Source organism: Lissotriton helveticus, chromosome 2_1, assembly GCF_964261635.1.
Source record: "Lissotriton helveticus chromosome 2_1, aLisHel1.1, whole genome shotgun sequence".
NCBI classification, from domain to species: Eukaryota; Metazoa; Chordata; class Amphibia; order Caudata; family Salamandridae; genus Lissotriton; species Lissotriton helveticus.
Genome location: NC_136059.1, coordinates 974501172 through 974573260, shown reverse-complemented (window position 1 = coordinate 974573260; position 72089 = coordinate 974501172).

Sequence of the window (72089 nt, the reverse complement as noted above, 5' to 3'; positions counted from 1 at the left end):
TACCTTTTGGAACACTTTGCAAATCGAATGAAACAGCAATTAATTCTACTGAGACTGGGAGTGTACCCAACTAAAGATTTAACTCCCAAATGGAAACGTACCTGGCTTTCAATGGACTGTCGCCTTTGCGGACAAGGTGACGAATCAGTGCTCCACCTACTTTGTATTTGTCCGGCACTATTATCCGAACGGAAAACACTGCTGCGGCCGCTATTGAAAAAAGAGCAGATAAGGACATGCAGATCCGCAGTAATAAATTGTTTAGGAGGATCAACAGTGCAATTGGCATGTAAATCATTAAAGCTTTTAAGTCTAGCAGCAAAAGCGCTAGAAAAGAAAGACACGGAACTCGATCCAGAAAATGCTCAGACATTTACTTTGAAGCAAATATAAGTACAAGAATCAGATTCCTCAAGCTAGAACAACTTTATGAGACTAAAAGGCACTAATTGTACTGTTTTCATTTGCTTTCCTTTGTTTTAACGATCAAAAATGTTTTAAATGGAAAGTTTACTAACTAACTAGTATTTACATATGAATTTTAAGTCACAAGTGTCTACGTGATATTTTTAGCGGTTAACCCGCTCTTTGTATGATGTAAACCAAATCAAATAAAGTATTTTTTTTATCTTATCTTATCGGTTCCCAACGGCATTCGGAGTAACTGAGTCATTCGGAGCGACTCATACGGGTCTACGGACCGTGTTTCCGACCAACATATTACAATGTCGGATCGAGACAGCCTTTCTGAATCGGTTGTTCTGACATGGATCAGCTGTCGGATTCTTACTTTGGGGGCCCGTAGCGGGCTCCCCTTCACCCAGAGCCTTCCAAATGGGATACATGGGGTACCCATGGCATCCGTCTTAATTACCATGCACTGTATTTCAGGCACCATGGGGTGTCCACCACAGGGTGCACGATTTTCCGCAACCACCCTTTTCTTCAATGGGAGCCTGTGTAGGCGGTCGGTACACAGGCTCCCATTGAAGTCAAGTGGAGTCTGACTGAATGGTGTTCGAAAACATCATAATCGGTCGGTCGGACTCCCAAAATCCGATTCGTAATGAGACCCTTTGTGGGATTTGCGTATAATCTTTTAACCTATAGTATATTCATGCTAACCAAGTGTCCATTGTTAATGTTGGCCTAACTGTGAGTAGCTCCTCAAACGTCTTTCACTGTTGCATGATATTGATTTCAAAATATATTTTTACGTTCTCATTCTTTTAAATATGTAAAATATGGGATACTAATATATTTTACAGATATTTTAGTTGCTGGATGCTCAGGTTGGATGGAGATTGGGTGGGAAGTTAATACATTAATTATTAATTAATCATTATTGGTAAATTCATTATTTATTTTGATTTTAAATATTTAAATTGTGGAATACTTATTTATTTTAAGTATATTTTAGATGTGGGCTGCTAGATTTGTAGGGTTCTATGCTGGGAAGGTAATTAACTATAATTACCAATTGATTATTAATTATTAATGAATTATTGATGTGACTCTAAATATGTAAATTATGAAATAATTATTCTTTTCAAGTTATATTTTAGCTGTGGGATGCTCAGTTTGTAGATGTATGGGGTAGTTAATACATTATTTAATTAATGTTTATTATTTGTAAAGTAATTATTTAATTTAATTTTAAAAATGTCAACTATGCAATAATTATTTATTTCAATTATATTTTAGTTGTGGGCTGCTATGTTTGTAGGGGTATAGGCTGGGAAGTTAATTAAGCAGTAAATAATTAGCAATCAAATATTAATTGTTAATTAATTATTTCATCAATTTTAAATATGTAAATTATGGAATATTTATTTTTAAGCTCTACTTTTGGTGCAGGCTGCTAGGTTTGTAGAGATATTGGGTAGAAGTTAATTACTTGATGGTCATTGATACTTTTTATATTAAGAGTTTATAATTTTTTCTACATTGGTGATGTTACTTATATTTGTAATCTGTTTGAAGTGAAATACTTTATCTACTCTTGTTTAGACTGCAGTAGGAATAGTAAAATTAGCCTGTTTACAATTCAACATGTTCCCTAATGTTGTGCTGTTTGGAGTGGGATTAGTACATTTCACCCCTCCAAAATCGAGTGCTTCCCTGCTGTCCTGCAGACTGTAGTGGAATAGTAAATTTTACCACTCCCAAGTCCAACACTTTTTCTACTGTTGCATAATTTGGAGTGGGGATATTAAATTTCACCCCTCCCAAGTCCAACACTTCCTCTACAGTTGCATTGTTTTGGAGTGGGAATAGTACATTTTATGCCTCCAAACTTGAACGCTTTCCCTACTGTTGTGTTGCACAGACTGGAATGGGAATAGTAAATTTTACCCCTGGGAAGTCCAACACTTTCCCTACGTTGGATAAACTAGAGTGGGAATAGTATATTTAATATTCTTGGACTCCAATAGTTTTCATAATGTTGGATAAATAGAGTTTAAAGCATTCATTTTTTTTATATCTTACATTAAATTTGTTTGTTTTTATTTTTTTATTTATTTTTAATGTCTATAAATAATAAATAATGTTATAAATGTGTTTACTGGATTTTTAAATTTTTTAAATGGTATTCATTTCTACATTAATAATACATATTTTTCTTAATTCATTTTTAAATTTGTTACGGTTTTATTATAGATACATTGTTGAGTACTGTTAACATGGAGGCAGTATGAGATGAAAATTGAGCATTGTTGCTGCCTCCGCCAAGCGAAAAAGTCTCACTTACATGATATTGTTTGTGGACAGAGCAATGGATGACTTTAATTGTAGCTAGAGCCGGTGGATTTTACTGAGATAAGAGTAATTTCATGTTAATATATTTGTAATTGATTGATTATGTATTATTTAAATTTTATGTAGTTCCTTTTAAGCTTGTTTTTATCAGGTCTAAATTTATTGGAATCATTTCATTAACCAGGATATCACTAACAGAAAGGGGAAGTCTTTGCGGGATGAACTTACACACAGCTATTACACGAGAACCTGCTGAACAGTCCTGTGGTTGAGTCAACCCATAGGGTTTTATAAGTGCAATCATTGTAAAGATTGTAGCTGCACCCCTACTACAATGGAATATAATACCACTAGTGGTTTTAAGAGGAGAATAGGGGGTCTGTGAGCCGCCACTGCATAAGAGAGCAGCAGCACCGGGGGCACATACTGCATAATCCACACCTAGATAAATTAGATATCACATCAAGACATGAGTGCTCCCCCTATAAATAACACATGCTCTTGGGACCGGTTCCCCGCTCTTCCCCTGCAGACCTTGGTGAGACTCTAGGGAAACGCCCGTGACCAGGGTATGGAACATTTACCTGATTGTGTAGCCTACTTCCGAGAACCATCCCAGGACTATCCAAATTCTTCTGATACCGTGTCCCCACAGAGGCATGGAGAACAGCCCAACTGTGGAGGGATATCATCTGCATGAACAGAAGCGAGTTCAACCAATGTCACAAAGGGACAATAAAATGTCAAATACTGTGACAAAAAAAACCTCTCCATTAAAGACCTTGTTGCCAGAACTCCCTCCAAAAATGTGGGCCAGCCCCGAATGCTGCTTCCCAGAGCAGCTGCCGCCAGAATCCGCTCAGGCATGGGACGTGGGAGGGGGAAGGCCCGGTCATGCGGCTTTCATGGACTACCTCTTCAGCATGTTGAGGGACGATATTGCGACCCTGAAAACGGAAATGGACAATGATATTAAAGAGATGCGCCCGGAGGTGGGGGGACCGGAGCGATGAGTGGACTTAGTGGAAAGGTTGGGTAACACCAGAGAAGAGGAGCTGGAAGCATGCAGCAGCGAAATCTTGGAACATAAAGAACGTAATGTGGATTTTAACTACTACCTGGAGGATCTGAAAAACAGGTCCGGGCGATCCAATATTAGAATCAAGGGGGTTCCGTTGCAGGTGATGCAGGTCACTTGGCTTTTCCGAAAAATTGTCCCAGAACTAAAAGAGAAGGAGATTCCTCTAGATCGCATGCACAGAGTGGGCCGCCCATCCCAATAACCTGGAACCCCACAGGACATTACATACATGTTTGCACTTCTACCACCAGAAAGAACTTATTATGAACAAGGTGCACGATCAAGCCCATGTCATGTTCGAGAGCGAGGTCGGCACAGCGGAGCTTGCGAGTGGGGGTGTAGAAGCTGAGTCATCTATTGAGGTACGCTGGGCCGGTGTCGTGGAGGGCTTTATGTGCGTGGATGAGGAGCTTGAAGGTTATCCTCTTGTTGACGGGGAGTCAGTGTAGGTCTCTCTGATGGGGATTGATGTGACTGCGGCGGGGGATGTCGAGGATCAGACGTGCCTAGGTGTTCTGGATGCGTTGCAGCCGTCTCAGGAGCTTGGCCGATGCTCCTGCATAGAGGGCGTTACCGTAGTCCAGCCTGCTGGTGACGAGGGCCTGGGTGACAGTTCTTCTTGTTTCAGTGGGGATCCACTTGAAGATCCTACGTAGCATTCGGAGGATGTTGAAGCTGGAGGAGAAGACAACGTTGACCTGCTTAGTCATGGTGATGGTGGAATCAAGGATGAACCCTAGGTTGGGTGCGTGGTCTGTGGGTGTCGGAGCAATTCCCAGTGTGGTCAGCCACCAGGAGTCGTCCCAGGCCGAAGGGGTGGACCCAAGGATGAGGACCTCCGTCTTGTCTGAGTTCAGCTTCAGTCGGCTGTTCCTCATCCAGTCGGCGACGGCCTTCATTCCTTCATGGAGGTTGGTTTTGGCTGTGTGGGGGTCTTTGGTGAGGGAGATGATCAGCTAGGTGTGGTTGGCGTAGGAGATGATGTTGAGGTCGTGTTGACGGGCGACGTGAGCGAGGAGTGCCATGTAGATATTGAACAGCGTTGGGCTGAGGTACGAGACCTGGGGTACGCCGCAGATGGTCTCGGTGGCCTTGGATGGAAGGGGGGAGGCGGACGCTCTGATTTCTGCCAGAGAGGAAGGATGTTGTCCAGTCCAGGGCCTTCCCTCGGATTCCGGCCTCGTGTAGGCGTGTGCGTAGAGTGCGGTGGCAGACCTTGTTGAAGGCTGCTGACAGGTCCAGGAGGACGAGGGCTCCTGTTTCTCCCTTGTCTAGCAGGGTCCTGATGTCATCTGTGGCGGCGATGAGGGCTATTTCGGTGCTGTGGTTGCTGCGGAAACCGGACTGGGTCCAGGATGTTGTTGTCTTAGAGGTAGAGGGTCAGATGTTTGGGAATGGCTGGAAATGGGAGCAGGGAGATGTGACGGAAGTTCTTGAGGTCCTTGGGGTCCGCCTTTGGTTTCTTGAGTAAGGCGTTGATCTCGGCGTGTTTCCAGCTTTCCGGAAAGGTTGCTGGATTGAAGGAGATGTTGATGCCCTTGCTGAGATGGGGTGCGATGGATGCGCTGGCTTTGTTGATGATGTGGTGGGGGCATGGGTCTAGTGGTGAGCCAGAGTGGATGGTCTTCATGATCTCGCTGGTGTCTTTGTTGTTGATGCTTGTCCAGGAGAGTAGATGGTTGGTGCGTGTGGTGGTGGGGGCGGTAGTCATCGGTGCGGTCGTGGCATTGAAGCTGTCTTGGATGTCGGTGATCTTGCGGTGGAAGGAGGTAGCCAGTGAGTCGCATAGGTCTTGTGAAGGCGGGATGCCGTTGGCGTTGGAGCTGGGGTTGGAGAGTTCCTTCACGATGTTGAAGAGCTCCTTACTTTTGTGTGCGTTGTTGTTAGGGCGGTTCTTGAATGAGGCCCTCTTGGCGGCTCTGATGAGTTGGTGATGGCTGCGGGTGGCGTTCTTGTGGGTTGTGTAGCTGTCCGGTGATCGTTCGTGGAGCCAGTTCTTCTCCAGTTTTCGGTATATTCTTTTAGAGGCCTGGAGGTCTTTGGTGAACCAGGTGGCTTTCTTGCTGGTGTGGCTGTTCGAGGGTGTCTTGAGCGGGGCGAGGGTGCTGGTGCAGTCGTCGATCCATTGTCTGAGGTTGCGGGCGGTGGTGTCGGGGTTGGTGGAGTCAGCGGGAGGGTTCCGGGCGAGGGTGGTGGTGAGCTGGTCCTCAGTGACTTTGCTCCAGCATCGTCAGGGCAGCAGTTGGGTGCGGTGGTGCGTGGTGGGCTTCCTGAAGGTGAAGTGGATGCAGTGGTGGTCGGTCCAGTGGGGTTCGGTGGTACGGTTGAAGGAGACGTGCGGACTTGCAGTGAAGATGGGGTCGAGCGTGTGGCCGGCGGTGTGGGTGGGTGTTGTCACGAGCTGTCTGAGTCCGAGGTTGGCGAGGTTGTCGAGAGTTGGTGTCATTGTTGTTGTCGAGATGAAAGTTCAGGTCTCCTAGGAGGATGTAGTCCGTGGAGGCGAGGACGTGCTTAACTGTGGTCGGGGTCCGATGGGTCTGTGATGAGGGTACCTCATCTACAGACCCCCTCAGCCATGATACAGTTTGATGTTGGTTGAGTGACATTGAGCTTCGGGTGGGCATGGACGAACAGGAGCTGTGAGCCCAGCTCTGGGACCTGCCCCAGACTCTGGATTAAGCATTGAATGGCAGCGACGAAGCTCCGCTAGCCACCATCGTTTTATACGAACTGTGCGGCTCACCAACAACATAGACCCCTACTACGTACTTATTAATTCTTCACCAGTTGGTGACTTTGTTATATATGTTTTATTATATGTTTGCCAAATGTTCCATGAACCGTTCACTTCTACAAATGTCCTAACTCCTCACATCAGGACGGCGGGATGGCTCACTGTGTCACACTCCAGGGCTAACACTGCGCTTGGTAACTCTAAGCTGTCATGGTAAGGGTGGTTAGCCTCAATGTGAGGAGTCTAAATTCACCAGCAAAGAGATTAGCACTGCTAGCTCAACTGAAGGCAGTGCAACGTGATATATGACTTCTGCAGGAGACTCACCTTGTAAAAAAGGTTTGGGGTTGCATGCGATCAAAGTGGTTCAACCGCCAGTTCTGGTCAACTGGGCCTAGCAAGAGGGCGGGGTGGCCATCCTATTAGCCATACATTTTCAAGGGCAAGTCATCCAAATACACTCAGAAATAACGGGCCACATGATAGCTGCGCGGATCTCTCTCTATCAGCACACCTTCACACTTGCGTGTCTTTATGTACCCAGCGACTGCCAGGAACCCTTCATCCATCAGGCGGTTGGATCAATCCTCACTACACCAGATGGTAACATTCTAATCGGGGGGAACTTTAAACATTGTGCGGGATGCCTCCCTAGACCAGACACCACAAATGTATTTCTTTCTTTATTTAAAAGGTTGTGTATAGCGGTGGCTAGACCCGGAGGTATCAAAGCGCTTCACATATGCAAGGAAAAGGCAATAACATTGGTACAGTAGTTCCATGTGAGTACAATCATGTACAAGGGAATCTCACAATCAATTAAACAGGAAGAGAAGCACAGCTACTAAGGATTCAAGAATTAAATATAGTTAAATTAAATAGGAGCAGAGGAGCCCAGGAGAACACAATAAACTATAACAAAAATCAATTGTAGGGTAGGAGGGGAGGGTTAACATAAGAGAGGACAAGACAGCGAGCAAAGTCCAGGGAGAATGCAAAATCAAAGCACACAGACCAGAAGTTAGATTCGATAGAAATAGATGAGATAACAGGAGGGAGCACTGGCAGGAGTAGATAAAATGTAGCAAACAGGGAAGACAAAAAGGTCAAAGGGAAGAGAGAAGATAGCCAGTTCAGGTGCACAAACGATGTAAAGAACAAAAAGAAATGTATTGACTCAAGAATTTGTTGAGGAGAAGTCGTTTAAGGACTCTTTTGAAGCCGAAGTAGGACGGGTTGCATTGAAGGTCAATCAGAAGGCATTCCAGATGCTAGGCGCATTTCCTGAGAAGGAGCGAGACTGGCTGTCTTTCTTTTTTAGTAGTGGCGGAACAAGGAGAAGAGCATTCAAGCTTCTCATCATTCTGGAGGTTCCGACACTTGAGAATTTATTGGTTAAGTAAACCGGATATTGCAAGTGAAGAGCTTTGTGGGTGATGCAGGCATTCTTGTAGATGCATCTTCCTTCAATGGGGAGCCATTTAAGGGATTTGAGGGCAGGTGTGATGTGGTCAAAGCGTTTGCAGTTAGTAATCAGCCAGGCAGCCAAGTTGAGTATACTGCTCTGAGGGGGGCCAGGTGAGATTGTGGTTCACCAGTGAGAATAGCATTGCCATAATCAAGTTTCGAGAGGACCAGTGATTGGATAACCCACTTAAAGTCATCTTGCAGGATGAAGGGTTTGAGTTTTTTTGAGGTGTTTAAGAGTAAAAATTTCTCCTTTCTCTAGGATGAAATCGAGGGATTTAGCAGAGTTTGAAAGAGTAATAGGACAGCTCAGGGTGTTGTGGTCAGAGATCCAGCCTTGGATAGGAAGACGGTTGCTTTTAGGAGAGAATAGAATGATTTCTGTTTTGTTCGGGTTCAGTTTTAGATGGTTAGAGAAAAAACAAGATTGAATCTTGCTGAGGGTGTTATTTAGATGAAGGATATAGCTATGAGATTTGATTTTATAGTAGAGTTGCGTGTCATCAGTGTAAAGGTGATAATTTATCCCTGCTTGATTCAAAATGATGGTAAAGGGCTCCATGAAGAGGTTGAAGAGAGAGGGGAAGAGAATTGAGTCATGGGGGAAACCCAGAGTGACAAGAGTGGGATTGGAGAGGCAGGAGTTAATTTTAATTTGTTGAGTTCGGTGTTGAAGGTATGAGGAGAACCATTTAAGGACGGTGCCATTGAGGCAGGAGCGGGACTTGAGAGATTCAAGTACGGAGGAATGATTAACTGTATCAAATGCAGCAGAGAGGTCAAGGAGGATAAGAATGCAAGCCTCTCCCTTATCAAGCGAACGATGAATGTCGTCAGCAATATTTAGAATGGCAGTTTCAGTACTGCAGCCTTTCCTTAAACCAGATTGAAAGGAGCCAAGTAAGTTGAATTTACTTATGTGGTTGTCAAGTTGAAGTAAGAAACATTTCTCGATCGATTGCAGCAATTTTATCAGTGAAGAATTTAGCAATTTCCTCACATCTTTCATTAGAGGCAGTCTGTTCAGGCGGGGCAGAAGAAGTTTGTCTTCGGACGATATTAAAGAGCTCTCTGGGTCTATCTTTAGCACGATCTAGTGAGAACAAAAGAAGGATGCTTTTTCCATGAAAAAGTGTTTCTTGTATGTTGAGCTTGAAGAACTGAGAAGAGCTAAGTGAGAGGGCGAGGGGTGTTGTCTCCATGATCTTTCCGCTAGTCTAAGTTGTCTTCTTTCATTATTAAGTTCCGGATTGAACCAAGACTTAGATTGGATTGATCTTTGTTGTTTAGGTTTAAACGGAGCGACGTGGTCAAGGGCGTCAGAAATAGCCTTTTTGAAATGTTCAGTAACTTCATTAGCACTTTGGGAGTGTGGGAGATGTTGCAGGTGGACTTGAATTTTAGAGTTGAGTTTGATAGGGGGGACTGGATTTAGGTTTCTAGTCCAAATCTTGGGTTTGGTATGTAATGCTGGTTGAGGAGAGATGATGGCCAAGATATTGAAAAGATTGAGGTGGTGGTCTGACCAATATGGGGATGATGTCAGTGAGGGAGACCAAGTCAGTGTTAGTGATGATTGCGTCCAGAGTGGAACCTTTATTATGGGTAGTTTTATTGCAGAGTTGTTTTAGGTCGTTCATCTCAAGAAGGTTAGCAAATCGCCTCACAATGGGGTCATCCGCATTATTCCAGTGAATGTTGTAGTCTCCTAGAAACAGATTCTTAGAGTCAGAGAGGGATGGTGAATAAGAAGGTCAGATAACTCCTCAGCAAAGAGTGGAAGCTCACCCGGAGGGTGGTAGATATTGTGTAGTCTGAGAGGAAGGGATCCTTTAGCGTTGAGTTCAATGCCAAAGTATTCAAAGGTCAGGTATTCAGCATTTTTCAGAGGGGAGATTTGAAGCTCAGCTTTGTGGATTATGGCTAGGCTCCACCTGTTCTATCAGGTCTATCCTGTCTAATGATAGAATAGCCTGAGGGAGTGAGAAGTTCCAGGATGGCCATTGAATGCAAATGGCAGGTCCGGCAACAGCACTCACATTACAGGGACTCCAGTGGCTTACAGATGCAGGGTTAGTTGACGTCTGGAGAACTGCGCGCCCCTCCACAAGAACATACCTGAATTTTGTAGCTGCACACCAGTCTTATGCCAGAATCAAGTTTTTCCTGGTCTCCGCCCCATTGCTCCCGATGGTGGCACAAGCTGACATTGGGGTGGCCTCTCTGTCAGATCACCTCCTCCCATCTCGCTCGAACTGCGTCTTCCCAGTGACAGTCAGGATTCCAAGAAGTGGCGTCTCAATCCTAAATTCTCTCATATGACTCTGCCATTAAGGAGGTCCGGGGAGTAGTTCTGGATTACCTCACCACCAATGACATATGCTATGGGACCCACTTAATGCAGTGGTACGGAGAGCCCACATTCCTATAGCAGCACGACATAATAAGGAACGCAGGGCCAAGCATGCATAGTTAGAGGGGAAGGTGAGGGATATGGAGGAGGCTCACAGGCAAACAGGGTCGCATAAGGTGCAGCAACAATTGACCATTGCCAAGAAGCAACTCAAGGTCTTAGATATGGATGTCGCGTAGCACGCTTTGCTTTGCACAAAACAGAAGTACTACGTCAGGGGTAACAAAGCTGGCAGATTACTAGCGCATGGGCTACGCACCCAGACACAAGCCCACCGCATTCAAGCTTTATTGGATCAGCATCAGCACTCTTTGTTGAGAGATACCGAGATTGCAGCGGCATTTGGCTGGTACTATGCCCAACTGTATGAAGAGGAACCCCTGCGGCCTACACACTGCACCTCTTATATAGAATGGGCCTTCCTCATGAAACTGTTGGAAGCTTTTGCTGCTCCCTTAGAATTAAATATCACTACACATGAGGTTCTTGAGGCAATAGGCAGAGTTCAGGTAGATAAAGCCCCCGGACAAGATGGATTCACAGCAGCCTTTTGTAAAATGTTTGCAGAACACCTATTCCCAATACTTGCGAGATTATACAACTCCTTTAGCTCCATGGGGACACTCACGGAGACCATGAGAACAGCTTTCATCACAGTGTTACCTAAACCGGGAAAAGACCCGCAACATTGTGCCTCCTACCTCCCCATATCACTGCTAAACCTGGATGGTTAACTCTTTACGGGGATTCTTGCTACCAGATTGGGATGGTATATGCTCGGACCCAGACCAATCGGGCTTCATTCCGGGACAAACATGCGGAGACAACACAAAGCAGATATTCCATCTAATTGACAAAAGGAACCGCTCACAGACACTCACACTACTCCTATCAATAGATGAGGAAAAAGCGTTCGACCGGATGCACCGGCCCTTTCTGTGGGGGTGTTGGAGGCTATAACATAACATAATAGGTGTATTTGTAAAGCGCACATTCACCCAGATGTCTCTTGGCGCTGAATAACAGATGTTCATTGTTACCCAACTCAACGCTACTCATATTATCAACCTCAGGTGGATGAAAGGTTGAGTGGACCTGCCGGGATTTGAACCTGTGACCATGAGGTTGAACACAGGCCCCCTGCAATGGACGCAGACTATAGATTTAGGCCCTCGCTTCCGTCAATGGATTTGGGCTAGTTACACAGATGTAAAGGCAGAAGTCCAAGTTAATTAGATTTCCAATCTCGAGGGAAACACGGCAGTGGTGTCTCCTATCCCCCCTCCTGCTCGTGCTCTACTTGGAGCCCCTGGCAGAGCGCGATCGGGGATATCCGCTCATTGAAGGAGTGCAGATGGGTGGACAAGTATACAAGATAGCATTATATGCCAATAATGTGTTGCTCTCTGTTACCAATCCACGTCAGTCGCAGCTCCCACTACTCGCTGAACTGGTGGCATTCAGGAAAGCATCCGGGTTCAAGATGAATGCCCCCAAATCTCAAGCCTTTAATCTCGCCATCCAGCGGGAGGCACAGGCATACCTAGCAAAAGCATTCCCCTTTATATGGACTACACAGGGTGTTTCGTACCTAGGCATTCATTTATTCCCTACCATCGATAAGCCTCTGTCACATAACTACGCCGCCTACTGGCCATGGTGTGCTCCCTCATCCAGTCCTGGCATGGGGGCCCTATATCCTGGTCGGGAAAAAAAAGCAGCCTCAAAGATGGCCCTCCTGCCCCAAATCTTATATTTAATGCAGGTGATGCCGCTTCCGCCGCCTCCCACCGCGATGAAGAAACTGCTGCTCATGCTGGAGTTATTCATCTGGGGTGGTAAAAAAAGCCAGGATGGCTAGGGAGCGTGCATACCTCCCGGTGACCAAGGGAGGCCTGGGGATACCTCACCTGACGTGCTATCATCAGGCAGCACAATAAAGATTTCTAGTGGAATGGCAATGTCCCCTCACGGAGAAGAATTGGTGCTTCCTGGACCATGCTGTTGCTGGTATTCATATCTGGAAGATACCCGGGCTTCTGCGCAAGAACTGCCCACCGCGAGTGTATATCTCCCCGATAGTCAGAGCCACAATTGGGGCCTGGGACAAACTGAATGTTCTTAAGGGTCTATCCACTCCGATTTCTCCCCTTACTCTGATCATAGGGAATGTGGATTTTTGTCCAGCTATGCTTGGTTCAGCATATTCACGGTGGAAAGAGGTCAATTGTAAGCGTATTGGGGACCTCTTTGATTAAGGGGGACTGTGAGATTTCTTGAGGATCAATCAAGAATTCAGGCTCCAGGACTCGGAGTGACGGCGATATACATCAGTCTGCCACTGGATGATTCAACCGGAGATACGGCCTCTCGCAAGCAGGCCGCTTACATCATTTGAGCGATGGCTCCTGACACAGGCAACAATAGACACCTGCTGTCAAATATCTATAAGTTGTTAAACACTTCAGCATATCCCCTACTCTCGCCAGCCAGAACACGATGGGAGGCAGAATGTGAACGTACGTTCACGGATAAGGAATGGACGGACATCTTGCATCGGGCCTGTAAGTCGACCTGTAGCGCAACTGGAAAGGAGACACTCCTTAAGCTATTGCATTACTGGTACTACACACCTTCCCAGCTGTCTATGTGGAAACAGGGATGTGATAGAAAATGATGGAGACACTGCGGTCACTAGGGCACATTATCGCACTTGCTATGGCACTGCCCCAAACTGCACTGGTACTGGGCAGAGGTACTGGTGGATATAAACCAAATGTTTAAGACTGAACTGCCTCGTTTCCCTAGCTACATCCTACTAGGGCTCCCCAATGCTTGGACATACCCACTCCGATCCCACAGGGGAGGGTCATTTCCTTGGCCTTATGCGCAACTGAACAAGTCTTGCTGTCAAGATGGAGAACTGATTCCACACCCACTCAATTAGATTGGATTAATAAACTCTGGGATCTGTTAAGTATGGAAAAATTACCAGCAGTAGTAAATCATTCGCTTCCTAAATTTGAGAAGACATGGGTCTCTGTTTAAAATATTTATCCAACACTTTCCATGAACTCACCAGCCCAATATACTTACGAATTCTATGCCCTAGGGCTGGCATACAACCCAACACTTAAACTGTAGAATGCGGGGAGCGGGACAATACTGACATTATTACACAGCAAACGGGCATTACTTATAATGTTTAATGTTTTCTTTCTCCTTAAGTTAAACGGTTTTTTCCCCTCTTCGCCGGCCACTGGTTGTAGGCGAATGATTTGTAATCCTTTTCTTTCTTCTCAAATAACAATAAAAATCAATACAACCCTAATAGGAGAATAGGTGGTTTTTATAACTGTGGGTCAGATCATTGTATATATGTATTGATGTGCCTGTGCTTGCTCATGTTCGTGGGCAGCACCATCTTTCCTTTACCTAAACATATTTTAGAACATCAAAGGGAAATCAGAAATTTGGTTTTTACTTATCCAGTTGCAAGGCATTTTTATGATCAATAGTGATATTGTCAAATTAAGATTATATTTCAGTAGATAGGATAGCGGCTAGCCTAAGAGGGGGAGATCGAGTGAAACAGCTGAGAAATTTGGAGTTGAGATATACTTTAGATTTACAAATTAAGGCTCCTACAGGATTAAACAGGGATGAAGAGATTGAGGTACATGCAGGATAAATAGTCAGTGGCTGATTCTCAGATATTGTTTACATTGTGAAAATAAGTTGTAGAGGCCATGGTACAGAGTAAAATAGCACATATAACCTATAATAAGAGGAGTTGAGGTTTTAATGCCATCATATTTGCATAAAATGAGAAAGGGGAAAGAGAAGAATATTTTATGATTAATATTGTTGAAAGAGAAGGATGAATTTATTTGTAATGAAATAATATTCTATTTATATGTAACAAGTCATTCTTTCTCTGTTGAAAGTTTTTTCAGATATATACATTTTAAAAATGGTACGGGCACTGACCCGATATTTTGGTGTTGAGTACTGTTATCATAGAGGCAGTATGAGATAAAAATTGAGCAATATTGCTGCCTCCACCAACCAAAAAGAGGCGCACTCACATAATATTGTTTTCTGACAAAACGATGGATGACTTGTATTGTAATTAGAACCAGTGGATTTTACTGAGATAAGATGAATTTAATGTTAATATATTGGTAATTTAGTGATCATTTATTCATCAAATTATACGTAGATCCTTGTAAGCTCTTTTTTATCAAGTCTAATTTTTTTGAATCATTTCTGCTTTTACTATATTTGTGATTACTGTTTTAACTGTTTCTAAAGTGGTTGATAAAAAATATATTTTATTGTGAAGCTATTGGGATTTCGATTTAGGAAAACCATTAGAACAATAGCATATCTTTCATGTTTGTGAATTGTTGGTTATTTGTTTTGTGAGGTGGTGAAACTCACTCACTTTGAGAAAGGCTTTCTGTAAGCTGAAATGCATCAATGGTTGGAACTGGCTGCAAGATAAGGAAATAAAGAATTGCATACACACTGGAGTGCCCGCTTTCTTTCAATTGTCCAGTACAAACAATATATATACATAGGGCAGCCATCTTGGGACTTGGCTTCAGCCGAGTCCCACAAAAACATTTTCACAAAAAGAAAAGGGGGCAGTTTAGGAATACCCTGACCCCTTGGCTCTGGTCATGGGGTCCCACAGGGACCTCGCCAGAGCGCAAAAAAGCATTTTTTAATTTTTTTGCTGTGAAACTGTGACGGAGCTGCAAATCCAAAGCAAAATATTTTTTTTAAGCCAAGAGCGGGCTCCTGCTCTTGCTTTGAATAGAGCCCCTGGGTGGGCCAGGTCCTGGGGACTCAATATAGGTGTCTACCAACAGGAGTAAAGTCAGTCTGTGTCATGAGAGGTCTCCCAGGCCTCTTCCAATAGTGAATTGTGCCAAGACATTCAAATGAAAGTAACAGTGTGTCTTCCAGCGCCCCTGGTGTGTGCTGTAAAGACTGTTGGTGATGCTGCCCAACGATGGTGCTGCCAAGCCGGTGGGGATGTGCTGTCTCTAATGCTGTAGTCCTTATTCAGCATGGATGTTGCAGTTGTTGAAGCTGAACATCTGCTTCAAATCCTACTTGAAGGGTGCAACTGCTGAAGCCAAGCTCCTGTCATTGCCCTGCCTGCTCTAGAAGAGCATCCACTTCGAGATATGCCACACTGATCCCTACCCAATGGGCCATGACCAGAGTGAGGCTGTGGCAGTGGTCCTGCTCATCAAAGCTGTTGCTTAAGGAATGGGTTCACAGAATGCACCAACCAGTGCCACAACAGGTCCATCTCCACCTAGCAGATAAAACACGTTTTAGCTATAGGAAGGCTGAAAACCTGAAGGTGTATATGTTCACCTGCCGCAGGAAAATTAGCCCTGTCTGATTTCTTTCTGGCATAAACTGTCAAACTGATCTATGCATTGACCAAGGGGTGACCCAGAGTTAGCTACACTTGTGGCCAAATCATTCAGATCACAATTCTTCGCATGAGTAACTGCATGCATTAAGAGAACTTCTCGATCAATCAGCATTTGTAGTGCATAGCACTGTCACCCCTTGGGGTATCTGGGAGCCTGGGTGCGAGGTCTCAGTAAAAAAAAAACAGGTCTTGAGAAAACACCAGAAATTGTGAAGAAATTAGAAGAAAAAGGCATAACAAAGAACAGAACACTGAGCGAGCGGAAACAGCAAAATAAAGGGCTGACAAACAAGCAGAAAAGGCAAAACAGAGAACTGAAAAATGAGCAGCCAAGGCAAAACAGAGCAGACAAGGGCATAAAAGAGTGTAGAAAAATGAGCAGGATAGGCAAAGCAGAAGATGAAAAATGAGCAGAACAGTTAAAATAGAGGGCAGAAAAGCAAGCAGATGTGTGAGGTCATAAGCAGTGCATTGCTAGGTAGTAAGTTATAGTTAGCTCAGGTAACAAAAAACTGCTATATTTCTATGGTTTTGCACGAATGAAATCGAAATCTGAGCCTAAACCTTTAGTTTTTTCTGTGAAAGTTTTATATATATGTATATGCAGGTTCCCAACTGGGGCAAAGGGACTGCTATAAACGGTGCAAGCCAGAAGTAATGAAAAAAGGCACTGGCAGCGTTTGTACAAGACCTAGAACGGTGGAGAATGGAGGGACTACTCTCGGATGATGAACAGAAATTTCTCAAAAATGACAAACCAAGGACACCAGTTTATTTAATACCAAAAATACATAAAAATGCCAACTGCCCCCTGGATGCCCGATCATATCGGCTATTGGGAGCATGATGGAAAATACCTCCAAATATATTGACTTCTTCTTGAAACCGCTTGTATTGAACTTACCATCATTTGTGAGGGACAGTGGTGACTTCCTCAAAATGATTTACGATACACCAATGGAACCTGATTACGTGTTAATAGCACATGATGTAACGTTGTTATATACCAGCATATCCCATATGGATTGGTTGAGAGCTATTCACCATTTCCTACAGGAGAGACCTGCTGGTCTACTCAAGCACACCCAGATGCTAATGTTCATGGCAAAGAGATGTCTGGAGGACAATTTCTTTTTATTTGGGGGTGAGCTACACCATCAGCAGTGGGGGAATGCGATGGGCACCTGTTTTGCACCCCAGTTACGCATGCTTGCATGTGGGGTGGTGGGAGCAACAGGTGCTCAGCAAGGAACATGCAAAAGTGTGGGACGGACACGTGGTCAAGTTAACAAGATTAATTGATGACCTGTAATTTGGAGGGGCACCACTGAATCTGCAGAACAATTTTTGAATCTTTCGAATGACAATGACTTGAATTTAAAATTCACTCACACTATTAGTAAGAATGGTATAACATTTTTGGACACAGAAGTTTTTGTGCAAGGGGGGAAAATCGAAACTAGGCTCCATAGAAAGCCAACGGCAGGCAACACAACATTGCACGCCGCTAGTTTTGACCCCAATCATACCAAAGTGAGTATACCATACAGAGAAATGCTGTGAGCAAACAAGAACTGTAGTACTGAAATAGAACTAGTGAAATACCAAGAGGATATGAGTCAAAGATGTTTCCATAGAGGTTACAGTAGGAGGGTGGTGGAGGAGGCACGCAGGGGAGATGACAAAAACAAACAGGAAAACATCCTATTCTCTAAGAGAGAAGTAAGGGAGGGGGAAGTTAAACCCCAGGTAAGGTTCTTAACCACCTGCAACACTCAACACAGGGAATTGAGGGATTTGTGCCACAGGAATTGACACCTGTTAAAAGCTAACCGTGTAATTGGCAAGATACTTCCTAGACACCCTCCGATCACTTTCTGAAGGGCACTGTCTTTAAGGGACGCAATTGCAAAAACCAGCTGTGACCGTGGGGCTATGGCGGGCTGGAAAATCAGGCAAGGAGGTCGGATGTAGTGGGCAATGGCGTTTCTTTTATTATGCAAAACGGAGGCAGTACAATGTTGTGGAATTGTAGAACAGAAGTGAAGCTCCGGGAGAGGCCGTCTTGGTCTTCTTCGGTTCTTCGGTGGGAAGAGGTTCTCCTGGGTGTTCAAGTGCTGGGGTAGTCCTCGAAGGTAAAGGAGACAACAAAAAGGAGCGGTTAGTCCAGCTGGACCTGTTGTGGTACAATCCGTAACCAACACCGGGAATACAGTGAAAAGGACTCGAAGAAAACGACCTTGAGGGAGGGAAAGCGGGACGGGAGGGAGAGATAGAGAGTGTCCTGTGAGGGTTTGTGAGGGGGTTATCTATCAACTAGTGCTGTACAAGTGGTGACGTGCTACACAAGGATTTTACAGTGCTGGCCAGGCCAAGTGCTACTAAAGAGAAGTTCACTATATACAAAGCACCTAGTGTGCTACAGAGGTGGATTCGCTAGTACTCACACGCTCCGCCGCAACTCTCCGATGAGTTGCGGCCGCTCTTCAGCCACCTCCTCCGGACTCCACCAGTCCTCGCTTCACACGTCTTCTCCTTCGTTCGCCTGCTCTGCTTCATCTCCGGTCCGAGTCTCCTGCCACGAGATCGCTGTTCCGACCGCGTCTCTGTCTCTGCTTCCGCTTTTTCCTTGTTCCGGCGGCGTCTCGGGGGAGGGACTTCCGGGGTCATAGGGTTGTGGTTCCTGGAAACGGCTGCTCCGTATTGGTTCCTGAAATACAGAGAGGGGAGGGGTGCTGGTTGTCAGGTTGGTGTCCAGGGACCCCTCACTGCCGGTTGCCGCGAAGGGTGAGTGTCCGATAACAGGAGGTCCGGGCGGGGTCTGGGATGGAACCGCATCACATCCCCTTCCCCTAGCTGTCCTTCTTGTACGGGTCGGGGAGATGGGGTAACGGGAGAGGAAGTCGGCGTTCCCTTGATCAGAGCCCTTTCTATGGATGGTTTTGAATCGGTACGGTTGTAGAGACAAAAACCAGCGGAGGACCCGGTCGTTGTGTCCTTTGTTCCGGGCCATCCATTCTAATGGGGCATGGTCGGTGTATACGAGAAAGTCCCGGCCGTCCAAATAGTGTCGGAGACTCTCGACAGCCCATTTAATGGCGAGAGCCTCCTTTTCCACGACAGCATAGTTCATTTCGCGTGGAAACAGTTTTCTACTCAAGAACAGGATCGGTCTCTCGTTTCCTTTTTCGTCTGTTTGCGAGAGGACGGCTCCTAGACCTTGGTCTGATGCGTCCGTCTGCAACAAGAAGGGCCGGGAGTAGTCCGCACTGACCAGTACTGGCTCGGTGGTCAAGGATAATTTGAGCTCGTGAAAGGCATGCAAGAGTAGGGGAGTGGGGTTCCGTAGTGCGCCAACGGTCCTGGCGGTTTTCTTTAACAGGTCGGTGAGGGGGGCTGCCCTCTGGGAGTAGTTGGGTACGAACCTCCGGTAGTACCCGAGGAGGCCCAGAAATGCTCGAAGGTCTTTCCGTGTCCTGGGGAAAGGAAGGGCTTGGATGGCTTCTACTTTGTTTTGTTGGGGCCTGATAACACCTTCGCCTAACAGGAAACCCAAGTATTTGACTGTTTGGGCCGCTACGGTGGTTTTGGCGGGGTTGATGGTAAACCCATAGGAACCCAGTGAGGTGACAACTCGACACAAGTGTTCAAGATGTTGTTCCCAGCTGTCACTAAAGATACGCACCTGCGTATAGGGAATGAGGCCTCAGGATATGGTTCATGGCACTTTGGAAGGTGGCAGGTGCCCCATGAAGGCCGAAAGGCAAAACAGTGAACTGGTATAACCCAACCGGGGTGGAAAAGGCAGTCTTTTTCTTGTCCTGTTCCCGTAAGGGAATCTGCCAATATCCTTTACATAAGTCGAGCGTGGATATATATTTGCTTTCCCTATCCGCTCGACCATTTCGTCAACACGAGGTAAGGGATATGTGTCAAAGGTGGATACCTTATTTACCTCGCGGAAGTCTATACAGAATCTTATTGACCCGTCGGGCTTGGGAACTAAAACAATGGGGGAGTTCCAGTCACTCATGGAGGGTTCAATGATCCCCATTCGCAGCATTTGATCCACTTCCTGTTGTATGACGGCCCGTCTCGCTTCGGGGACCCGGTAGGGTCTCAACCTGACTACCTTCCCGGGTTCAGTGTGAATGGCATGTTCCGTTATCGAGGTGTGCCCTGGAGAAGAAGAAAACACCTGGTGGGAGGGTAGGAGTGTCTCCCGAAGGGTTTGCTTTTGTCTCTCGGTTAATTCGGGGTCAAAACAAGGTTCAAAGGGGAGAGTTGGATGATAAGCGTCACTAGTCAAGACGGGTCCGGGTCCCTCCCATTTCTTAAGGAGGTTTATATGATATATTTGTGTCATACCCCGAGTGGGGTCTAGTTCCAATTCATACGTCACAGGGGTCACTTGTCGGAGGACGGTATAAGGGCCTTGCCATTGTCCCAGTAGTTTTTGATCAGATGACGGCATCATTAAGAGGACCAAGTCTCCGATGACAAAGGTACGGGTTCTGGTACCTTTATCGTATTGTCTTTTCCGGGTGTTTTGGGCGTTCTCCATATTTTGGCGGACTATGTCCCGGACAACTGACAGGTGGGTTTTTAGATTCTCGACATACTCAGGAAGGGGACGCGTTCTGTCTGGCTCAGCTTCCCAGGCCTCTTGGGCCATATCCAAAAGGGTACGGGGAGGTCGACCATACAAAAGCTCGAATGGTGAGTAGCCGGTGCTACTCTGAGGTTTACAACGGATGGCAAACAAGGCCAACGGCAGCATCTCTTCCCATCTTTTGGCTTCTAGGGCCAACAACTTCTTTAGGGTTTGTTTCAATGTTGCATTGCAGCGTTCAACTAACCCATCCGTTTGCGGATGGTACGCTGAGGTTCTTATCTGTTTTATTCCGAGTTGAGAACACACCTGTCGCATGAGGCTAGAAACAAAAGGGGTGCCTTGATCCGTAAGGATCTCCCGAGGAAACCCTACCCTGGAAAAGATAGCTATTAGGGCTTTGGCGATGCTCTGAGTGGTGGGATGTCGTAAGGGAACGGCTTCAGGGAAGCGGGTGGCGTAATCCACAAGGACCAGGGCATAACGACACCCGCTTCGGGAGGGAATAAGGGGCCCTATAATGTCCATCCCAACTCGACTAAACGGTACATCAATGAGGGGGAGCGGGTGTAAAGGAACTTTAAGAGGCCGGTATCTGCTGTTTTTCTGACAAACCGGACATTCACGGCAATAAGTCTTAACCTGTTGATGGACACCCGGCCTATAATACTTCTCCAGAATGGACTGGCTCGTTTTTTCGTCCCCGAAATGACCCCCCAGGAGATGGCTGTGGGCAAGAAACAGACCTTGTCTCGAAAGGGGCCAGGGATCAATAACTGGGGAGTCTGCTGGGCCCCCCCTTTCCTGTATAACAATCCTGTTCTCTTAAAGAAATATGGACATACGTGCAAGGGGTCTTCGTGGTCCATTGCCCTTGCCCATGCTTCCTGCAGGAGAGGGTCTTCCCTTTGCGCGGCCCTGAATTCTCTATCTGTCTGCCAGGGGTGGTCTTCGGGTATAACGGGGAAAGCACTGGAGAAACTCTTCTTTTCTTGGCGTCTCTGGGTTCGTGTCTTCTCAGATCGGGATGCCGGGACCATTACCGGCTGTTCCTGTGAAAAGGGTGCTTCCTTCCACCAGCGAGTGAAGGAGTCGGTTGTGTCCTGAAGGAGTCGCGGAAGGCCGGAATAATCACTCCCCAAAATGGCCTGTTCGGGGAGGTTTGGAACCAGTCCGACGGTGAGGTCGGTTCCGGGATCTGCAGGGTGTTGTACTCGTATTCGTGTGGTCGGATACCTTTTAGTATCGCCATGGACGCATTGTATGTCGACCATACCAGTGGGAGGACCGACAGGAGTAGCCAAGTCTTGAGGTCGTAAGACGCTTTGCCGACATCCGGTATCCGCTAGGGCAAGAACAGGATGACCATCGATGTGCATAGGACAGTGGAATGGGGGAGGTGTGGCCCCTGGGTTGACACAAATGTAGTTCCTGACGAGGCCAACCTCCATGGGTTCTTCCTTTTGAGGACACATGCGGGCGATGTGGCCATAACCCCCACAATTGTAACATTGTGGTCCTGGGTGTGGTGAGCGGTACAACACGGTAGCGGGCAACATGGGTGGGGGATCCGGTCTTCGTGGAAGTGATGGTCGGGGTGGACGAACACTAGTAGGGTTGTGCTGTCGGCTGGGGTGTTCATCTCTACCTCTTTGTAGTTCTTGGGCTCGGTTGTAGGCAACATCGATCTGCACTGCTGTCTCAAGTGTAAGCCGAGCGTGTTGTCTTACCCATCTCTGGGTGGCGGGATGCAGGGAAGCCAGGAATTGCTCCAAGTAGATTTTCCCGAGGATGTCCTCCTTTGAGGAGGTGTCTGGTCTCAACCATCGGTTTGCTAGGTCCTTAATGCGAAAGGAGAGGGCTCTGGGATTTTCTTGCGGTCCTTCGTTAGGCTTGCCGCAATTTAACTCTGTAAGTCTCATCGTCAATACCCAGTCGTTCCAGGATACATTTCTTGATGTCTTCGTAGGGTGTGTTCCCCTGTATATTGGCTTGCTGGTAGGCTGCCTGTAGGTCGCCGGTCAACAATGGACCCAGGTATTGGCCCCATCGATCTACGGGCCATGAGGTGGCCTGGGCAAGTCTTTCAAAATTAGTAAAGAAGTAGTCCGGGTCGTCGCCCGGCACATACTTTTGCAGGACTATCGAAGGGAGGGAGGCTACCGGTCTTTGCTGCCCCAGGGCGTCGCTAAGTTTCGTGAGGGGGTTATCTATCAACTAGTGCTGTACAAGTGGTGACGTGCTACAACAAGGATTTTACAGTGCTGGCCAGGCCAAGTGCTACTAAAGAGAAGTTCACTATATACAAAGCACCTAGTGTGCTACAGAGGTGGATTCGCTAGTACTCACACGCTCCGCCGCAACTCTCCGATGAGTTGCGGCCGCTCTTCAGCCACCTCCTCCGGATTCCACCAGTCCTCGCTCCACACGTCTTCTCCTTCGTTCGCCTGCTCTGCTTCAGCTCCGGTCCGAGTCTCCTGCCACGAGATCGCTGTTCCGACGGCGTCTCTGTCTCTGCTTCCGCTTTTTCCTTGTTCCGGCGGCGTCTCAGGGAAGGGACTTCCGGGGTCATAGGGTTGTGGTTCCTGGAAACGGCTGCTCTGGATTGGTTCCTGAAAAACAGAGAGGGGAAGGGTGCTGGTTGTCAGGTTGGTGTCCAGGGACGCCTCACTGCCGGTTGCCGCGAAGGGTGAGTGTCCGATAACAGGAGGTCCGGGCGGGGTCTGGGATGGAACCGCATCACATCAGCCCAGAAAATGAACGGGGAGAAAGCTGGTTAAAACCACCCCCGGGCTTCAGAAAGTGCAGTCGCTGTAAAGCGTGTGCCATAGGCCAGGACACTGTCACCTTCTCGACTCCATTTGGAGGAAAGAGTAAGAAGATTATGGGATTCTAAAATTGTAAAACAGAGTTCACAGTATACGTGCTGACTTGCACGTGTGGGCTCCACTACGTGGGAAGCACCACTCTACAAGTCCACAAAATAATCCCACAGCACACGAGGGCCATAGTGAACAGTGACAGTTAATACCCAGTGGCCAGGCACTGTGAGGCGGTGCACGGGAAAGACCCAACACAGGTCAGGTATTTTGTATTTGACTCAGTGCCAGCAGATAGAAGAGGGGATGACTGCACTAGAAAACTGCGTGAACCTGAAAAAAAGTATGTTCTGACATTAGTTAGCATGGCTCCCAATGGTCCAAACTTTGATGAAGATTTTCATTCTTGTCTGTAGTTGGGGAGAGGGAACATGAATATTAATGTAATACAGCATTCAGGGGCACCAAATGCATAGAAAATGAATATGAAACAAATCCTGTAAAGTCAAAAATCACATAAACTAATTGACAACATCAAATGGAGTTACTAAATGTTGGGGTAGAGATAAATTGATCGGTTTGGGGCACTAGCCCAGTTATATGAACAATTGCAGGAGCGAAACTATGTTGTAAATACTAACAAAAGTGAGGAAGAATGACAACCTTAATTAACTAATAAATAAACTGTAGTAATGGGTACTATGGGCACTTGCCCGTGATTCTGGTTGACACAGTCATTTATAATTACCCTTGAGTATATTAAATATATATACTTTGTGTTCAATACTACATTGAAAAGGGAAAGGCATTCTATGCATTCACAATAGATTTGCACCATTTCCGTGTACTCGCAAGTAAATAACAAAATGTTTGTGGTATAAGAGAGATTAATCACCCCGAAGCATGATGTAAAGTAACTAAGTTGCAACATATTGTGGGATGCTACTAAGTATCAAAGTAATCTGAGATGTTGCCATGTTTCTTTTTTCAGTGCAAGTCAGTGTGAGGAGATTGAAAAGTCAGTCCGGAATACGTCCCGCTGTAATAGCATGTGACCAAGGTTGCTGAGACGACCGAAACGTGTTATGTATGGCTCACCGTGAAAAATAAAGGAGAAACTTACTGCATTTTTAAGTCTTAGCTGGTTTTGTTGTGTCAAAGAACAGAACGTATGGAAATATATATATATATATATATATGTGTATATATATATATATATATATTTTCATATGAATAAATGTAAAATATAAACAATATTATGTATATTCTTTTAAAACTATAACATATATATATATATATATATATATATATATTTTTTTTTTTTTTTTTTTACATAGTCATTTCACTAAACCAACAGCCACCAAAAACAAACTGGGCATAAATGGCTTTTTTCCTTGCAAGAAATGCAAGGCTTGTAAATTCAGCAAGAAAGTTACTAGTTTTGAGGGTGGATCGGGAAACAGCAGGCCTATGAGAACAATTAATAAGTTCTATAATTGTAATTCCGATTATACGGTTTACTGTCTTGTCTGCCCTTGTAACAAAAGATATATTGGTAGCACCAAAAATCCTACAAAGAAACGCATACTGGAACATATGCGGGCGATCTCTAATAAGGACCCCACCTACCCCGTCGCTAGACATTTTGAGTTATATCATCAAAGTAATAGGGATCTATTACAATTCTATTGCATCGACGGGGTAGACAGACATGAGAGAGGGGGAGACAGACTGAAAAAACTCAGAGCCAAAGAGTCCCGATATATTATAGAACTCCAAAGCATGAGCCCGATGGGACTCAATAATGACGAAGAGCTTTGGGCACACCTAGACTAGAGTATTTTCATCTGAATAATGTGTTGTACAAGTATCCAACTAGCACGATAAAGTGTACTAAGAAATGTAGGTTCTTACTGTCAGAATGATATACATGAAAATATGGTCATTATACAATTGACACTGATACCTGCTTTCGTATTCCTCACAATGGCCCATTATTTAGGGGTCAACTTTTTAACAATTTAATAATCTGTTGTTATTGAAGCATGTATTTGTAACTGGACATATGGACAAGTTTTAGGCTGGGAGCCTTTTGCCCATACAGGGCTCAATTATGCTATCTCGGCAGCTGGCTATACATGATGATACGGGATTATAATGTTCTTTTGATCTCTGAACTTTTTGCCTTTATCATCTGTGGCAACTGCCGAGACTTTGAAAAATCCATACAGGTCATGGAGATTGTCAATAATCAACTTGCAACTCTATAATTAAGAGTCCTGTTTTTATGAACACATATAGTGAGAGGAAATCGACTCTCTTTATTTAACACTGTATAATTATTGTTTATACACTTGCACTTATATATTGTTTGAATAATCACTTTTTCACCCACTATAAGATGGCCGCCACCATATGAATGTATAGTTGGTCAAGATTATGTCCGTCATTTGTTTCCATGGCATGGAATTGAAGGTTGGGTTTAAAAGTCATTGTAACACTATGGGTTATTCGACATTGAAAAAGCCGCGAAGGCGAAACGCGTCTGTCGAATTGGAGGGGAGAGGAAACTGTAAAGCACCGATTAAAGCATCTTAGCTTTAAAATCTGACTCCGAGTGTGCCTCTTACTTTATTAGCAGTCCTGCATGGTTGCTAAAGTACTACAATATATATATATATATATGTACATTTATATATATAGTATTAAATATTAGTGGAATATATTAAATTTACGTTATATTAAAATTATATATTAAAATATTTAACATCTACTTTCTTAAATTCTATTGATAAAAAAACTATATTTTCAATAATATTTATTTCCCCCCCAATATTTTTGAAATATTATAATTATATGATCAGGATCTTGCTGTAAATGATATTTTTGACACAACACGTTGGTCAAAAATATTATTTACCACGTTTTTGTGTCAGTAATCCAGCTGTGAAGCTGGATGTGAGAATCAATGTGCCACATTGTGTATATTGCTTGTTCATGTAAATACATATGCGCTTGTAGCTAAGAAGTTCTAGTTGTTTATTAGACTTGTTGTAGTCTAAGTTTCTGTGATAGATACTACATATATTGTGGTTTAACTTGTCTGTTAAGGTTTGTGCGGTCAGTCCGTGAGTTACCTTCGATCTCACAATTGAAATAGAGACCTATTAAATTTGTGAGAGTGTACTAATACATATTGGTGTTGGTGAATCTTTTTGCACAGAGGAGAAACTGCACTAGTCAGTGTGATATCTCGCTGGTTGAGATTTCACGTGTGTGTGTGTGTGTGATAACACCTGGAAAGCATTATTCTCTGTTTGTCCCCCTGAGTGAATGATAACTTTGAATTTCTTTAGTGGAACAGAGAAGAGTTCTTAGTTTTTTCATTTATGCATTCATGAGTTTGTAAAATATTCCTTCTATGTAGCTAATTGTGAAGGAGGGAGAGCGGCTGCGAGATGCTGCAAGCTATGTCATTAGGTGCCACGCTGGTTTTGGTCGGTTGCTTTGTGTGTCACGCTGGTAGTGGTCATCGCGTCAGCAGATGTCACACTGTGAAAGGTCAGCATAGAGAGTGCCACACTGAGATTGGACACATATTGCTACTTAACACATTGTGATTCACTGGGAACTCACTCTTGTATAAACTAAAGTTGTTGATTTTGATGCATCAAACTCAAAGTAAAAATGAAATGCTCTACAACGTTGAGAGATTTCTTGGGAGGTGACATAAGAGCGCCTGTCCATGAGGGGGAGAAAGCTCCTACTGAGGGCACTCCTGGTCCTTACATGGCGATAAATATTGGGATCCATACTTGTATTTGGCTCAAACCATTTAGTATGGTTACTAAGAAAGAAGGTATTTGCAATTTTCTAGATATGGTACGTTTTACATGAATATAATAGAGAATTTTAGGTGAGTATTGTATGACATGAACCCCCACCTAGACCAGCATAGTGTGAGACTTTAAATTCATGGGCGCATGCCGCATATGCACAGGACAAAGAGAAATATCAGACCCAAGCTAAAAGGACAGTTCCTAGTTGGATGGATGCAAAGTGGGATGCCGAGCAACAGGCATGGAGGGCAGATATGACTGAGGGAGTTAGGATGTACACTGTTTTAACAAATAAGAAAGCAGGTGAGAAAAGAGCACAAAAAAGGTGACATGGGTAGACTGTCCAAGGCAAGAATTGATTGCGATTCTAGTGATGAGTTCTTGAAGGAATTGCTGGCTTTCCGACCCCCGTCTTATATGTAGTTCAGCCACCAAGAGGGAATCAGCTAGCTTTTAACAATAATGCAATTGCACCTACTAACCACACCCAAACTCAAACAGGAGGAGTACCTCCTGTTGTCCCAGGACTACTGCCATCATAGCCTTTTGTTCACAAACAATTGTATGGGTTCCAAGTGCCAAGGATGTGCTACCATACCATATCCATCCATAGGGTTCTCCGCACCTGGCACACCAGGTGTTACTGGATTTCTAGAATTGGGAGCGCAACCTCCATCACAGGGGACATCAAGTGGAAGTTGAACCAGAGAGGAGATTAAGGATAGCCCCATAGCGTAAGCCACTCCAAGACCCTTAGACATCATCAGGCTAAATGTAGAATTGGATGAGTTTATCAAAGGACACTTGAATGCAAGATACATAGATAGACGCCACCATGAGGAACTTCTGATCCTATTCAAAGAGGTTATCCAACTTGCTATTGAAGCATATGCTTTGTTAGAAGGGGACCATACAAGTTAGTTAAGTACAATATCACAATTTAGTAATCAAAAATTGGAATTACAATTGTGTAGATGCAAATACTGTTTTAATTAACAATTGGGTTTACAGAAATTTAGTAAATCTGGAGAAATTAAGGATAAGAGCTTCAGAGAGAAAAGAGAACAAAGGACCAAGATGATTCAGGGGAGGACTCTGAAAAGGAGCAAGCAGAGTTGCTAATGAACAGAATGTAAACCCTATGTCTGCTACGGTTCCTCTAAGAATATGTCCCTTTTAGAAGGATCATCAGTTTTTAGTGTGAGATTCAAGTCCAGTCAATCTATTTGGTAGGGATTTACTCTGCAAGTTCACTTATGTGATCTACAAGTCAGAGGCCTCCGAAGTCATCTGCGGCGTCCCCCAAGGATCATCTCTGAGCCCCACCCTCTTCAACGTCTACATGAGCCCCCTCGCGGCCATCGTACGCAAACACAACCTCAGCATAATCTCCTACGCCGACGACACCCAGCTGATCCTCTCCCTGACCAACGACCCCGCCGCCGCCAGAGCCAACCTGCACGAAGGGATGAAAGAGGTAGCCGAGTGGATGACGACCAGCCACCTGAAACTGATCTCGGACAAGACGGAGGTCCTCATCCTGGGCTCCTCACCCTCCGCCTGGGACGACTCCTGGTGGCCTCCCGCCCTGGGCACTGCACCCAAACCGACAGACCATGCACGAAACCTGGGCTTCATCCTGGACTCCTCCCTCTCCATGACCAGGCAAGTCAACAACGTCTCCTCGGCGTGCTTCAACATCCTACGCATGCTACGGAAGATCTTCTGGTGGATCCCCACCGAGACCAGGAAGACCGTCACCCAGGCCCTCGTCACCAGCCGACTGGACTACGGCAACGCCCTCTACGCCGGTACCACCGCCAAGCTCCAGAAGAGACTCCAGCGGATCCAGAACGCCTCAGCCAGACTCATCCTCGACATCCCACGAACCAGCCACATCTCCGGACCTCTGAGAGACCTTCACTGGCTCCCCGTCAACAAAAGAATCACCTTCCGCCTCCTCACCCACGCACACAAAGCCCTACACGACCAAGGCCCGAGCTACCTCAACAGCCGAGTCAACTTCTACGCTCCGAAACGCCACCTCCGATCAGCCAACCACGCCCTCGCCGCCGTCCCCCGCATCCGAAGAGCGACTACAGGAGGAAGGTCCTTCTCCTACCTGGCCGCCAAGACCTGGAACTCCCTCCCTCCCGACCTGCGCCTGACCCAAGACCACCTCTCCTTCAGGAAGAAGCTGAAGACCTGGCTGTTCGAGCAGTAGCGGCACCCCCCCCCCCCCCCCCCCCCCCCCAGCGCCTTGAGACCCTACGGGTATGTAGCGCGCTCTATAAGTGCCACTGATTGACTGTACACCAGAGGATGTTGAGCTCCAGCCACATGATGAAGATATAGCCTTTAAACTGACCAAAGAGGAACGAGCATTGGGTTGATAACCACAGATGATTTGCCCCTTGATCTGAAAGATTCTGTTATACCCAAAGTCTAGAATCTTTGTGGTAAGGATATTGGCCTCATAAAGGCTTTTTAGCCAGTGCAAAAATCTGTCAAACCAAATGCAGTGTATCCCACTACACTCTCTCACCAGAGACGATGGCTGGAATCACTCCAGCTATTGAGTCTATGATAGAAGAGGAGATTTTGAAAGAGATCTTTGGGAGTCCATGTAACTTCCCGATCATGGGCCTGCAAAAACCTTATGAGAAATATAGAAGATTTCAGGATTTAAGAAGGGTAAATAATATTGTTGTTATCCTGCTGTAATACGGTTTCAGATAGCCTGTAAAGCTGAGTTGTTCACTGTGATTGGTTGTGTCAAGCATTATTTTCCATCCATCTTCACAAAGAGAGACAGTTTCTCTTCACGTTCTAGTTCTAAAATAGAATTCTAGCATGGTGCAGAGTTTCACAAGGGTAGATAGAGAGCCCCTCAAACTTCAACCAGATTTTGAAGAAAGAATCTTGAGACTTCTTGCAACTCAGTCCTAGTACAGTTATTCGACGAACTATTAGTGGGGTTGATGTCTCAAGAAGATTGCAAACAGGTCACTCTTGCCCTGTTGAATCATTTGGCAGAGAGTACACATAAAGTGTCCCCCGTCAAGTTGCAATACTCTCAGAAGGAAGTTCTGTATCTAGGACATCATACTGAGAAAAGAGCAAGAAAGGTGTTGTAGAAAAGAATATCTGCTGTTCTGAAAATGGACCCTCCAACTACGCAGAGAAAAGTCAGGATGTTTCTAGGAATGGTGCGCTACTGTCATTGCTGGATACCCAACTTTTCCCCAGTGGCAAAGCCTCTACTGAGGTTTACCCACAAATGTGTCTGATCCACTAACTTGGGACAACAAAAGCATGAACGCCTTCCTTGAGCTGCGAGAAAAGTCTCTGCTGTGCCACAGTTCTGGGAATGGCAGAATATAGTAAAGAGTTCATTCTGTATTGCAGTGAGAGAGAAGGGTGCGCACTCTCAGTGCTTACACAAGCCCATGTTGATAGAAAAAGACCTGTGGCCTATTTTCAGCCACCCTTGACCCAGTAGCCTCAGGGTTCCCAAGTTGTCTAAAGACGGTGGGAGCAGTTTGTATCACAATGCAGCAAAGTGAAAGTATCGCTATGGGATACTATCTCACTGTAATGGTACATCACTCTGTGGAAGTCTTTTTGACTTGTACTAAGACAAAGCATATGACTAGCAGTCACCTCACCAAATAGGTACAAGTCATCCTAGCGGCAAACAATCTTTTGCAGAAGTGGTGCTCGTGTCTTAACCCTACTACATTGTTACCATTGCTCAAAGCTAAAATGTATGGGGAGCAGGTTGACCGTGACTGTCTTGACATAACTGAGTTGTGCACCAAACCAAGGCCTGACATCAGAGAGACCTCCTTACAGAGTCATAATATGTACTGTTCATGGACCGCTCTTGTTTAAGAGATGATATGAGAAATTTGAGAGCTGCTTATGTCATTTGCATCTTAGAGGGTGCTGTGCAAGCTTACTGGTGTCATGATGTAACCTCTGACCAGGTGGCTGAATTGGTCGCTCTTACTAGAGCCTGCTGTGTTTCAGACCAATTGAGAATTACCAGTATGGCTTTGTTGTTTTTAATGAGTTTGGATAGTTGTGGTCATAGAGAGGGTTTATGGAATTGTCTTGGTCCTCAATAAGAAATTGGAAGTACAGTACGAGATGACTTTCATGAATGGCACAACACATAGGCGCTGATATGATTAAGACACTGCCAGAAATTGGTAAGCTGATGAAGTTGCCCGACATTGCGCTGAGGTGTTCTGTGCCTCCAGGGGAGAATATTCAAGTGAGTCTGAAAGTGAGACTGCTATGAACCTGTTGTTGGCCATTGCTTATATGTGGGAGGAGGTTAAGAGGCTGCAGGAAGAGGCACTAGACAGCGAGCAGCAGGGATGGGTCAGAGCAGGTTAAAAGAAGAATTAGGATGAGTTTTACATTTCTGGAGATTAAAGGCCTGTTTTGCCAGAGAGGTTGTTATATCCCATGGTAAGACATCTTCATGGTTCCGCACACACAGGGAGGGACACAATGATGGCTTGTTTAAACAGAACTGGTTTAACCCACGTTTCAGGGTGATGGCTGAGAAACAACCTTTGCCATTGGTGCATGACCTGCCAACAGTTAGACATAGGAAGAATACCAGTAACACTGAGTTATATATGGAGATCTGGAGGTCCTTTCAATCGCATGCAGTTAACCTTTATAGAGATGCCTGTTCAAGCATCAAATAATATAAATAAAATATTTCTTTAATTTGTTTCAGCTTAGGAAACAATACGTATCGGTTGTCAATGTAGGAACTTTGTTTATGACAATTGTGCACCTCACATTCTACTTAAAAGACTGGGATCCCACTTGCCCTGTCGAATTTCCCTGACTGATATCGGCACTAGACAGGGCAGCAACATGTTGGCCTAGTATGGATGTATGGGTCACTGGTCCTAATCACCATCACACTTCTGTTTTTTAGATATACCTCAGGCACCTATCAATAAAGACATCATTCCGTGTTTAGATTAGGTTATTTTGAGCAGATCTGGATCCCTCTCTTATCCAGCAAAACCTTTGTTTAGTACTCACCTTACAGAGGTTGAGTCTGCCCTGGTAGCATTGCCTCACCAGGGTGGGATGATTTTGCCTTGGATAAAGCATGCTACAAGTGGGAGCCTTCCTCATTCAATTTAACTGGCACTTCTACTCTGGTTAGGCCCTAAGTTGAGAAAGCACTTAGCTTTACCTGAATTTTACTAATAGTTTACTGTGATCCTTAATCAAGCATCGTAGTTACTACCATCACACTTTTTTGTGTTTTTTGGTGATTTTCTGGAAGATGTGCAATGGTATACCTCTGTCTGACCCTTTGTTATAATTGAATGGTGTGCTTCTTTTCCTGCTGGATGGAGGCATACCCGATTAGAAGAAATGCCAGTGTTACTGTAGCCAAACTATTGCATGAGTTAATCCCTCATTTTGGATTCCCAATTTCTTTTGAGTCTGACCGTGGAACTCATTTCAATAATAAGGTCCTGAAAATGCTGTATGTAGCCTTTCAGGTGGAGCAGAGGCTGCATTGTAGTTACCAACCTGATGTATCAGGGATTGTCGAACAGATGAATAGGACACTGAAATCCTGCCTTGCCAAAGTGTGTGCATCTATATCTCTTAAGTGATTGGAAGCTTTACCTCTAGTGTTGATAAGTCTCAGTAGTACCCCTGATTGGAGGACAGGAATATGGCTACATGGGATCCTCATGTGGAGAGCCATGAGGCTGCCTGCTGTGCCTGCTAATGCGTTTGTGAATATTTTAGATGATATGATTGTCAACTACTGCAAGGGACCAGCTGATGTGGTGTGTTCTGTCTCTCACTAGGTTTAAGCAGCAACTGCCCGTCCGAGCTAGAGCAGTGCCATGACCATAGTCCTAGAGAGTAGGTTGTGGTAGAGAAGCAAGTCAGAAATATGTGCCATGAACTCAGTTGGAGTGGCCCCTTCCAGGGCATCATGGTCACCAACAAAGCAGTCAAGTGATGGAGCCTGCCCAACTGGATGCAATCATCCCACACTCAACAATATTTAATAGTGGTGAAGACGCGGTAACAACAACGACTGTCAGGAAAACGATTGCGAGTGTGTCTAAGTGCCCACCTTAGCGGAGGAGACTTAGATTTGCTTTGTATCCCCGATGGTTGCGGTGGCGCCCCCATTCCAGGCTGCTTTTTCAGAGACTGCTACATGTTATCACCCCTACCGGATCAATGGTCTTCCAAGATGGCAGCTGCCATACAGCTCTGCACCAGTGTTCTAACTCATCTGCTTTTTCCTTGAGACATAGTGTTCCTTCGGCGTGCATGCTCAGGGAGCCGCACACTTCAACCGTCCAACTGAAGAGAGAGCAATGTTTTATATTCATGCTTGCTCTGTGGAGCAAAACTACTTCCCGTTATTCCTGATTTTTTGTCTGGGCACTTTGCGGAGTGGTTAGCACACCAGGGGTATTCCCCATTTTGTAGAGACTAGTATTTCACGATGTTTGGTCAGCAACTCTTCGGCCCAAATTGGATTCCTGAGAAAGAACTTGTCGCACAGTTCAAGTTCTTCAATAAGAGGGCACTAAGAATTTAATTTTCGTAATACTACTATTTGAATCTATTAGACTTTATTTCTAAAACTGTTTCTAGTTTGCCTATAAACTACTCATCTGGACATTTCTTAGAACTTACATTAAGGAGAATTTCTTGACTTCTGCTTAGTCCTCACTTCTGGTTAAGTGTTCAAAGGTGTTCGAATGTTAATTGGAGTTAGCAAAAACTAAGAAAAGGTTTCATCAAGAACATCTTACAGTAAGAGGCTAGCCTACTAGTAATTCAGCTGAAAGGAAATATTGAGTAGAGTGAATCTGAGAGTGTGAATTGCTGAATGATAATTAGGGTTAGTTTGAAGTTAACACTCTTCTCATCCTTCTGCAGGTTCTGCCATAATACTTCCCAGAACTCAGGCACATGCGCTTCTTGTGCATCAATAAGAAGATCCCAAACAAATGTGGGGAGGCTTGGCAGGTTCCTGAATCTGGAGGCTGTCTCTCTCTCTTCTCTCATTTCCCTTTCCCCCCTGTAGGAGTTAGTGCAATTGGGACTTGAGAGTTAAGCATCTGCTCCTGTGGAAATCTGGCACTTAGGTAAGAGTCTTGACAACAACTGATTTGTGGAATTGAGCTTCTGACCACCCGGAAGGAGAAGAGTGGGGAGAAGAGTGCACCCTGGTGTATCAAAGACAACAATTGCCTCAAAGCCAAGGGGTATCTCAAAGTCAAGCCAAATATAGTGCTGAGCCTGTGGTGAATGAGCCAAGAGTAAACACAGTGAAGCAGTGAATGACAGTTCCAATCCAGTGGAAGGACCAGCCATGTTACCAGTGGTTACCGCAGAAGAGAAGGGTGGCCATGGAGTTGTGAGAAACTGGGAGCAGGTGTATCTGAGGAATGCATTCCATAAACTATCATTGAGGAGACTGAGCCAAGGGAGCAAAGTGACAGTGAAGAAGAACAGTCAGTAGTCATAACATTAAAGATAACAAGGGTGCCTAGTCTGGGGTAATTAGTTCCTGAGTGGGCGTACGTAGCTAAAGGTTAACTTAATCTGATCATTTATGACTTGGATTGGCAAGGGACAGTATCTACTGAACAACCATGAATAAGGCTACCACAGTGAAGAATGCTTGATTTTATTTTTCTGATAATTTTCAGTACAAGTGAACTGTACCTATGAACTAAACTTTTTTTTTGAATTCTGAAATTCCTTAGGGCCAACGCTCCTGTGAAAGAGTAGGGTTAACATTTTCAAAGAAGATAAGTAGGGTTAGGGATATTTCACGAAGACAACTGTACATAAAAAATTTGTCAGAAACTACGCCGTTTCAACTGTGCCACCGGAAATCAAGCTAGCCTGGCTGATGAGGGGTGAAAGCCCGAAACCAGTCATAGGATGCTTGTTTCTGGTCCAGGGAGGACCTGGCTTGGTAGTTCGGGCTGGACTGTTCCCATGTGGCACAGGGTCAAGACTGATTTGCATATGGCTGGGTCTAAACTAGGGTGGTATGGTGAGCAAAAGAAGGATGGATTTGACCAGAATCTGTTGACTGGGGGTGGATGTTTTGATTTGTACTGCATTCGATACATCATTTGTGTGTCTTTTGATTTCTCACCCTAAGTGCGCCGGGTATGCCCAGACGTGGGTCCCGGGCTCACTGTGCCACTGGATTCAAGCTAGCCTGGCTGATGAGGGTGAAACCCCGAAATCGGTTCTAGGATGCTTGTTTCCGGTACAGGGAGGACCTGGCTTGGCATTTCGGGCTGGACTGTTCCCATGAGGCACAGTGTCAGACTGATTTGCATATGGCTAAGTTTAAACTGTGGTGGCATAGTGATCAATGAACAATGGATTTAACCCAGATCTGTTGACTGAAGGAGAATGTTTTGATTTGTTCTGCATTCCGTCCATTATTTGTGTGTCTTTTACAGTCAATGATAGGCAAACTTGTTGATGTGGAATTAGAACTTCCATGAATCATAATTGACATTACACTAGTGTTTACCAAACTGTGGGCGGTGGCCCACTGATGGGTTGCGAACTGATCTTTGCTGGGTCACGAAAGTCAGAGCAATAAATCAAGATGCCTTTAAATTCTGTGTTTAACTTTATACACTTTGCCATGATTCAAAGACTGAGGTCAAATGTCAGGTTGCTCTATTCTTTTAACATGGGGAATGGTATTTACTTTTCTTTCTTTGGCTGCAAAGTAAGCTGAGTTTTAAAGCTAACTATGGAATGTTGATTTAAAATTATTATTATTGTTTTTTTAGCCTTGGTATGTTAGGATGTAAAATTAGATAGATTTGAAAATTTGCAGGGTTATTGATCCATCAGAAAAATAAGATTCTCGAAGAGTGTAAAGAACAAGGTAGTTTCAGTGAGAATGTTTAACACAAATTTCACCAAGAAGTTACAGAAGGGTGTAGTGAACAATCTAACAGGCTGAATTGTGTGATGGAGGGTAATTGAGATTTGAAGGTTTCAGATGAGTGTGATGGTGTAATGCTACCTGTAATCGATAATAGGTATGAAAGTAAAAAAAATGGGCTGCTCAAGTGTGAAATTGTTGATGGACAGTGGTGAGTGTGATGGACTCATGTTTGTGGTTCGATATTATAAGCATGGTTGCATTTAAGAAGCAGTGGATGAGAAGGAAATTAGAACTAACCATCATACATCCTGGCAGCTATTCAGGGCACAAGATACAACGTATGAGATAATTTTGCTCAGAATACCTTTCAAGGAGAGGAGGGTAAGAATAAGAGGTAAATTGTTCATGTCTATGAAGGGACAATCAATTTTGGGTTAGTTAAACCAGGAAGACCTTGACTTGTGGTTGGATCGAATAGGTGTCCAATGCTGTATGCTGTAGGTGAGTGTATTGTCGGGAGAAATGTTAAATTGAGACAGAATTTAAGACTTTTTTAGAGAGGAACTTAGGAAATCTAGGGGTTATAAACATAGAATCATGACATGAGAATATGTGAGCCCATTGAGACAAAAATTGAGGAATGTGCAATTGCCTTACAGGGATTTTACAAGACTTGTGTTCAAAATACATTATTCAGCCTATAGAGGTATCTGACTGGCTTTTGATCATAGTAACTTCCCGTAAAAGTTTAGGGGATTTACGTTTGTGTGTGGAGGTGCATTGTCTTACACATATGGATTGACAGTTTTCCTTCACCTAACCTCCAGGAATTGTTTTCATCTATCGCTGAAGCATCTTTGTGACATAACGAGTGCTTACCACTAAATAGAACTTGAAGAGGACGCTAAGCACTTTGCTACCTTTACTACTCCTGAGGGGACATATTAATATAAACATTTGCCATTTGGATTAGCAAGCAGATCTGCAGTGTTCTAAAGGTTGAGGGATAAAATATAGAAGTGCATGGATGGGGCAAGAGTTTTTCTAGGTGACACTTCAGTTTTTGGCTGAGATGTCCACGATCACGATAACAATATGAGAAAGCTGTTGTCTATACTACAAAGTTCCAGTTTAACTGTCAAGTAAGTAACATGTAAATCTGGACATGAAGTGGTTGAAAATGTAGGCCACAGTATCTCGGAGTTTGGAATAATGCCAAAAATTGACCATGCAAAAGTAATTGCATATTCTCTGCCATCGGTGAAAAAGGTTCCATTGATATCCTTTTTGGGCTTGGCTGAATTTTGCTCAATGTGGAATTATTGCACAGTTAATAAAGAAGAATGCAAAAATGAAAGGTTTCATGAGCAGGGTGGCATAAAAAAGAGATTATGAAGCCTCCGTACTTCAAACGTTTTGTAAGTCGAAAGAAATGCATGGTGGCTGTTGATGTGAGTGAGTACAGACTGGGACAGTGTTAGTCCAAAAAAGATTAAGAAAGTGAATAGATTGTAGTGCATGGATCACAAGAAGCTGGTGTTTCAGAAAAAAATATTCTGTAATCAAATGTGAGTTATTAGCACACACATGGGCCATAGAACATTTTCAATAATATCTATGGTGAATTGAATTGATAATATGCCATTAGTAAATATATTGGTACCTGAAGTGTGTAGGACGATGGCTCCCAGGTCAGCCATATTGGCATCTAAATTGCAAGCATATCGCTGTGATGTGGAGTATATGCCAGGAAAGGTTATTGTTAAAGTGGATGGAGTATGCAGGTTGCCATTGCAGGTGTATGGTGAATTGGATGAGCAGGAAGAGGAATGTGAAGTTTCTGCAACCTTTAAGGATGTTGAGAGTTGTCTGGGTATACAGGGAGGAGTAATAAGTAAGCAAGAATGGGAAGGAACAATGAAGAAGAGGCAGGAAGGTGAGAATACATTTCTGGTGACTAGCCATGGATGCGAAGATCGAAAGATGGGTAACTGAATGTCAAGTCTGAGTTGTATTGGAAAAAACCTTGCAAGCTTCCTTGTTGTCTAATAGGATAACTGCTAGTGCAGTGAATGGAAGCATGTTTTTTGAGTTCTTAAGAGCTCAGAAACTGGTGACCAAATTGGTTCCTTGGTGACTAATTAACCAGTAGGAGACAAGAACGAGTTTTGGCGACGAAGTGGAAATGAGGGGAAGAGTAAAGAAGTGTAAAGAGAAGATGAAATCGTCAATGGCTGGAAGGCAGGTTGACAAGAGAGGATCTGAAATGATGTGTGTTGGTGACTGGAAAGGAAAGAAGAATCTTGGAATGATACCAAAGGGTGGTGCATTGTGACTGGATCCTCAGAGGTTAATTAAACTGATGAAGACGGCAATGAGAGTGCAAAAGGTCGAATATGGAACTTGAGTAAAGTACATAGGTAATAAGGTATCAAGGAAGCCTGTGACTATGAAGAAATGGATGGTAGTGGTTGTGAAAAGAATGTGTTCCTGAGTATAGAGGACAAGCATGTGAGTGTATGTGTGCAGCCAATAATTTATGGAGAATGATGTTTAGCGTGTGAATGATATAGAAGTAGTGCATGGTTGTTAGATCTGGGGGTCTCTAGTTGGCAGAGGTAGGTACCACTGTCCAAATAGGGACCCTTGCTTCTAGTCAGGGCAAGGAGATAACCCTCTGAGATAACCCCTGCTCACTCTCTAGGTAGCTTGGCACGAGCAGTCTAGGCTAACCAGAGGCAATGCATAAAGTATTTGTACCAACACTCACAGTAACACAGTGAAAACACCACAAACTGACTCCACAACAGTTTAGAAACATAAAGGTATTTTTAATCTAAACTACACAAGACCAAAACGACAAAAATCCAACATACACAGTTCAAGAATATGGTTTCAAAAGAGTTCTTAAGGTTGCGTTAAAATTCTTTAGGTTGCGATAGAATTCTCTACTGATGCGTGAAAAGTTCACAGTTGCGTCACGTTTACTCACAGTACCTTTTAGTTGCAACAAAGTTCCAAAAGCAGAAGCTGGTGCGGTGGAAAACAAGCGATGCGTTGCTCCTGAGACCCTGGGGAGGCGATGCGACAGCCCCGCTGCAGCAGCGGGCGTGTGGCGACGAATCCGGTCTGTATGGGGAGCAAGGCCACTTGGAAGTCTGTTCTCGCAAAGGCACGATGCGACGATCTCGCAGGGGCTGCGACGATCTCCGGGGCGACGGTGCGCGGTCCAGCGGGGATCCTCTCTCTCGCAGCTCCTCGATGTGTTGATTCTGCGACGATGCTCGCAGCGACGTGATGCGGTCCGCAAGCAAGCGGTGCGGCGATCTCACCCAGCGACGACAGGCTCTGCGACGATACTCGCAGCGATGTTTGATTCTCCCGCACCGGTCAGGTGCGTCCCGCAAACGAAGGATGCGACGGCTCTGGCAGCGGCGTCAGGCGCTGCAACGATCTCGACCTTCGTAGCGGCGGGAAACTTCTCGCACTGTCGGGGATGCGCTCCACAAGCGAGCGATGCGACACTTTTCAGATTCAAAAGTCACTCAAGCTTAGTTTCAAGCTTCCCAGCTCAGGTACAACTTCCAGAGGCCCCACAACTGGATCAAGCACTCTAGGAAGGACAGAACTCTCTCAGCAGAGTTCAGGGAACCTGGGGGTGAAGTCCTTTTGTTCCCGGGACTTCAAAACAGGGAGCCAGCTCTTCTCAGGCCCTTGGAGATTCCTTCAAGACAGGGGACACAGCTTAGCAGCAAAGTCCTTCCCCTCTCCTTGGCAGCAAAGCAACAGGTCAGTCCAGCAGAGCAACAGCAGGACAATCTTCCTTCTTCAGTTTCAGCTTTCTCCTTGGCAGAGGTTCCTTCTTGATTTCCAGGATGATCTAATTTTCTGTTGTCAGGGTCCTGTACTTATACCCCTAAAGTCTTTGTTCTCTTGGTGCATGTGGGCCCTGAGCCCGGTCTAAACCAGTTCTGGGTGGATCCTGAGCACTTTGTTTTGCTGGCTGCATCTTTCCTTTCAGAGTGAGGGGCAGGGTCCTCAGCCGCCCAGCAGGGGGGTGGAGCCAGCATTGTGGAAGGCAGGCACAGCCCTATTCAGCCCAGGTGCTAACTCCTCCCACCACTCCAGTTGCAATTGCAGTCATTCAGCCTAGTGCTGACTCATCCAGCCTCCTGAGGAATCCCCCAGCCCCTGTCACTCTCAAACCAGACAGTCAATACACAAACAGGCCCAGGCACACAGAAGGGTCAGACAAGAGAACAGCAACTTTCTAAAAGTGCTGTTCTCAAACACAGGATTTAAAAACAACCTTTTCCAAAGGATGTGTTATTAAATTCTGAGTTCAGCGATACTAGATACTTATGTCCTATCTTGTTCCTATGGGAAGAAATGCTGTTAACCACTGTAGCCAGCATCCCCCATGTTAACCTATGGAGCAAGATAGCCTTACAGTAGTGAAAAACGAAAATGGCTGCCATTCACTACCAGAGCATGTCACCTGCACTAGTACATGCTCTACCTTTTACATACACTGCACCCTGCCCAGGGGGGTACCTTGGGCCTTCCATAGGGGTGACTGATGTGCACAAAAAGGGAAGGGTTAGGCCTGGTCAGTGGGGACACTGACCAGGAGGACATGGCAGTTCTAAACTGCACACAGGCACTGCAGTGTCAGGCCTGAGACATCATTTTAGGGCTACTCCTGTGGGTGGCACAATCAGTGCTGCAGGCCCACTAGTAGCATTTGTCATCACCAGCCCTGGCACACCCAGTGCACTTTACTAGGGACTTCGTGGTGATACAAATATGCCAAACATGTATATATCCAATCAGAATAACAATTTACACAGAGAGGATATGCACTTTAGCACTGATCAGCAGTGGTAAAGTGCGCAGAGTCCTATTGCCAAAAGCCACGGGTCAGGAAAAATAAGGGGGGAAGAAGCAAAAAGTTTGAGGATGACCCTGCAAGAAGGGCCAGTTCCAACACAACCCCCTTCCAGCCTAAAGCCAGGGTAGACCAAACAATACCTCGATGGGATTCCCTGCTTAAGGCGATAGAACACGGAAACTGGCCCACACAGCAGGGCAGTCCTGTTCTACGCCGTCCTAAACCCAGTTCAATCACTCTATCCATACTCTCAGGGTCCACCGTGCCAATCCATGTGGAACCCTTCTCCTCACCTGTGGACACCGCCTGTGCAGCACCTAACCTTAATTTCCTCACAGGTGTGTCCCAACAGACCGACAGCAAGCCACAGTGACCACCAACAGTGATCATGGATGAGACCCAGGCCTCATGCCTTTCAGGGCGCTCAAACCTCTGTGGCGTCAGAGGGTGGGGGGCAGAAGCCCCAGGTGCTTGGCACCTTTTGTCCACTCCCTCTCTTGTCAGGTCAGGTCTGACACTCTGGCACTGACCCACCAGTCCTGGACCTGTATCCAGCGGCTGGACAGGAGGCTGTGATGGGCTTCCCCACACCCGGTCCTCCTCTTTCTTGGGGCTCTGTACCCTCCCACCTGGAGCTGTACCCCCCTCTAGAATAGCCAGGGCACCTGTGGCAGGTGTCCCGCACCATTCATCCACCAGTTCAGGGGTGCTATCCTGCAACTGGTTTTCCAGGTCAGGGGGGATACCCCGGGCCTGACCCTCAAACCTAGGCTCCCAAGCCTCCAGGTCAGACAACACCTGAACCTGGCTTCCCCACCCAGGGACTAACCCCTGCAGTGGAACACTTGCCTGGCGCACCAGGACTTCACTCACTGAGGTGCCTATACTGGTAGACAGTACCCACCGGGCCAACACAACGGTGTGGCCCAGTCCACCCCCAGAGTGAGACTCCTGCCCTCCTTCCAGGGGTAACCCTGTCCACCAAGACAACCAAGAACACAACTTTCCTACCAGTTCAGGACCTCCCTCCAGCAACTGGTCTCCCAACCGAGGGTTTAACCCCTCAGGTTGTACCGGGGTCAGAGGCGAGGACTCCCTCCCTCTGCACCCCCTTCCAGAGCGCTGCACCCTCCCTACTGGAGGGGTACCCCTGGGAACCATATTGGTCAGGACACTGGTTACAGATGTCCTTCCTTCCAGGTCAGGCAAATACTGAACCTGGTCTCCCAACCCAGGGACCAATACCTGCGGTTGTGCACTTGCTTGGCACGCCAGGACTTCTGGGGACTCACATAGTACCCCCTTGAGGGTGACACACAACTCATGTGTCCTGTGACAGTCCGCCTGGCGCAGATCTCCCTACCCCTGTCCACCTGACAGTGCGGGAAGATCCCCCAGGACAGAAGTGAGGTCACCATGGTCACTCACTGGGGACTCAGCCCTTCCGACTGGTCCCTGACCCACTGGTTCTCCCACTGGGGACTCCTTCCCCCTCTCACCCCTCAGTTTGGACTTCTGTACCCTCCCAAATGGAGCGGCACTGCCACACACCAGAACTGATGGAGGCCTGGTTACAGGCACTCCCCGTTCACCAGACACTAGGAGATCCTCCTCAAATGGCCTACAAGCACAGTCTAGGTCCCCAACCTGGTGTTCCCTTAAGAAACCCTCCAGGCCCTGAGACTGGGTTTCGGGCACCATGAGACACACCGTCCCACACTCATTCCTTCTCCACTGAGACCAGACATGAGCCCCTACACCCCTCCCACTACACTGGGACCTAACTGGGCTACACTGAACCTCTTCCACCTCACAGGTCTGGAAGATATCTAAGCCACTCCTTTTGGGATCACTCCCCAATGCCTCCTCAGACTCTCTGGAATCTACCAAGAGGTCTGCCTCCAATGTAAGCTCTCTGGGATCAGAGAACTCACATTCCAACGGGTGTTGGCATAGCTCTGGAAAACAGGGACTTAAAATATGCTCTCCAACAAATGAATCACACAGCCCCCCACAGTTGTTAACCAAGCTACCCTTTGCCTCACCCTCCAGTGCATCACACAAGTACCCCACACCATTCTCCTGAGACTGGCAAGACAGTATCTGACTGTCTCTGTCACACAACCCACACTCTTCTGGCTGGTCTTCACACACACACACCAAGGTTTCTACCATGGGGGAACCCCTCTCCCTGTAGCTCTCATCTAGAGTCAGTAGAATGTCCCTCCCACCACTAGGAATATGGTCCCCTGTGCCAGTCCCCCAATCTACTTCAGGGACACTGCACTCCACTGGAACTACATCATAAACCTGAACCCCCTGGTGTATGTCGACCCCCTCCCTCAAGTCAGGCGCCACATCTCTGGGTGTTTGTACCTTTCTCTCAGCACTAGATATCATAAACATGCTGCCACCATCTGAGCTGGACTCCACCTCCAACTCAGCAAAGCTCCTTCCTTGAGCATCCCATTTTTCTTTCTGGGCTAAGGCCCACCGGATCATACCTTCCTTGTTTAGCCGGTCTAATTCTCTGCACCTTTGCTCAGCAGCAAGGAGCCACTCATCTTTCTCTTCCTCACTGTCAGAGAAGTCCTCCTCCTCAGAATCATCTGCTAATGTTGCTTCCCAAATTCTGACCTCATGGGAATACAGGCATGCCTCAAGATCCCTCCTTGTGGAACCTTTCTCCACAGGCAGCCCCCTCTTCTTGCAAATGCTTTTATCTCCTCTTCTGTGTAGATGCACAGGTGGAAAAAGTTGACTTCCATTTTGGCAGGATTTTACAGGTGCAACACTAGCCAGAGTCTCAATATCCAAAAATACTTCCAGGAGGACACCGGAAAAAACAAACAGTATGTGGTGGTGTAGTGGTCTGCACTCACTAGTGATGTACACCAATTACTGTGGGTCAAGTACAAATACAAGTTCAAATCCCACCGCCTGACCACCAATGTTAGATCTGGGGGTCTCTAGTTGGCAGAGGTAGGTACCACTGTCCAAATAGGGACCCTTGCTTCTAGTCAGGGCAAGGAGATAACCCTCTGAGATAACCCCTGCTCACCCTCTAGGTAGCTTGGCACGAGCAGTCTAGGATAACCAGAGGCAATGCGTAAAGTATTTGTACCAACACTCACAGTAACACAGTGAAAACACCACAAACTGACTCCACAACAGTTTAGAAAAATAAAGGTATTTTTAATCTAAACTACACAAGACCAAAACGACAAAAATCCAACATACACAGTTCAAGAATATGGTTTCAAAAGAGTTCTTAAGGTTGCGTTAAAATTCTTTAGGTTGCGATAGAATTCTCTACTGATGCGTGAAAAGTTCACAGTTGCGTCACGTTTACTCACAGTACCTTTTAGTTTCAACAAAGTTCCAAAAGCAGAAGCTGGTGCGGTGGAAAACAAGCGATGCGTTGCTCCTGAGACCCTGGGGAGGCGATGCGACAGCCCCGCTGCAGCAGCTGGCGTGTGGCGACGAATCCGGTCTGTATGGGGAGGAAGGCCACTTGTATGGATTCCGGTGCGTAGGTTCCGTCGGAAGTCTGTTCTCGCAAAGGCACGATGCGACGATCTCGTAGGGGCTGCGACGATCTCCGGGGCGACGGTGAGCGGTCCAGCGGGGATCCTCTCTCTCGCAGCTCCTCGATGTGTTGATTCTGCGACGATGCTCACAGCGACGTGATGCGGTCCGCAAGCAAGCGGTGCGGCGATCTCACCCAGCGACGACAGGCTCTGCGACGATACTCGCAGCGATGTTTGATTCTCCCGCACCGGTCAGGTGCGTCCCGCAAACGAAGGATGCGACGGCTCTGGCAGCGGCGTCAGGCGCTGCGACGATCTCGACCTTCGTAGCGGCGGGAAACTTCTCGCACTGTCGGGGATGCGCCCCACAAGCGAGCGATGCGACACTTTTCAGATTCAAAAGTCACTCAAGCTTAGTTTCAAGCTTCCCAGCTCAGGTACAACTTCCAGAGGCCCCACAACTGGATCAAGCACTCTAGGAAGGACAGAACTCTCTCAGCAGAGTTCAGGGAACCTGGGGGTGAAGTCCTTTTGTTCCTGGGACTTCAAAACAGGGAGCCAGCTCTTCTCAGGCCCTTGGAGATTCCTTCAAGACAGGGGACACAGCTTAGCAGCAAAGTCCTTCCCCTCTCCTTGGCAGCAAAGCAACAGGTCAGTCCAGCAGAGCAACAGCAGGACAATCTTCCTTCTTCAGTTTCAGCTTTCTCCTTGGCAGAGGTTCCTTCTTGATTTCCAGGATGATCTAATTTTCTGTTGTCAGGGTCCTGTACTTATACCCCTAAAGTCTTTGTTCTCTTGGTGCATGTGGGCCCTGAGCCCGGTCTAAACCAGTTCTGGGTGGATCCTGAGCACTTTGTTTTGCTGGCTGCATCTTTCCTTTCAGAGTGAGGGACAGGGTCCTCAGCCGCCCAGCAGGGGGGTGGAGCCAGCATTGTGGAAGGCAGGCACAGCCCTATTCAGCCCAGGTGCTAACTCCTCCCACCACTCCAGTTGCAATTGCAGTCATTCAGCCTAGTGCTGACTCATCCAGCCTCCTGAGGAATCCCCCAGCCCCTGTCACTCTCAAACCAGACAGTCAATACACAAACAGGCCCAGGCACACAGAAGGGTCAGACAAGAGAACAGCAACTTTCTAAAAGTGCTGTTCTCAAACACAGGATTTAAAAACAACCTTTTCCAAAGGATGTGTTATTAAATTCTGAGTTCAGGGATACTAGATACTTATGTCCTATCTTGTTCCTATGGGAAGAAATGCTGTTAACCACTGTAGCCAGCATCCCCCATGTTAACCTATGGAGCAAGATAGCCTTACAGTAGTGAAAAACGAAAATGGCTGCCATTCACTACCAGAGCATGTCACCTGCACTAGTACATGCTCTTCCTTTTACATACACTGCACCCTGCCCAGGGGGGTACCTTGGGCCTTCCATAGGGGTGACTGATGTGCACAAAAAGGGAAGGGTTAGGCCTGGTCAGTGGGGACACTGACCAGGAGGACATGGCAGTTCTAAACTGCACACAGGCACTGCAGTGTCAGGCCTGAGACATCATTTCAGGGCTACTCCTGTGGGTGGCACAATCAGTGCTGCAGGCCCACTAGTAGCATTTGTCATCACCAGCCCTGGCACACCCAGTGCACTTTACTAGGGACTTCGTGGTGATACAAATATGCCAAACATGTATATATCCAATCAGAATAACAATTTACACAGAGAGCATATGCACTTTAGCACTGATCAGCAGTGGTAAAGTGCGCAGAGTCCTATTGCCAACAGCCACGGGTCAGGAAAAATAAGGGGGGAAGAAGCAAAAAGTTTGAGGATGACCCTGCAAGAAGGGCCAGTTCCAACAATGGTGTTATAAGGAGGAAGGTCTATTAGGTATAAGGATTATGTGTTAGATTAAGGTTCTATTTCTAGTATCATTATTGTTTTTTTAGCCTTGGTATGCTAGGGTGTAAATTAAATGATATTATACATTACTGTGTTGTATGTCTGCAATCATCTTTGTCGTGTTAAGGGGAAGATGGGTGGTATTTGTGGGGAATAGTGATAGATGGAACATATGTATCTAAGGCTGGAAGTGAAGAGAGCAGCTGCACTATGTGCATCATCTCTACATTATTTCTGTAAACTGAAAAAAACACACAGGACCACAATGGTACATTCTGCTTCACACTTCACTGCTTTCAGCTTAATGTGTTAGTAAGTTGCAAAGAAGAGGGTGTCAATGATCCCGCGGCGTAACAGCAACATTTACTCCAATACCGTATACTCACCTGGGCCCATAAACACACACACACAATTTGAATAAACCGCTGAAGTCAAAGTTTATACATTTTCCATACTTCAACATTGATTATACTCTTACTCCTAACCAATCTTTCACTGATCAAAAAGTTATTTCCTCTGGTCGATGGACCATTAGTTGAACTAGTTGATGGTGAAAATTAACTAAATTCTAACGTTTATACTTTAAATTAAATAATCACAGACTCAGGAGAATTTGAAATCTTTATCTAAATTATTTGCATGTGAACCACTTCAAAGTACAGCACATTCACAATTACTCATAGGAGAGGAGACTCAATTAATGAAATCATCAACACATACTTTAAACTTGTAATGACTTATGCTCAGAAAGGAGAAGACAGACAACAAAGAACATCTGCAAACTTGCGAAATTGATAGTTACCTAGGATGATGTGAAGACAAACCCCCTGGCCAAAGGGCTGGGAGGGGTACCCCGGGATAGTTCAGGAGATGAAGACTACAGGACAAGATAGCTGCCCTCTCCAGCACCGATGGTCACACTGCACCCCTCTCTGACACTCTCTTCCTCCTCGAGATTCTTCCGCCATCTTCTTTCTAATCCTAATAATTTAGGATATTAAGCTCTGCATTCAGTTCTTCATCAGCATCACTCGCTACTCCGACAGCATCCTGAGCTCTGCAGCAATCAGCATCGACGTCTCACTAACTAATTAAAGACTACCTCAATTATACCTTTTCGTTCATCATGTACCACCCATTAATGTTTCAATATCGTAAAATACTAACTCTGATTAGTCAGGCAAGGGGGGAGATCATCACACCATGCTTACATATCACTCTTTTCAGTTAGCCCTTTGTTAATAAACCCATCCCCTTAATTTTTATTCATACTTTATTTTCCCACCCACATTCACATTACATCCGTACAAATGTTAAACTTTAATATGTGGTCTCATTCATTCAGGTCTTGTACTACCTGTTTCTCAGGCTTCAGGCAGGCTGTGGCCTTGCACTCTTCTAGAACCACACGTCATCCTTCCGGGCTGACTTCCACTTGCCATTCACAAAACCCATGCGACACGGCTCATTCCAGACATACCCAAGAGGCCCAAATGCGCACTAATAATAAAGTCAGAAAGACAGATGTTACTTTAAAAAATAAATGGCTTCACTGTATACCACCCATCTCTACTCTAATTCCCTTTTCTTATTAATACTTTCCCTGCATTGGCATTAGTAAATTCACTCAATTTAGTTTCAAGCAGGCAGATGCAAAGCACATGAGTTTTCAAGGCTCCATATTAGTACCTTCTGCTCATGCACAAGGATTTCCCTCCAAGCAATAGCTCGTCATACTGAGTTGATGCAGTTGATGCATGCGCAATAAAGATTTCCCATTTTCAGGCATTTTAGAAAGCCACTCGAGTTATTCATGATAGCAAACACATATGCAGGCTTCACTAACCCTTTTGTTTGTGGTGCGTATTAGTTTTACACAATACGTAATTAGTAACATGTTAGGGAGTTAAATGAGAGGATTGCTTTCAAGCAAGTCTCTTTTCTGTGAGTCCTTGCTTCATCAATCCCCACTCTGATGGCATTTTGAGCCATCACAAATTACTCATCCAAATCAGATGCCAACTTCTGCATATCTCGGTTTCTTTTCCCCCTTTTTCGTTCTTAATCCCATCTTTCACCTTTTTATACAGTTTTCCCTTCATTTCCTCCAGCTGCATATCTTCATATTTCCTTTTCATTCACTTCATATCTTCCCTTTCCTTTGTTTCTGCAACATTTACACCATATCATTATTATTAAAACTATTCTTGCTATACCAACTAACAGAAGAATTATTTGACCTATAATACTGTTCCCTAAATCAGAAAGTCCCTATTGAAGAAATACTCTTTGTTAGTCTTTCCCATTCACTGTCAACCTCCAGTGGTTTCAAATCTTCATGAAGTTTTGTAATATTCTTTATATACCCTCATATTTTCCATCTTTTATCAGGTATGTAAGTGCAACAATGTTGGACTTTCAACATTCTACAGACTCCGCCCTCTTTTGCCAATAAAATATCAAGAGCAAGTCGATTTTGTAAAACCATAGATCTAACCACAACCATTTCCATATTAACCCCTTGTGTGCTGCGTTAATTCTCCCGCTGTGTGGGAGAATTAACGAGTGGGCGGAATTTGGCTGTCCTGAGCACCGAGTTAATCATCAAGTAGCCCCCAGCAGTATCTGTAGAGAGACGATCAACTACTGTTGACAACTGACAAATTCTATGTGAATTTAGAATGAATCCCACTGAAGGTATCAATGCACCAAAAATGTCATCTATTATTTCGGAAAAACTAGCTCTCTTTCTTCGTGTTAGTTCATTAGTGCTTTCATTGCTTCCAGTGATTCTTTTACGTGATATATTTTCAGAAATACTATGCCAAAGTAGCAACTTCGGTACCACCGTGCAGGGAGCTTATAGTATGCATTATTCCCACAAGCGTAGTAAATCCCAGGAAATACCAGATCAGTTTCCCCTTTTAGTTCCCAACCTCCCAGAATTAGGAAGTTTTGTTCACATTCACTGGAACCACCAAATACGTTATTATAATCTGTCTTTAACCTATGGAGGCAGATTGTCCCTTCCTTTTCAAAGTCTAAGTACATTGCAGCATGAGCCTTGCCAGTTGTATAAATTCCTTCTTTCCCAGCCCATGGTGGATCATTTATTGTTCAAAATTCTCTGTCTTGGGCTTCTTCGAGTGTTTATCAAAGTCGACTGCTTAGATTGAGTTTGACTAGTGACCTCACTTACCTGCTTAGGTCTTTAATTTGCTTTTCTCAGATAATATTTTAATCTTTTGATCCCACCTGGCCAGTTGTCACCTTTTCTGACCCTTTTAACTTGTACGGCACTTTCACCAACTTTGTCTTTCTCTAGACCTCTTAATTTCATTCATTCTAGGCACAATCCGTTCTTCGTTTGAATCACTCTCTACTTGTTCCAGTTCAAGTCCTAAATTTGTTGTTCTATTCACCTGAACTTGTTCTTCTTCCTCTATCTGATCCTGTTCAGGTCTTATTTCAAATTGATCTTCTTCTGCCTGAACATGTTCTTCTTCTCCTAACTGATTCTGTTCAGGTCTTACTACAATTGGTTTTTCTGCTGCCTGAACGTGTTCTTCTATTCCTATCTGTCCCTGCTGAGGGCCTTTGGTATATCTGTTTGCCTGAGTATGTTCTTCTTTCCCTGTCTGGTCCTGCTCAGGTTCCTGAGTAACTTTGTTCACTTCTTCCTCAGCGTGTTCTTCTATACCTATCTGGTCCTCACTACTTTCCTGTCTGTCTAACCTTGTTCTGCTTCTTTTTTTAATAATAACTTCTGGTATGTCCACCACTGGTATCCATCCTTTCTGACTTGTGCTTGGTTGTTCCTCGTCTATTGGTTTAGAATCTATCACTCTACATTCTTCGACTTCACAACCTTCAGCTATTTCAACTAGTTCACTCAGTTGTTGTCCCTTTTCAACATAGTATGGTACCTTATTGGTGTCACTGGCATGAATCAAATTGGGTAAACCTGCACATTTCACTGCTGTAGTAGTGACCAGTATGACTTGTAGCGGTTCATTCCACCTGTGTGCTAAGCACAATTTTCTGGTGTGTTTCTTCACTACCACCTAGTCTCCAGGATTCAAAGCATGTGCTTGTGCTGGCTGCATGGCAACTGCGTCTTCTCCAACCTGGTGAGAGACAGAATGCACTAAGTCAGCCAATGTTTTACAAAAATCCATTACCAGATCATCAGATCATGGGGACTCAATCCTGTTTTTCTGTCAGGAATACTTCAGAGTCCCATCAACATAAGAGGCAATGCATCTGGCCCTTTCAGTTATGTGGATGCACACACTTTGCTTAGCCTTTATTTGATTGTGCAATTTAATTGCTCAAAAACTCCAGAAGCCTCTGGGCGGTATGCACAGTGCAATTTTTGCTCAATTTTAAATGCTTCACAGATTAGATGAATTATTTCATTATTAAAATGAGGTCCTCTATCTGAATCCAAAGTGACCGGAAAACCAAAACGAGGTTTCAACTCCCTCAACAGTAGTTTGGCAACTGTCAGGCTGTATGCTTCTACCCATTGTGAAAACAAGCACACTATAACAAGGACATATTTCATTCCGTTGCTTGGAGGCAAATCTATGAAAGCTAGCTGTAAACTTGTGAATGGTCCTTCTACCTTTCCAATTTTTTCCCAACTGACCACTATCTTCCTGCCTGAATTTTGCTGTTGGCTCTCTGTAACTGCCCTAAACTTTGGATTGTACCAATTCTGTCTGAATAGTCTGATCATGGTGTCCCTACCTACATGTGTGTCTCCATGATACATTCTTGCCATTTGAGAGAGTAGGCAGTCTGGCCTGACGCCCATACATCATCCTCTGTTCTCCTTTCACAGCCTGATTTTATCCAGTTTTCCTTCTCGCTTACCTCCACTTCATCCAGTAACTGTCTCACCTCATCCCATGTTTCTAAGGCTGCGAAGAACATAAGTTGGCAGCTGATTTCATTTGTTTCAATGTTTCTGTTTAGTGCCATGTTATTCCTCGCACAATATTGAGCAATCTGGTCAGCGTATCTGTTACCTGCCGTCACATAGTCATTTCTTGACTGGTGAGTAGCACACTTGACCACTGCTATTTCTTTTGGCAATTGTATTGCTTCCAACAATTCTTTAAAATGTTTAACATTTCTGATAAGGGATCCTGAAGAAGTCTGAAATCCCCTCTGCATCCATTACTGGCCAAAGTCATGCACAACCGCGAAACCATATTGACTGTCCGTAAATGTGGTTACTTTCCAATTTTTCCCAATTTTGAATGCCTTTGTAAAGCCCACCAATTCGGCTACTTGTGCAGACTTAACTGCCGGTAAACAGGATGCTTCAATAACCCCAGATACTTTGCATACAGCGTACGCTGCACTGAGTCTTTCTCCCTCCATTCTCAGGCATGAGCCATCTACAAATAATTTATGAGCTGGGTCTTTCAGAGGTTCTTCCTTTATTTCTGGGCGGGGCTTTAACGGACTACACCTCATCAGTAGCGAATATAGTCAATGAAACCAGGCCACTAAAACTGAAAAGAGTCACAGAAAATATCAAACATCCATGGTTTAATGAGTCACTGAATGAAGATAGGCGGAAACTAAGACTTGCTGAAAGAAAATGGAGACAACACCCATCATCCCCCGAATTGAGATCCCTCAGAAAAATCAGAAACGAATACAACAAAAAGATCCTCAACTCCAAAAAAAGAATTTATCAGATCAGAACAGGATAACGCCAAAAACAGACCAAGGAAACTATTCGAGATCTTGAAACAACAATCCAATAAATTGGCCTAATCCGCCCAAGAACCACAAAAACGCGACTAAGTTGTGAGGAATTCTCTACATTCTTCACCGACAAGGCCGACATGCTAGAAAGAGAGCTCAGGAGAGCAGCGGACGACCTCCCTATCCAACCACTCTCACTAATCAATAACACCTCAAATATGGTCCATAATAGGACAAAAAAACAAGGCTCAGTGGAATACCTTCAAACTATATGACCAAAATACCATCGCCAAAATACTCCTGGATATCAAACCTAATAACCACTATAACGACCCACTACCCTCAAAATGTATGAAAGAGATCAGCCATATCGTCATTCCAATATGGACAAAAATAATAAATGCTTCCTTTCCCAAGGGATCCTCCCAGATTGACTTAAAACAGGGCAAGTAGTCCCTATCATCAAAAAACCTACAGCGGACCCGGCAGATCCTAATAACTTCCGCCCAGTTACCAATATTCCATTACTTGCCAAATTAATTGAGAAATGCGTGCAAAATCAACTGAGCAATCACATCGCCAATTTCACGCTACTGGATGACTGTCAGTTGGGATTCAGAACTGGACACAGCAAGGAAACAGCGATCCTACATATTGTCGATGACGCAGTACAGGCCCTAGACCAGAATCGAACGTGTCTGCTAGTCCTTCTTGACCTGTCTTCTGCATTTGACACGGTAAATCATGAAAAACTACTAACCAGACTCCATGACAGGATGGGAATGTCTAGAAATATGCTGAAATGGTTTGAATCCTTCCTTCAGAATAGAACGCAAAGGTTCCTGGCCAACCAGACTCTATTACCATCCTGCCCTAACTCAATTGGAGTTCTCCAAGGATCTACACTATCCCCATCTCTATTCAACCTATATGTCGAACCGTTTACAGAAATTCTCCGAAACTCGAAGATTTCCTTTCACATGTACGCAGATGACACACAGATATACATTAGGATCACATCCCTTGAAGACATCAAGCTAATGAATGAGGCACTAAAAACATCACTACAATGGTTAACTAGCAATCATCTGAAGTTAAATGCACAAAAAACTGAATTCTTATTAATCCCACCACCAAAGAACCACACAGAAGTGAAGTAATGGACCAAACTGATCACAGCATTAAATTGCACCCCTTCCCTTGTGGACTCAGTGAAATCTCTAGGAATCATGCTGGATGAGAAGCTTGACATGAAAGCCCACATCAAAACGATGGCAAAAAGTTCCCGTTTTCATCTAAACTACATTAGAAAAGTGAAACCATTCATTGCTATGGCGGATCTCAAAATTTCAGTCCAATCCCTGGTTATCCCGAGGATAGAATATGGATGCACAACCTTAGCAGGGCTACCAAAAATTTCTACAGCACCACTAAAAGCATGCCTCAATGCCGCTGCAAGACTCATCTCCGGATCAAGGAAATTCGACCATCTCTCACCACACCTGAAAGGGTTAAATTGGCTACCGTATGAAGCCAGGATTCAACTAAAAATGGCATGCATTACCCACAAAGCGCTCCACTACAATAGACGAGATACCTGGCCCAACAAATTGAGTTATCAGGAGGAAGCAGACCTGCCAGGAGTGCCAAGGAGCTGTTGCTGCGACCACCCATCTTCCAGAAGGAGAAAACATATGACAGAGCTTTCTCTGGAGCAGCCCCCAGAATTTGGAACTCTCTCCCTCCAAACATTAGGAAAATTCCAAACACAGCAACATTGAAGAGGGAAGCTAAGATCTTCCTTCTGAGTAAGTTCCTACCATAGACAAGACAGTTCTTCACTAGTACCGTGACATAGATGTCACCAAACAGAACAGCCTTGTACGCAAATGAGAAAGTCACCAGCGATACTGGAGGGAAACATTAACTGACTCAGGGAGGGAGATTGCATAGGGAAACTGCACTCCAGAACTATGTTGGCACTGATAATCCCAGAACTCCTTTGATTCCAAGATGTATCCAAATACTTACCTCATATGTCTATTTATATATATGGTTTAGATTAACATTTATGATTGTTTATTCACCTACCTAATACCATTGTGAAATGTCTGTTATACAAGATGGATCTCTAAACTACCTCATGTAATGTGAAGCGCTCTGATACCCAAGGGTCACGTTCGCGCTATACAAAACTCTTTAAATAAATTAAATAAATAAATAACGTGGCTCTGGTATAAGTGTGGCAGGGCTTACCATTGTACACCTGATTACTGTAACATTTTCTGCTCCAAGAATCACTCTTTCATACTTAGTCATCTGACTAGGGGTTAGGGGCTGTGTTTGAGATCTTGTTAAAAGTATCTCCACTGAATGTGGGACATAGACTTTAACTGGATGTCCCATCACAATGGACTCATGCTGCTCCAAACTCATACAGGTAGCAGCTACTGCTTTTCAGCAGCCAGATAAAGCTGAAGCTACAGGATCCAAAGTAGCAGAAAAATATGCCACTGGAAGTCGGATTAATCCATGCCTTTGTGTCAAGACTGAAAGGGCGCAAATCTCCTTTTCACAACAGAACAGTGCAAACCCTTTCTTATAATCAGGCATACCTAAAGCAGGGGCCTCAAACAGAGAATTTTGCAATCACAAAAATGCTTCCACACTTTCGTTGTTCCAGAAAATTGGATCTTTCACTCTATTTCAGGTCATCTGAATCAATGGCATTGCCAGCCGGGAAAACCCAACAATCCACAGCCGACAGAATCCAATCACTCCAAGAAACATTCTTATGTCTCTTTGTATTTGTGGTAACTGCATTTGCTTAATAATTTTAATTCTTTCTGGGGTCACTTTTCTCACTGCTCTTTCAATCTTGTGGCCTAAATATCTAACTTCTGTTCAACAAAATTGCAACTTTTCTGGTGACACTTTGGGGTCCATTAGGATGGCGGGCGGTGGCCCTACTGCGGTGCTGGCGGTGCGGAAAAATGCCTTTTTCAGCCCGAGAGCTGCGGAAACACGTCCGCCATATTAGTATAGCAAAACATAGGTCAAATACCATCCGCCGCGGAGCGACGCGCACCGCCATCAAAGTGCGCCCGCTACCACAGAGGTGGGAGCCAACGGAGACTCACCGCCATGCGGAATGACGTCCACCCCGCTCTACAAATTAGGATGGCCCAAACAGGTAGAGGCACCACAGCGGATACACCCCCCAACCAGAGACGGCGGAAACTCGACAGTGGAGCGCAATAGCAGAGACCCAGTCCACACCATACGGTCACAACCGCCATGGACCCAGCTCTACATGTGTATCCGGTGCTGTACCTGCTACAACATTATCATCTAATGGGCTGCCGCGGACGACGCCGCAGGTACGCAACTACACAAATAAAACACACAACACACGGGCTGACACAAGGTCCAATTCCACAACAGACACCCTTCTGGAGGCAACAACACATCCACAAGGGTACACACACATAACCCACCTGCCACCAAGTCACCCCACTGCATCCTGGACACACATCGACCACAAACTTGCAGCAACGTCCCGGTCACGTCACCGCAGCAGTCAACACAATCGCACAATGCAGAAGGCTGGGCCAGTCCAAGGCATTGGCAGGGCACAAAGACCATAGGGACACACCACCCCCAACCACACATCAACACACCCCATCAAGTTACAGGCCAGGTGCCCATCCTGTGCACCCCCATGCACTGCAACAAGAAACAAGCACGGCAACAAGCAAGCACAATCCACACCCTGCACCACACAACAAACAACCAGGGAGACAGCCACTGCAGGAGTGGCTGACAAGGAACACACAACACACAACACCAGTGCCACACACATTGAAGGCTGCAAATACTTGCCAGTACATACACACACAAACAAACACGCACCCTGGGTGTAGCCACAAACATAACACACACACAGGGATGCCTGAACAGATGCCTGCCCAAAAGAAACACACAAACACTACAGAAACACACTCAGAACCGCATCAGAAACAGACATACCCTGTCAGCCAAACTGTGGAAAGGCAATGGGGGAACAGACACAACAGGAGTGCACAATCCCATCACTCAGCAACAAAACACACACAACATACCATAAATCACACAAGAAGTGCACCATCACAGAACTACACTGCCACATGAAGCCAACCACAGATGCACATGAAATTCAAAATGAACAAACACTACAGGACACCAGGGGATGCACATGAGGCAATGCCAAGGCCACATACACACAGCACTGTATGCAAAACAAGCAGTGTGTGCACACCAATTAGAACAGTCACACACAGACATGACTGACACACAACATCAACACACACAACACAAATCAGCACAGCACAAACACAACAGCACACCCAGGAAGTGAAGCAATACCACAGCCAACACACAAACATCCAACACAACAACAACAGATGCACCACTCTGGGATACAAGAGCAGAACCATCTTGACCAGAGCACTGGGCAGAACACACAGCTGAAGTGCACATGAACAATCCTCACTGATTAATAGCACAAGAACACCACACATACACATTTGGGGCAATGTCCAGAGTGGAACATTAGTCCTGGCCCAAGAACGGCACCACAAAGCACAGTGTCACAAATGAAGTGATGGGGAGGCACACACACATGTAAACCAAGGGGACAGCTGACATCAAAGTTAACTGACTTGCATGTCAGTAGTAGACATGTAGGGGAGTACCATGCACAAATAGAGGGAGTGCAGACCCACACTGGGTAGGCATGTGGCACACATAGGGGATGGAATTACAGCACACACACAATGCCATATAGGAGGATAAAAGGCACCATATGCCTGCAATGCATGAGAAACACAACCACAATTGCAGTGTGGAGCAGAAAGGCTACACAGTCTACATAAACACACTCAAGACACATGGATGAACAAACAAACACAACACTGATGTGCAAGTCACACACTTTACACACATAAGTGACTATACCAACAAGGAGGAGTCAGACAGAACAGCACGGACACACCAACACACTGCACAGTGAACAACAGACAACTCACACATGTGCATACTACTATATCCACAGGGCAGAACAATCCAAACAACAGGCACATAACTCCTGGGTGACACATGTGTGTCTTTCACAATCAAGGGGCACACACATATCCACACCCCCTACAAAGTTACACCTTTCACACTGCACACCTCTTGACTACCCAAGAGCACACACCTCATGTAGGCCATGGGACCAGGACTAAGGGCCAACACAAGATGACCAACTACATACATAGCTGGGCACACATAAAGGAATAAAACACATACATCATCACATTGCCCAGCCTGCATGTAAACCTGTGCACAGCACCACACCCTGTGTTGGCAGTGTCCCCCAACCTGACATCTGAACAATGTAGCCAACAATAGCAAACCACTAAAAAGCGAACTGCATGACAGGTAAAATAGCCATCACAGATAACACCAGTATCAGTGTCTGAATGGACTGAAAACCCTGTCACCCCTGTTTAAAAATGTGATGCGGCCAAAAAGCTTGGCAATGTTTAAGTGACACATAGAGCATGGGGCACAGCCAACCAAATGTGCACACCAAAAGAACTTTAATCAGCAAGGACACTGACAAAACAGACAACAGGAGTAACTGTCTTTATTTACATATTGCATATGTGTGACAGTAGAACAACAGTAGACAAGAGCAAGGCACAAGATGCTGATCATATGCAAGATAATCTGCACAGGCAAACTCCAAACAGTAAGGCCAGTGTCCATGGCAGGTGGACCAGCAGGTACATGAGAGGCTGCACAGGGGAGACTCCAACACAGCAGAGCAAGAGGGCCAGTGTCCAGGGTACAGGTGAGAGTACAACACAGCAGAGCAACAGGGCCAGTGTCCATGGCAGGTGGCACAGCAAATACATGAGAGGCTGCACATGGGAGACTCCAACACAGCAGAGCAACAGGGCCAGTGTCCACGGCACAGGTGAGAGTACAACACAGCAGAGCAACAGGGCCATTGTCCAGGGCACAGGTGAGAGTACAACACAGCAGAGCAACAGGGCCAGTGTCCAGGGCACAGGTGAGAGTAAAACACAGCCGAGCAACAGGGCCAGTGTCCAGGGCACAGGTGAGAGTACAAGGCAGCAGCACAAAAGGGCCAGTGTCCAGGGCACAGGTGAGAGTACAACACAGCTGAGCAACAGGGCCAGTGTCCATGGCAGGTGGCACAGCAAGTACATGATAGGCTGCACAGGGTAGACTCCAACACAGCAGAGCAACAGGGCCAGTGTTCAGGGCACAGGTGAGAGTAAAATACAGCAGAGCAACAGGGCCAGTGTCCATGGCAGGTGGCACAGCGAGTACCTGAGAGGCTGCACAGGGGAGACTCCAACACAGCAGAGCAACAGGGCCAGTGTCCAGGGCACAGGTGAGAGTACAACACAGCAGAGCAACCGGGCCAGTGGGCATGGCAAAGTGCAGAGTCAGGACATGAGAAGCTGCACAGGGGAGACTCCAACACAGCAAAGCAACAGGGCCAGTGCCCAGGGCACAGGTGAGATTACAACACAGCAGAGCAACCGGGCCAGTGGGCATGGCAAATTGCAGAGTCAGGACATGGGAAGCTGCACAGGGGAGACTCCAACACAGCAGAGCAACAGGGCCAGTGTCCAGAGCACAGGTGAGAGTATAACACAGTAGAGCAACAGGGCCAGTGTCCAGGGCACAGGTGAGAATACAACACAGCAGAACAACAGGGACAGTGTCCAGGGCAGGTGGCCCAGCAAGTTCATGAGAGGCTGCACAGGGGAGACTCCAACACAGCAGAGCAACAGGGCCAGTGTCCAGGGCACCGGTGAGAGTACAACACAGCACAGCAACAGGGCCAGTGTCCAGGGCAGGTGGCCCAGCAAGTACATGAGAGGCTGCACAGGGGAGACTCCAACACAGCAGAGCAACAGGGCCAGTGTCCAGGGCACAGGTGAGAGTACAACACAGCAGAGCAACCGGGCCAGTGGGCATTGCAAAGTGCAGAGTCAGGACATGAGAAGCTGCACAGGGGAGACTCCAACACAGCAGAGCAACAGGGCCAGCGTCCAGGGCACAGTTGAGAGTACAACACAGCAGAGCAAAAGGGCCAGTGCATGGTAAAGTGCAGAGTCGAGACACGAGAAGCTGCACAGGCAAGGCCAGAACAGCAGTGAATGACAAGGCCAGTGGGCAAGGCAAAGTGCAGAGTCAGGACATGAGAAGCTGCACAGGTAAGGCCAGAACAGCAGTGAATGACAAGGCCAATGGGCATGGCAAAGTGCAGAGACAGGACATGAGAAGCTGCACAGTGAGTGTGTTTGACAGTACCCTACCATGGCCAGCAACACACCCAGGTGGTAAACAATGGGCAGGACTAGCACACCTGTATGAGAGACAGGTGTATGAGGGGGACTACCACTCACTCTTGGCTGTCAAGCGGACTTGGAACTGGCTATGTGTCGGGGACTGCGGGACCACTTGACTGAGGAGACGATGGCCCAGGTGATGTAGGGCTATCAGTGGCTTGGCAAGCTGGAGGGCTGTTTGGACCAGGTGGTGTAGTGGCACGTGGAGGCGGAGTCATGCAGACCTGTGACACAGTGTGGGTGGGAGAGGTTTGAGGGGTGCCTTTCCACTTCTTGGGAATTCAAAATGGCTTTCCTGTTCTGGGGTTAATGGGAACTGGTGTGGACACAACAGGCACACACACCATCAGAGCCGCATCAGGGGCAGACACTGGTACTCCCTCTGGTGACATGCTGGATCCTGCAGAACACTTTGTCTGGCTACGCCTTTGGACCACCTTCCTTGTTTGCCAGGTGTACCCCCTACAGTGCCATATTTTTCCTGTTTGCCAGGTGTCCCCCCTACAGTGCCCTCTGCTTGTTTGCCAGCAGTAGCCCCTACAGTGCCCTCCTTCACCTGCTTCACTGGGCAGGGGGAATGTGGCCCTGAGCCCTTCCAAGGTGTACCCTTGCCATATAACAGCTACTCAGTGGGCATAGACACTGCACGCCTAGCTCTGCGTGAAGTTTCAGGGACAGGAGAATCCTTCGCTGGTGATGCCTCTGAGGCATGTGAGCCTGATGTCTGCCTCATTGCTTTTTCGGCTTTGCTCTTCCCTGATGGGCTCTTGTCTTTGCATTCTGGGGTGGCTCTGCTCTTCTATGGGGATGGTGTCTGTGGGCGGGCCTGCTTGGGTTGTTTCTGCTGGGTGCTTCTTGTGCTGTATCGTGACTGTGACGCATGGGAACTTTGGTCATTATCATCCGATGTGGCCACTGACTGGGGGGTGGACAAAGGCACTGGAGCAGGAATGGGAGTATGTGCCTATTGAAGGGCAGACTTCACTGTGGACGACAAAGCCTGGACTGTATAAGGTGTAGCCCACCAACGTCAGAGTGTATGCCCTCCATGTAGGCAACCTCTTGGCCTAATTTTTTGTCATGGTCACTGAAGGCATTGAGCATGGCTGTCTGGCCCACACAAAGCTGGCGCAGGACCTCTACAGACTCAGCACTGAGGGCAGCAGGGGGGACAGGTGCAGGCTCAGCGATGCCAGGTGTGAATCTAACTCGTCCCCTCTTACTGACATGGGCACGGCCAGCACCAGAGGAAGTGGATGGGAGGGTGGGCACTGGCCGCTTGGTGGTAGTAGATGATACAGAGTCCCCATTCCCTGTGCCTTCCAACATGGATGCATCCCCGCTGGCATCAGATGATGTTGTACTCTGTGTCTCAGGCAGGGATTCCTCCTGCATACTACGGTCCCCCTCAGCTGCACTGGTGAGCTCTGTGTCACTGGGCTCTGCTGCAGCTGTAGTGCTACTCTCACCACCACTGGTTTCCAGCTCCTGTTCCTCCGTGTCCACTGGTGATTCTGCCAACTTCACCTGCTGAACTCACGGACCTGTGTAGAGCTTGAGCCCATCTGGGTTTGTTGGGACCTGTGCCTGCGACCGCCCGCCTCCCGCCGCCGACTCCTGTTACCTTCAGGGGTCTGGCCGCCGAGTGGAGCGCGGCGTGGTGCCCAAAAACTACACTACCCAGCATCCATAGCGGCACTTTGCGAGACATTTGCGCGCCAGGAGGCGCTTAAAAACAGCGTCACCCCGGTCGAGGGGGGGAACTCTTTCTGCCAACTTCACCTGCTGAACTCACGGACCTGTGTAGAGCTTGAGCCCATCTGGGTTTGTTGGGACCTGTGCCAGCGACCGCCTGCCTCCCGCCGCCGACTCCTGTTACCTTCAGGGGTCTGGCCGCCGAGTGGAGCGCGGCAAGGTGCCCAAAAACTACACTACCCAGCATCCATAGCGGCACTTTGCGAGACATTTGCGCGCCAGGAGGCGCTTAAAAACAGCGTCACCCCGGTCGAGGGGGGGAACTCTTTCTGCCAACTTCACCTGCTGAACTCACGGACCTGTGTAGAGCTTGAGCCCATCTGGGTTTGTTGGAACCTGTGCCTGCGACCGCCCGCCTCCCGCCGCCGACTCCTGTTACCTTCAGGGGTCTGGCCGCCGAGTGGAGCGCGGCGTGGTGCCCAAAAACTACACTACCCAGCATCCATAGCGGCACTTTGCGAGACATTTGCGCGCCAGGAGGCGCTTAAAAACAGCGTCAGCCCATCTCGCGGGACGCCGGGCGAAGCCCGGGCCAAGGGCGGGCCCGTTTAAGCCCGTTCAAGACTGTGAGAGACTGGACTGGGCCACGGTATTTCAATTTTCTTCTCTCTTACTTGCATTTCCCTGTTAGACACCGTGTGGTTCCACACGCTTGTTGCACATTGCGGCCAACTCAGATTATTCATTTATTATTGAACTTGCTCTTTACTGTGCAATAATGAATAGGGGCACCAGAAGGAAAAAGACCCCTAAAGTCACCGAGATAACTGGCCCTATAGACTTATTTATCACTAAGACCAACGAAGTGATTGAGAAAAGTATACATATTTTAGAACGCAGGGTATCACATGAATTGGAGGTTGCAAGAAGATCATCTATGGGGCCCCTAGCTTCTGCCCAAACGCCTATCCACCAGGGAGCGATCATTCCGCTGTTCAATCAAGCAGAAAATACTAATGTACTAATACATACGGTCCCAAATATTGTGGATCTGTCTGCTACCCAATTGTCTCTAGGGTCTAATTACAGCGAGGATTTGGAAAAAACACCAGATTTACAACTTTCCCACAATCACGTGGATACATCAGACCCCAATTCTACGGGTAAAAGGGAGGGTGCTATAGCTAAGAGGCAAAACATAGAGACAATCTTACATGAGACCACATCTGATCCGCACAACATCAAGATCATTCTCAATCCAAACAGCGATACAATCGTGTTAGATCAACCGACTCCCATTACCAAAAATACTGATCACATCTTGACTTCTCAAAATACTGACTCACGAGAGATCCCAGATGCTAGGGGAGCCGTGGGTGGCATGCAGAAACCATGCACTGCATGCGTGACACTACACGATTTCCTCATAAATAGTATGGGGGAGCTGTTAAAACGCCATCTGCAACCCATGGAAAAGAGCCTTATGATTATTGAAAAACAATTAGCGAAACTAAACACCTCAACATTCATACAGAAATCATTAGGCACACTAGCCATAGGGGAGGGGAAACCTAAAGAGCCAAGCAAACCGGCCCAACCTTCTTCTTTACCAGTCATTCGACCAAAGCCTTCTTCGCTCGAAAGAGCTGTAAACTCCCAAATCATCAAGAGTGCCATATCAAACATACAAAACACCCCAAAACCCACACTAACAGAGGGGAATGGAAAATCAAATGGCATTATTGATAACTCCCAAACTACTCCGGCTCCTTTGGAACCAAACACTCAGCCAGTTAAGCTGAAGGAGACTCCACATATAACACACAAAGTCCAGCCTTCTCAACCTCAGGCCAACGAGAGGAAAGGCGTTAGGTATAGGCGTCCGATACATCTGCCTCCTGAGGCGACCCCATATACTGTCATCCTTACAGGGGTCCCCGAGTTGGCAGATAGTACGGACGAACCCCCATGGTCACTGCGTAACAAGGTATTGCAGTGGTTGAGTCAAAATAGACCCCTACAATCATCAAATCACAGTAGAATTAATTCAGTGAGAAGAGTGTTTTGGATTGGTGATACCAAAAAAAGTTTACAGGGCGACTGTGTTATAGTCAACTGTGATGACCCCTCTACAGTTGACTATATTTCCTCTTGGCCAGCTCTAGAAAAAGGGGGGGGGATTGACGTACAGCGTCTCTCCTTCTTTTATCCACCTTCAAATACTTTTAACTATGGCGATTCTACCAGCTGGGAGGAAGTTCAGGACTGGCCTTGGACACAGGTGGGGCACTTCAATAGAAATAGAAATAGGAACAGTAATAATTACTGGACCAGAGGATGGGATGCTCGTCCCTGGTTACCTAGAAGAGAAAACCCAAACCCTGACTATTGGAGGGGGGCCCCCACAAGGAACAGGTATGACTGTTTAGACATGGTCGATTGACCAACAATGATAACAAAAGGGGAAGAAGTAAATTCAGTCCTCTCAGTTGAGACCCACAATGATGATCCCCAGATTCATAGCATTAATATTTTCCCAATAGAGAATATACCTGACGCTCCAATTGGAGAATTACTGTCCCCAGTCCAGCAATTACCAGAACAAATAATTACGGGTTTAATAGGGGAAGGATCCTTAGCCCAAGAAAAATTTAACGGCCTGAGCATATACCCAAGTCTGCCGGACACTATACAAATCCAAAATGAGGTAGAACATAGGGAAGAGGGCACTGAGTCGTTAACTACGCAGGCAGAAGCCCGTTTACAAAACGAGGGTAAATCCAGATTAAAAATAACATCCTGGAATATTGCAGGGCTAGGCAAAAAATCAAGGGACCAGCTATTTCTAAACTTTATGGAAAAGCAGGACATAATTTGTTTACAGGAGTGTTGGGATCAGGAGGAGACTCATATTGAGGGCTTTAGCACCTTTTCTATTCCTTCTACACAGGGAAATCGAGGCAGAGGCTCTGGGGGTCTGTGTATTTTTGCCTCTAACCTGTGTAATATAAAAATGACCACATACGAGGCGAGCGGACCTAAAGTAGGTGTAGGCAGTTCACTACAAGGACTTGCGATTAAAGCAAATGGGCGGTCCCTCTTCCTGATTAACATTTACAATAATGTGCCAAAAGTTGATCTCAAAGCCTTTATAGTTGAGCTTGTTGCAATGCTTAAGAGAGGTGGGCAGGACGCAGATTGTATCCTCATAGTAGGAGATTTTAATTGTCATCTATGTCCTTATAGTGACACAAAAAACTGTGGCATTTATAATTTAAGAGGGGATCCCACCACACATTTTGAACACTCTAATTTGGGCAACATGCTAAATCAACTCATGCATGATTGGGATTTGGGTTTTGCCAACGAACTCTGTGAGCCATCTGTAGTATTCCAGACAACCTTCTTTGGTAGAGAGCCAGGCACCGTAATTGATTACATCTTAGTGTCTAATAGGAATCAGGGCTGTTTGGGGGGGTTTGATACGGAAGATCTGGCATTAAGTGATCATTTTCCGATTAGCGCCAGTATCTCTGTAGGAAAGCCCGGGAGCCTTACAGCAAGCACATCTAGTACACTTCATTGTCACTCGATCTCGTTGGCTAGAAAAAATGGATATGCCATAAAATGGGCGAAAATTGACTCCACAAATTTCTTGAAGGACTTAGTCCAGAAAGAATTGAAACATTTTTCTACCTGTTTAGAATTTAGTACTAATCCCCAGCTAATTGGCCTATGATAGGATAATTGCCACAGTAAATGACAAGTTAACTAAAAAACAAAAGACAGGGGAAGAAAGAAGATTATTCGGCTGGTTTAATTCTGCCTGTACCAAAGCCCATAAAGTCCTTCTACAGGCATTAAAAAACTGTCCCAAAAGACAGCGGTTTAGTTAAGGACGCCAGGCGAGCCTACAAGCAGACCCTTCGAACTAGACAGGATGAACTGAAAAATCTAGCATGGGAAGCTCTGATTAAGGCAAGTGCCTTACGGGATAACATCTCTTTCTGGAAAGAAATTAATGCCCCCTTCTTCTCGGATAGTAAGGCTGACTCCATGGAGATAGCCATAACGGAAGATGTTTGGGTTAATTACTTTACCTCCCTATATAAGAAAGACTCACTAACAACGACCCCACAAGACGATCTGAATACTGGGCAGGTGGATCAGGCATTGATTCATGGTAGTTTCCCATTAAATGTAGTTATTACCCCCTTAGAGGTTGAGCAAGCAATCTGCCAGAGTGCTAATTTAAAGGCCCCTGGTCCAGATGGAGTTCCCATTGATTTATTTAAAGAGAATGTAGATCTTTGGGCTCCCCTACTAGCAAATGTAATAAATGCTTATAGCAAAATAGGTTTTCCCGTCACATGGCATGAAGCAATAGTAATTCCAATATTTAAAAAAGGGGACAGGCAGGACCCAAAATGCTATCGTCCCATTTCCCTGCTAGACACTCTGATGAAAGTCGCAGGCAGAGTGTTGCTGACTAAATTACAAACCTGGACCAAGAGCAATGGGATTCTTTCGAAATTCCAATACGGCTTTAAGACCGGCCTAGGTACTGTAGAGCAGGGTTTCAACCTGGCCCTAATAACGAACAAATATATTGGAGCAAAAAAAGGGAACCTGTTCCTAACATTCGTCGATCTAACCTCGGCCTTTGATTGTTTAGATCATAGAGTGTTATGGAAAACCTTGGTTAAATTGGGGATAGACAAAAATATTTTATATTTTATACAGGAATTGTACAGAGATGCAGGCGCCACGGTTAGATATGGCAAAAACGGAGAGCAAACTAGAAAATTCCCAATAGAAAAGGGTGTTCGACAGGGCTGCATCCTTGCGCCATTCCTTTTTAATTTATATATTAATGAGGTAGCAGTCTTCTTAAATGATCTAGAAGTGGATTACCCTAAAATAAATGGCCTCTCAGTCCCACTATTATTATATGCTGATGATGCGGTGATCATGGCTCGCACACAGCTGGGTCTTCAGAGGGCCTTAACGGGATTTTCAACCTTTATGAGTACTAGAGGTCTAAAAATAAATGTTGGAAAAACATTCACAATGTCATGTACTACTAGAAAAAACATACCAGACTGTAAAACCTTTGTTAACAACACAAAGATAGCCATGACCAAAACATTTTCTTATTTAGGTATTATTTTTAATAACAGGGGTACATGGACATCAGCAATTACCTCCCGGAACCTGGCCTTTTCTCGCACGATAGGTGCGGTTAAACAATTTGCAAAAAGACTGGGCGGGAAACCTGTAGATATATTACTCAAGATCTATGCAGCTAAATGTGTGTCCACTGCTGTATATGGGGCTGGCATCTGGGGATTGGCAGATTGCACCCAAATACAAACAGTGGAAAACGCTTTCTTGAGGTACCTTTTATCAGTCCCTCGTTCCACATCTACTACCATATGCCATAACGAACTTGATAGAGCTCATATCATTGACTTGATAAAGATAGCTCCAGTTATGCTGTGGTTTAAGATCTGGACATGTGAGGACACAACTTTCAACAGGGAAGTAATTCAAGACTGCTTAAACCAATCCGCTTCTAGCAAGCAGCCATGGTTAGCCGATGTTAAAAAATTCTTGAACTCTATTGGTCAACCAGATCTCTATCTAAATCCCACATCATGCTCACGAATAACTAAAAAAGCTTTAAAAGTGGCATGCCTTGACTTACTGGAGGAGAGGAGATGGTATTTAGATGGGAATAAGTCTACTATTGTAGCCCACCGATGCATCCTCCATGGCTTGGGCCTTCATCCTTATCTGGCGCCAACCTATTCGTGCTACCATAGAATGCTTTTGACACGAATGAGGACTGAGTCTTTTTATAGGTTAACAACGTTCCCTGTTCCGAATGATTGGTCTGTCAATTTGATAAAATGCCCGTGCGATGATTCATCCACCCAGTCAAATATACATTGCATTTTTTTCTGCAAGTATTATCAGTGGGGGAGAAAAAGATACTTGTTACCACTGTTAAAGACATGGGGTTGGAGAAATTGCAAAACTGCATTGTTCAGACTGTATATGTTGCAAGATGAACTTACCATTGTGACGGCGATAAAATTCTTGACTTTCGCCGTAAAATGTAGAGGGACCATGTGTAATGACTAGGATTTCGAGGCTAAAAATGTATTATCTTGTGCATAATCACATCAAATAATACATAATAATTTAAATGAAACATGCATCCCAGGACACCGTATGAATTTTATGATCTTTTAATGAATTTTATAATTCTTCCACGTATTTTGAGAATTTTTTATATGCCCTGTCTATATGATATGTGTACTTTTGTAATAAGTTTTTAATGAAAAAGTTTTTCAGTGTGTTCATGTTTGTATCTTGCATTTCTGTCTGCTTTTATGGTTTTTTGTCAAAATACCGAATAAAGCTATCTTTGAATTGAATTGAATTGAGAGAGATGCAGGGTTGTGTTAATGTCATCTGCAGGACAAAGCAATTCAATCAATGCAGTACAGTAGATGCCCAAATCAACATGGTGACCACCACACCCTGCAATCAATTTTCAGCAACACACTACATAGACCACAACAGTGCCTGTAACCCTGAATATCTCCCCTGACTGAGCCATGTTAAGGCCACACAGCACAACACCCTGCCCATGGCTGAAGTCTACCAGACACACAACTTGCTCTGCCCACACCTAGGGACATGATGCGGGGACACCACTTATTACCACTGACAGACCTTGAGGGAACAGGAGGGGACAACACACACACCTATTAGGACATGACAGTCCACAATGGCAAGTAGCCCATAGCAAACACCATGTGGTACTCTGGGGCACATTGTTGTCAGATGTGTGGGCCTCAACGATCATGGTGCATGCAAAATAGGCATACATGAAGTCACACTCAGATAGTGGACACTGATGTTCACCCCCTAATAGATTGCCCACACTATCCCAATGCTGAATGACCATGTAGCTACTAACACATCTGGCTATGGGAATGCAGCGCAGGTAGGATCATCTTTGTAAGGCCAGTTTGGGCCAATGCATGACCCTGGCACCCATCCCAGCAGCCACTCACATGACACAGTACTGCTCCACCCCACGAACATCACATGGGCCACCGCAGCCACAGTCCCTGTACACATGCATCTGCTCCCAGCCAAACTCACCCTCCCCAAATATTCACCCCTGCCTTGCTGCCGATGCTCCTTCAGATGTGCATCCAGCTCAGGATGAGTCACAGCCAAGATGCGGCCCATCAGTGGTGTCATGCTGCGCTGTGACAAACGCCCAGTGCGTGGTAGCAGCCCCAAGGTCATCTCTGCCACATTCTTTGCCAGCTGGCTGATGTCGTCCCACCTCTTGTGGCAGTGGGTGTGTCGTCGGTTGGATACCCCCAGGGCTCGCACCTTAGTTGCAATGGCCCTCCACACGGCCTCACGCTGGTGTACCTTGAGCTAAAGGCACGGGTGAAAAGAAGGGGAAATGATGAGTGACATAGTGTCATGTACCAACATCTATCAGTACAGTTGCAAGACACAGGTTTATTACCAAATGTAATCTCCCTCCATCCCAAACTGGGGTACACCTCACAAGGGCACTCTGCATGGCCCAAGCAGATGTGGTTGCATGCATTTATGAGAGCATACAGGGTCCCTGATAATCTCACACACATGCAGGATGACTGTACTGAACCCCCACTGTGGCTTGCACACATCTCCAGTCCTATGCATGTCTGACCGGTACATACATCACATATCGAGCTATGTCTGTGCGTAGAATGACTGTGTGCATGACTGGGCAGCATTCAATGAGCATGTCCTGTGTACATATGTGTATGTTATGTGTGTGGCATCGGGGTACATGGGCTCACCAACAAAATATCCATCTACACAAGTGTGGTCGTGTACTATCATACAGGGCTGAGATGGTGCATATTCCTATTTCAGTGTGAATGAACAAGAGTAAGAGCATAGTGAGTGCAGTGATGTGATCTTGTCTTAGTGTGCAGGCACTGGGCATAGCCTCTGGGTTCACACTGAGTCAGACAACAGGGCCACACACACACAATCAGCCAAGCAATTATTGTCCTGGCACCTGCATGTCCAATGTCCTGTGGCTCTGTATGGCTGACAATGTAACACACTACACTCAGACATACAGGGAAGGTAGGGAAAACCGTGACATTGGGACACACACACTCCTTCGCCCTGGAGACAGAATGTTTGTCAGTGTATGACACAACCCCACCCCCTCAGGCATATACTGCAGCAGTACAACTACATGTCTGCCCTATACCTCCCTTTACGATGACTCACCACAACATTGGGGGCACCATATAGCCTTGGGTACTGTGCGAGCACCTCGTCCACCAGGACCTCCAGCTCCTCGCTTGTGAATGGACTGGCACGGATCCTCTCTGTCCTTGCTATCCCTGTGGACGTGGAACACCTGTGGTGGAAAGTGGGTGGTGAGGGGTCCCAGGCAGCAGGCTCTGTAGGCAGCAGCAGGAGAGGGTCCTAGGCAGCAGGCTCTGTAGGCAGCAGCAGACTCTGTGAGCAGTGGAAATGTGAGGCTCACTCCCACAGATTTATAGCCCCCTGGGGTCGTTTCTTAGGTGCCAAGCTGCAACAATTGGTTGTCCAGGTCTGCCTCTTTTAAAAGCATCCAATGACCGCATCCGCGGTGGCAGAGCACGCCTTCTATGATTTTCAAAACTGCATCATGCCACTGCAATCATTGCTCTTATTTGCTGTAGGCAATGCTCCATGGCGGTGATGCACCGCAGGAGCCCAGGGTGCGCTACCGCGATGGTGCATCATTCAAAAGCATCCAATGACTGCCTCCACAGTGGCAGAGCACGCCTTCCGCAATTTTCAAAACTGCATCATGCCACTGCAATCATCGCTCCCATTGGCTGTAGGCAATGCTCCATGGCAGTGATGCACCGCCGGGGCCAGGCGAAGCTACCACGTGTAGGGTGGTGGAGCATGCCCACCGCCATCTTCCCATGTCTTCATGCCAATGACCATCGCAGTTGTGTAAGGGGTGGTGCTGGTGACACACTGCCGGGGCCAGGCAGTAGCTACCGCGAGTAGGGTGGCAGAGCACGCCCACCACCATCTTCCCATGTCTCCATACTAACGACCATCGCAGTTGTGTGAGGGGTGGTGCTGGTGACACACTGCTGGGGCTAGGCGGTAGCTACCACAAGTAGGGTGGCAGAGCATGCCCACTGCTATCTTCCCATGTCTCCATGCCAATGACCACCGCAGTTGTGTAAGGGGTGGTGCTGGTGAAACACATCCGGGGTCAGGCAGTAGCTACCGCGAGTAGGGTGGCATGCAATGGCAATGTCCATCAGGAACTGTTGAAAACGTACACAGTGACAACATGGTGAAGGGCACATCATCGTCCACACAATGCCATTATTCCATTGAATTCACAGGTGCCCGCACGTGCCATGGTTGGGTATGTGTGACGTACATTGGTCTGTAGTCCCTGCCATGTCAATTGTGCATTTGATGGTTGATGATGCGTGACAGTGTTGAGGTGGACTCAACAATGTGTGCACTAATCAATGTGTTGTGGGTCAGTGATGACCGTGACAAGGCTTGTTTCACTGTATGATGTTGTTACTTACTTGTGCTTTTATATCTGCTCATACACACAATTGACAGTATGCGGATTACTGCGATCATTGTGTTGTGATTGTGTGCCAAGTTTACATGATGCATTGAGGTGTGACAGGTACAGCAGATGAGTATGAGACAGTCATGTTCATTTTACACACATTGGCTGGATGGTGTGCAAGGCGTGCATATGTGAAATGTGGGGTTTAGTATGTGTGCATTCACATTGACCTTTGTGTTGTTTGAGGCACTTGTGTGTGGTAAATGAAGACACAACCGTCCACCCATGTAACCTTGTGTGTCACGCATTTCTCAGGGCAGTCTTTGTTTTTCCGTGACATCCTTAATGGGATGTGCTGTGGCCATCTCATGATGGTTGTCATTGACATGTGTCCATTTTCATCTCAACTAGGAGGAGGCCTAATCTCCTACGTCACTTGACACTGCTGGAGGACATGGAGGATGTTGCGATCATTCGCAGATTCCGCTTCGACAGACCCACCCTGAAGACCCTTTGTGATCTGTTGGAGCCCCACCTGCAGCCTCGTTGCCACTACCCAACAGCTTTCACACCAACGTACAAAGTGTTGGCAGCCCTCCATTTCTTTGCAACTGGTTCCTTCCAGGAGACCGTGGCCAGCAGTGCAGGGATATCTCAACCCATGTTCAGCCTGGTGCTGAGGGATGTTCTTGCAGCCATGATGATCTATAAGGACAGATATATACATTTCCCCAGGGGAGCAGAATTGGCTGTTGTGAAGGGAGACTTCTATCCGCTTGGGAACATCCCCCATGTTGTTGGTGCCATTGATTGCACACATGCCGGTCTGGTGCCACCACAGGCGAGTGAGCACATTTTTCGCAATCGAAAACATTATCATTCGATTAATGTGCAGGTGGTGTGCCTGGCAGACATGACCATTTCACATGTGTGAGCCAGATTCCCCGGCTCGGCCCTTGACTCGTACTTCCTGAGGAACAGCATTGTGCCCCAGATGATGGCAAATCTGCTTCCAGAGCGTGCTTGGATTGTGGGTGAGTATGCCTAGTAATGTGACCTGCTGCCCTCTGCCTGTGCAATAAATGTGTTTGTCATTCCTAGGTGACTCTGCATATCCCAGCCGTCCATGGCTGCTGAGCCCATTACGTAATGCCAGGACCCCGGCT